General features: G+C 45.1%; 1 protein-coding gene, 1 long non-coding RNA gene and 1 pseudogene across 5 annotated transcripts; 2 read left to right on the forward strand and 1 right to left on the reverse strand.

Annotated features, from left to right (window-relative positions):
* Positions 1-7,641: 7,641 nt before the first annotated feature.
* GATA2 (GATA binding protein 2) lies at positions 7,642-21,479 on the reverse strand. Of its 3 annotated transcripts, none has more exons than XM_081149729.1 (6): positions 21,181-21,479; positions 15,114-15,387; positions 14,057-14,695; positions 12,194-12,339; positions 10,015-10,140; positions 7,642-9,564 (listed from the first exon to the last, which is right to left on the reverse strand). In XM_081149729.1, exons 2-6 carry the CDS (start codon positions 15,340-15,342, stop codon positions 9,265-9,267), a joined length of 1,440 nt encoding a protein of 479 aa, XP_081005855.1. In that variant the 5' UTR covers positions 15,343-15,387; positions 21,181-21,479; the 3' UTR covers positions 7,642-9,264. The 3 variants fall into 3 exon arrangements, with proteins under 3 accessions (XP_081005855.1, XP_081005856.1, XP_081005854.1); XM_081149730.1 differs by lacking the exon at positions 21,181-21,479 and adding an exon at positions 20,265-20,348; XM_081149728.1 differs by lacking the exon at positions 21,181-21,479 and adding an exon at positions 16,039-16,253.
* LOC308563056 lies at positions 17,528-19,560 on the forward strand. Its single transcript, XR_013999736.1, has 3 exons — positions 17,528-17,957; positions 18,061-18,363; positions 18,454-19,560. It is a non-coding gene; the product is annotated as an uncharacterized lncRNA (long non-coding RNA).
* Positions 21,480-24,034: 2,555 nt separating the features above from the next.
* On the forward strand, positions 24,035-52,988 carry LOC308562308 (small ribosomal subunit protein bS6m pseudogene; annotated as a pseudogene). The gene is made up of 3 exons: positions 24,035-24,165; positions 24,383-24,482; positions 52,628-52,988. The product of its transcript is annotated as a small ribosomal subunit protein bS6m pseudogene (transcript).
* Positions 52,989-71,523: the final 18,535 nt, after the last annotated feature.

The following is a 71,523-nucleotide window of genomic DNA, read 5'->3' on the forward strand; positions in this document are numbered from 1 at the left end:
GCAGAAGAGATAGGTTGCAGGGCATGAGCCTGAGGCTGGGGCTGGGGCCAGGAGGAGGCTGATACCAAAAGCAGGTGAGGGTGGCTCCAGGGGGTGTGAGGTGAGAAGGGCACACGGGATGGTGTCGGGGTGGTGTCAGTGGTGCTGTGCTCTGATCATCCCCTGAGATGACCTGAGTCACAGCCCCACTTCCCAGATTGGCATGGACAAACCTAGGGGAGGGACGGAGAAGGAATAAGGGGGTCCCTAGGGAGCCCCACAGTGTGGCAGGGGGCTGTGGGAGGGAGAGATGGGGGACTGGAAGGGAGCAGCTGCAGAGTCCACTATGTCCCCTCTCCAGGAAGGTGACCCCTCCAACTCCAGCCTGCATGCCAGTGGGGAGATATCCAGTCCTACCACCTCCTAGGGCCTGAGGCCTCATTCTGGCCCCCACTGGTCCTCAGTTTTCCCAGCTGGACAGGAGGGACCATCTGTGGGGTCTCTGACTGGTTGGGGACAGGGTGAAGGGAAATACTGAAAGTACGTACTTGATAGTCAGGGCATCCCATTGGCATCCCCAGAGACCCTGAGTCTTAGATGCCGTGGAATAAGGCGAAATGGAAGGGCGGGCAGCTTGTCCTGGGTCCCAAACACCCTGGGCTTCTAGGAGTTGGGCTTGTATGAGCGCTCAGTCTGAAGACCAATGGGCTGAAGTGGCATTAGAAGAGGGTCTCCTTGCTGGGTGAGCTCTCCTAGGACTTGGACCCTTTGCCTTTCTCATATTATCCTTACAACAACCCTGCAAGGTGTGGCCTTGTTTTACTGGTGGAGTCAGGATTCAGAGGCTTAGCCATTTGCTCAAGGCTGTGCAGCGAGAGAGAGACAGGTCTGTCTGCCCCACAGCTAGGTCTTGTTCCTGAGTGATATTGGTTAGGGACTGGGAAGTTCCTGAGGGGCTCAGGGAGGGACAACTCAGATAAGGCTTCTCCTGGGATCTTTGCCTAGGGTTTTGAAGGATGAAGAGGAGTTCTCCAGGCAGATCTGAGGGGGAAAACATCCCAGGGAGAGAGACCAGTCAGGACAAGGTAGAGAAAAGAAAACATATTTTTCTTAATAATTCTTAATAATTTAAATTTCAAAGGTGGCACATAGTTACAAGACATTAAAATAATAGCACAAGTTTATAAAATGAAAAAGACCCTCTTACTCATCCCGGATCTATCACACTTCGCAGAACTAGCAACCATTATTTATTTGGTATGTATCTTCGCAAATAGTTTCCTATCTCTGCACAAACATTTTTTAAAACAAACCAAAAAATGGCATGCTTTATGTATTGTTCTGCAATTTGTTTTTGTTTTGTTTTTTTTTCAAAAACCTGCAATTTTGCTCCCCAAACTCCCCGGGGTTTCTGTGAGGTGAACCTAAAGAGAGCTCGTTGGGCCAGAGAGTATGTGGACTTTTGATCAACAGCCCCACCAACAGCCTGTGCTAGGTCTGGTTCTCCACATCTGCCTGGCCTTTTCCCTTTTCGCTAAGATGAGAGGTAGAAGGCCGTACCTCCCTGTTCCATCTGCATGTATTGTGTCATTTCTGAGGTTGAGCTCCTGTCCAAATGTTTACTGACTATTTACTTACATTTCTATTGGGCAGGACCTTTTTGTGTATCCTTTGCCTGGTTTTCTTTTTGAGGGGGTGAGGAGTTATTATATATTTATTTTTCTATTTTGACTTTTTTGCATATTTTGAAAACTTATATCCCGTTCTGCAGTGATTACATATAAAGATTTTGATCATTAAAGCTAAATCGCATAATTTGGAATATTTGAAAAATGAGGAGAAAACAAGGGAAAAATAATCTGTAACATAATCTGTAACATAGATGTTGCCATTTGTTAACGCTTGGTGAGAATTCTTTCCTCCTAGATGCTGTAATTACTACCGTGATCACGTCACACATTTCTATCCCATGACTTGCTTCTAAAAGCATAACCTTCAGGGGGAATTCTGAAGGCTTTCTAGTGAGTGTCCTGTAGTTCCCTCTCTCCTCTCCTTTTTTTTTTTTTTTATTGTGGCAAATACACATAACATAGAATTGACCATCTTGAAACTCTATACCCATTACACACTAATTCTCCATTCTCCCTCCAGCCCCTGCCACCCACCATTCTACTTTCTGTCTCTATGACTTTGACAGCTCTAGGGACCTCATAGAAGTGGAATCATACTGTATTTGTCCTATTGTGACTGGCTTATATCATTTGCCATAATGTCCTCAAGTTTCATCCATGTTGTAGCAGGTATCAGAATGTCCTTCCTTTTTAGGGCTGAATAGTATTCCACTGCCTGTGTGTCCCACATGTTGCTCGTCCATTCATCCATAGTCGGGCACTCAGATTATTGCCACCTTTGGACTATAGTGAACACTGCTGCTGTGAATGTGGGTGTGAAAATATCTTTTCAAGTACCTGATTTCAATTCTTTTGTAACTATATTCTTATAGTGCCCTTCTTTGAGCCTTTAGGTTATATACAATCTTTCAGTTTTGTAAATAATGGTGTCCTGAAATATCTTTGCGTGGGAACTTCTTGGTAAAGGTATTTGGCTGATTACTCAACATTCAAGTCTTGAAAATGGAATTATCTCAGAGCTCATTACAAAAGCACCAGCCCAAATTATCCTACCACTCCTTCCCCACTGCAAAAGCTTTTACATCTTGCATGTTCAACGCTTTTTCTTTTTTCTCTTTGGTTCCTCAAAGACTAAAGTTAACCTTGAGTTTTGCAGTGTCTCTCTATCTATGTATCTGTGGAGGAACCAACCTGGCCGAGCCAGCTGGGTGGATTGGTGTTTGGTTTCAAGACTAACTCCTTAATAAATCCCAAACACGTAATAGGATACGTGTGATGATGTCAGGACTCAAACTCAGTGTCCCCAAGACCCAGCGGGCATGGGCATAACGGGCCAGGTGGAGATGGAGACAGGTCTTCCTGAGGGGAGAGAGGCAAAAATGCTCTGCAGACACAGTCCCTGGGGCCTGACCTTCTGCCTACTTTTAAGTGAATCTCTAATTTAAGACCATTTGCAACTCATTTATATTTTTACAAAACATCATACAGCACAAACACAACTTGTCTGCTGGCTGGATAAGGCCACAAGCTGCAGGTCTTAAATCTCTGAGTAAATGTTCACCCAGAGAGATGCTAAGTTGTTCCAACCCCACTAGATTGAACGCCCCTCCTCCACCCTTGCATTGATTCAGAATACCTCCTTTATTATTCATTATCTCGTAAATAATAGGGCATGCTTTGGGCTTACCCAAATTTGTGTCATTGATGTACTGATTCTTACAGCAGGGCCTCAGGGTTTGAATGATTCTGATCAGAGAATCTTGTTTAGTATTGAAAAGCATTTTACACACACCCCTCACTTTATTTTCCCTGATTTTCTGACCTGTCCCACTGGTTTTGTCAGTTTTTCCAGATAAGTTTGGAATTGTTTTATCATTTTGCCTAAAGAAAAACAACAGCAGCAGCAACTAAAAAATCCCAGTGATTACCGATGTCCTTCTACACTCAGGCAGGACAGCCCACTGACCTCGGGAGCAGCTCCTATTGTTTGTCTTCTGTCCCCACTCTCAGGTGAGTTTGTCCTTCCATCAAGTGTAGGCATGTCCATTCTGCGGCCCTGCGGAAGGGGAGGGTGGCTTCCCTGTCCTAACCCTAGGGGTGAGTCACCAGGAGGCAGCAGGGACTTTTGAAGAAGGAGGAGCTGGTCTTTAAAGATTACAAAAGAGGCCCAGCTGGGGTGGCTCAGCGGTTGAGCATAGACCTATTGTCCAGGTTCGATTCCAAGTTGTGGGCTTGATCCCCAGTAGGGGGTATGCAGGAGGCAGCCAGCCAATCAGTGACTCTCTCATCACTGATGTTTCTCTCTCCCTCTCCCTTCCTCTCTCTGAAATCAATTAAGATATACTTAAAAACAAAAAAAACAAAAAAAAAGAATTACAAAGAGGGTTTGGTTTCTTCCTACAGAAAATGGGAAGAAAAAGCAGGGCCTGGAGTGTCCGGTTGGAGGAAGGGGGAAGAGGCCCTGGCCAGCCAGCCCCCCTTTGATGCAAACACATAGAACAAAGGCTAACCTGCCCCAAGTACCCTGGCACCAGGATCCACAAATCATAAAGGTGCCCATGGCCTTGCTAACCTGGGCCATTTGCAGTGCTTGGCCTGCCTGCCTTGCCCTGCCTGGGAGCTCTGAGGCCACTGTTTATCTGCACAATGACTCTGAGCAGTGGTAGTCATTGTTAAGAGCTGATTTATTTTTTATTTTTTTATTTTTTTTAATAGAGGAGGGAACAGAAGCTGCAGGAACAGAAGCCTCTGAGCTTGGTTCTACTGTTCTCACATAAATTTGAATCTGGAACCCCCAGGGCCAGCGTGCTTTCCTTGCTCCTGGAGCTCACCCCTCTCCGCTCAGCACCATCCCACCACCCCCACCACAGCCTTCCCCAGCTCTTTGTCAGAAACAGTCCCTGCCCTCCAAGAGTTTTGTGGGTGCTAGAGAGAGCTGATTCACCAGAGGAAGATCTTGCTATGTTTTATCCCCAACCCAATTGCCGAGAACAAATACGGTCAATAAACATTAGTGGGATAAATGAATGAATCTTTTCAAAAGACGTTTGAGAAGCACCTACCACAAGCCCACAAAAGGCAGTGGGATGCGAGAACAAGACAGACACAGTCTCTGCTCTCTTGGATCTAACACTGCAGAGAGAGGGGATCCACTCCTCTGCTTGTTTCCTGCTGGCTGCCTCTTGGCACCTTCGACAGTGCTTGGCACTAGGTGCTCCAAAAATATTGGTTGGCAGAAGGAAGGCAATAAGACTGGGGGAGTAACAGACAGACAGGGGAGGCTTTTCTCAGGGCTCACTCTGAGCTCTAGATCCTGGCCTCCAGGATCCTGATCCACACACTAGACCTTGGGCTCCCGTGTCCTCTGTGTTAAATTCTGGGTTCTGAGCTCCAAGCTCTAGGTTGTGGATTTCGGGATTCATACTCAGGGCCCCAGTTCTGGGATCCATGTTCTGGGATCTGGATTCTGAGGTCCAGGTTCTGGGCCCCAGCCTCAGAGTTCTTGAATGTAAGTTCCAGATTCTGAGCACCAAACTCTAAGTTCTGGTCTTGGGGTATGGGCTTTGCGCTCTGTGTTTTGAGTTCTGGTTTCCGAATTCGGGGATGCAGGTTGTAGACTCTCAGCTCTGGATCCACTTCCTGGCTCTGAGTTCTAGATTTTGGGCCAGGCAAGTAGGATGTTTTCTCAAGAGCTTTGTTTTATCCACTGGTGTAGCCCCTGCTCCTGCAACAGTGCCTGATGTGTAGGAGGTGTTCAACAGGCGTGTGTAGAGTGCACACTGGGCTGCATGACATATACACACAACCCTGCAATTATGAGCTGGGACACAGGAGACCAGGACCATCCATGCCCTCATTGTGGCTACAGGTGGCAGAGGGGAAGCAAAATTGCTCTCAGCGGGCGCAGGAACGGAAGGGGAGCTTCCAGGAGGCTTCAGAGGGCCCAGGCATTCAGATGGGCAGGTAAGTACCAACCCAGCTCCACACCCAGGTGGATTCCTGTATGCTCTAGGTTTCTCTTCCACAGAGAAAAGACATGGGTAAGAGAGTGGAGGCACACAGGGCAGAGATGTCCTGAGTCAGAGTGCCAGAGATGCTCCTCCATCTCTAACTGACAGGCTGGGACATCTGGGATTTCACAGAAGCATGCTGGCCTTCACGGGTCCAGTGTTTCTCTAGCCCCAAGCAAGTGTCCTGCTATTGCCAGCAATCGGGGATGGGAAGAATGAAAGGAAAGCCTCCTGGACCACTGGACATCTGTCAAGGAACAAGGAAGTTGGCAATTAGAAACACTAGTCATCAGAGACCTGGGGACCAGAGATGATGATGATCAGGGTCAAAAGGAGTCATTGGTCAGGGACTCTGACTAGAGTGTAACTAGAGATGGTGGAGTCATGGGGAAATGATGTCATTCATGATCAGAGAGGGTAGTGGTCATACATGAAGGACCAGGAGGCAATGCTCAGAGATCTTGGTGATCAGAATGATTGTTAATTGGTTATGTCAATCATTGATCAAGAACACAGAGGACCGAGGATGTGGGTGACAGGAGCATTAGGATGAAAGCATTCGGTGCTCATGTTCTTGATAACCAAAGGTAGAAGAACTATTGGTAATAAAATTCAATGACTGGAGACATCCAGAGATCTTGGTGATGTGTGATCTACTAGGGATCAAAAGCATCAATGACTGGAGGATTTGGTGATCAGAAACAGGTGACTGGTAATACCAGTGACCAGAAAGGTTGGTGATCAGTACTACAAGTGATCAACGGTGTAATGAACATTGGTCCTCAAGGACTTGGAAGATAAAGAGATTCAACAGTCACTGATTTGGACACTAGAGATGGTGGCAATTAGCACTGACCAGTCAAGGATACTGGTAACCAGAGTCACTAGTGACCACATTGATGATCAGAAAATTTGGTAATAAGAAGATTCTATGATCAGGGACATTGTTGATTAAAGATATTGGTAATTGGAGACAAGTGACCAAACACATCGTCAAAGAGGCATTGGTGATAAGAAATAGTATGATCAGAGATGTTGGAGATCACATATGAGTGATTTCATCTATCATTGATTAGAAAGTCATTGATCAATGACATTGGTGATCATACTCCTTGATGACCTAGAACATTAGTGACAAAGTGAGCAACTCATTGATAATCAGGAACTTAGGTGGTAAGACACATTGGTGATCACAGACATGGTAGATAGAAATGCTGGGGAAACAGACAGTGGTCATCAGAGATATTGGGAAACAGACATGTTGAATAGAAATATTGGTGAACAGATATGCTCATCAGAAACATTGGTGATAAGAGATATTCATGATCACACATATAGTGGTGAGCAAGCATAGTCATTAGAGATCACATTTTGTGGAAGTCAGTAATCAGACACAGCATCCATCAGAGGCATTGATTAAATATTGGTAATTAAGTACTTGTGATCAGTTGTTAGTAATTAGATGTCTATGATCACAGGCTCTGGTATGATTGTCATTGAATCATTGACATTGTCTTTGATCATTGAATATTAGTCATGGCTATCTCTGCTGACCAACATAATTGATTAAAGAAGACAGAAATCAATTACATCAGTGATCAAATACATTAGTAATCAGGTTTGTCAATGAATGGGAATATTGGTAACCAGCTAGCCCAGAAACAAAAGCTGATCGGTACCTGAGAGGAAGTGAATGTGGGGTCAGTTCTTGTTGGGTTCTGCAAGAACCCCAATTGAGCCCTCAAGAAAAGGATCAGTGTGTGGACCAAAGGCCAGAGAAGCCACAGCCTCCTTGGGACTCTCTAGTATCCACCCAGCCACCAGGACCCCCAGTTAGGTAATAATGAGGAAATTCAGATGGAAGCAATTCAAGAGTGTCAGATTCCCAGACAGATAGGGCCCCACTCCTTATTCCAGGAGTTTCTTCCTCCAAATCTCTGGGCTATAGGAGCAGTTCAGTTTGACTGCTAATCTCTGCACCTGGGGCTCGGCTGCCCCAGGAGTCCATAAGACATGACAAAGGCATTCACAAAAAGTATTTTATTATTAACAGTATTCACTTTAAAGGAATAGGAGGATAGCATATAATTTTTACAGACAACATATAAATGTTGTACATAATTAACAATAACTTAGTTCACTAATCCAAAATAAAACAAGCCAAATAAAACATAAAAACAGAAAATACTGCCAATTCTTTTTTATGTGGATGCTAGTACAAAATAAGTTACTTCTGGTGGTGGTGCCCCTGGCAGCAATCAACGGCCCATATTGCACTTGGTCAACTATATCAGCACAATCCTCTTCCTGGGCACGGCCCTCTCCAGCTGCCACGCACCACCACCGCCTCATACAGAATCTAAGCTCAGACAGGATTATGTACAGCTGTACCTTGGGAAGGATCCAGACAGCCACAGCAAAGCAGAGCAGAACCCAGGTCTCCTGGGACCCCAGCAGGTTCATGGCCTCTCTTTAAGTCCTGGCCCTGACTCACCCCCAACTCCTGCCTCTGCCACCTGCCGGACCAGCCCCCAGAAGCCAAGAACAGCTAAGGCCGTGACCCTGGCCCCCAGCTCCCCATTCTAGGGCCGTGGGATCCAAGAACTTTTCCAAAAATAATTGCGAAGCTGCAGCCTTGATTTGCAGGTATTATTCCCTTCCATAAGAAAGGCTTCTGTGGCAAAGTACGATTGACTGGACCCCAAAAGAGTTTAAAGATAAAACAACTAACTCATCAGCGAGTTAAGCTTATGCAGTTTTTTAAAATATTTTTTTTCTTTTGTCTCATAGTGGGAGGAAAGGGGGAGGGGTTAGCAGGTAAAGGATGTATATACAGGGGTCCACTTGGCAGAGGAGGCAGGCTGTAGCTCTGGTGTTAAGGGGACACAAGCCACACCAGCTTCGACCTCAGAGCAAGGGGAGCGTGCTGGGAGACATTTCCCCTCTCAAGAAAATGTTGTTTCCTTCCTGTAACGCAGCCCTGGTCTGGGAATCTGTGTAGGACTGTGATTGTCTCTGCCCTCCAGGGCCCATCAGCAGGGCACACACTGGCTCAGCCTCCCATAGGCCATGACCCCTCTAGATTGGCTAGGCCCAGCCTGGGGCTCAGCGTTTCAGAGAGAAGCCCCAGGAGAAGGTGTAGGCTTAAGTCCCTCACAGATCTGCCCTCAGAGCCCTAGCAAGTGGACCACAGGCCAAACTGAGGAAGACCAGGAGAGCCTGGGGCAGCTCAGGCCTCTCCCAGTCCTTGTTAGAAACAAGAGCAAAATAAATTATTTTCGCCTACTCCCTTTTCCTTCTAAAATGGTTTCCTTTGTTTGTCCCCTGCCCCCTCCTTCTCTCTTCATAAAGTTGTCCTTTCTGCTCTCCAAACAATTGTCCATGATGGAAACCCCACCTGGGTAGCAGCTGGGCCAAGGCGACCTCTTGGCCCCAGTGAGAATCTTCATAGTGACTGGAGACTGCTGAGCAGGGCACCCACAGGTGAGGCAGCATGGGGCTCCGGCTGGGCTGACAGGAGAGGCATCAGTCTTTGGGGAAGGGCAGACTGGTAAGGTTTTGGTCCACCCATCCTGGGAGCACCCAGCCTTGAGTTGCAGGCCACCCTCCTCTACATCCCTCTGTCCATTCGTGAGGGGCTGTCCCTAGCCCATGGCGGTCACCATGCTGGATGGGTGGGGGTGGCCAAAGGAGAGGCTGGAGGAGGGGTGGATGGGTGTTGGGGTGGGCAAGATGTGTCCCGAGTGGCTGAAGGGTGGGAGGTGGCCTACAGGTGCCATATGTCCGGCAAGGGTGGCTGCGCTAAAGGGGGAGGCCTTCTCCTGCATGCACTTGGACAGCTCCTCGAAGCACTCCGCCCCCTTCTTGCTCTTCTTAGACTTGTTGGACATCTTCCGGTTCCGAGTTTGGATCCCTTCCTTCTTCATGGTCAGTGGCCTGTTCACCTGGGGGCAGCCACGAAGCCTTCAGAGCAGCAAGGTCCCTTCCCAGAGCAAGACCCCCACCCCCTGCTTGGGGCAGAGGCAGGTCTGGGTGGGGATCCCACCTCCAACTGCCCACCGTAGTCCTGTCACCAGCAGTTTCAGAAAGGGCACTTATCCCGAGTGGCGCTGTCCTGTACCCTGCAGGGCACTGAGCCCCTTAAATTCCAGCCCTGCCCCCAACTACACAATCAAAACACACTCCCCTCCACTTTTGTTTTAAACAGAGATACTCGTTGGGCCCTGTTGTGGAGAACACACCTCTAGCCAGCTTGCCGTCTCTTTTAGGAGCCTCTGGAGCCCGGGCTTTCCCAAGCCAAGCCAAGCTGGAGAGCGGCTGGGACCTCTGCCTGGCAGCACAAAGAGCAGAGGTCCCTGGGGAGGGGTGGGGCAGGTCGAGCGGGGCAGACTTACATTGTGCAGCTTGTAGTAGAGGCCACAGGCATTGCAGACAGGGTCCCCGTTGGCGTTTCGGCGCCATAAGGTGGTGGTTGTCGTCTGACAATTTGCACAACAGGTGCCAGCTCTCCTAGCAGCAGACTGGGAGGGGAGGGGAAGCGTCAGCAGGCTGGGCTGCCACGCCCCACCTCTACCAGCCTCCAGACCCTTGTCCCACCCCTACCCTGCCCCCACCAACTTAGCCTAGAAGCCTAAATCCCTACTGGGAATTGAGGCATCTCAGAGCCACGGACATGTAGAATTTGAGATCAAGACAATCCCAGAACTTTAAATAAAGAACTCTCAGAAACCTGATCTCACTGTCAATGGGGTTTCGAGAGCTAGAATGAAAAAAATCAACTACCTTCTGGGTTCACCAAACAGTCTAACACTGTAAATGGGGAAACTGAGGCCCCGAGGAGTGCTCTTTATTTTAGAAGGCTGGTTCGGTCTCCCTGGAGTCCCTGGGTCTGGAGCTGCTTCTCTGTCTCCTCCCACAGGACTCCCCTCAAAATCCATAATCCTGAGCGTGTCAATGTCCTGTCTGAGGGCAAAGTGGGGGACCCTGTGGCTGCCCAGGGAGGAGCTGTAAAATGTTAGGGAGTCTCACTCAAGCTGAGCTGCCCAACACGGTAGCTACTAGTAGTTACTAGCCACATGTGGCTACTTAGATTAAATTTCAACTTAATAAAAGTAGAAATCTTGAAGGGGAGCGGGTACAGAGTAAAGGGGATTAATGGGGGGGAAGGGGACATCTGTAATACTTTCAACAATAAAGACAAATTTTTAAAAAGTAGAAATCCTGTTTCTCCCATTGCACTGGCTACATTTCAAGGAATCAATGGTCACAATATGGGCTGGAGGTTACCACAGTGGACAGTGCAGACCTGAAACATTTCCATCATTGTAGGTCTATTGGACAATGCTGGTCTATCTATTCAGCCCCTTGTATCCCAAACCTCAAAGTTCTAACTGCCCCCCCTCCCCCAGCCTCTCAAGGAATTCAGGACAGAGGTGGTGGGGCAATGAGGGTCTGATTCCTGGAGAAGGGAGTGAAAAAGGCTTGCAAGAGAAGGTAAGAGAGTCTTTATCCAAGAAAGTAGATTCCTTCTCCCGGGTCAACCAGTGCCAGCCCCACAGTCACAGAACGCGTTCCCCCAACACTTACCAGAGAACCACCCGCAGCAGGGTTGGGTGTGGGAGGCCGAGGCCAGCAGAGGCTGGACCGGCCCGGGCTAAAGCCTGGCCGCAGTGGGGCCTGCGGACTGCAGCCTCGGAGTGGGGGGGGAGGGGGGGTGAGTAAGCAGCCTGAAGCTGGAATTCTGACTCAGGGGCCAACACCTTAGCCTCTATCCCTACCCCTTCCCCCGGCCCTCACCCCGCCCTCACTGTAGGGAAAAAAAGGGGGCCCCCAAAGCGGCGAGAGTGATTTAAGCCTCATAAATCACTTCGCCCTGAAAAAATATATTTATTATTCTTAGCATTTTACACATTATTTGCAAAGTGGAGGGTATTAGAAATTTCAAAACAGCCCAGCGAGAGGCAGGACTGAGCCGAGGAGAGACTCTAAAAACTCGCAGAGTCCGGAAACAGATACGCGAAGTTTCCTTATCTTCAGGCTGCAGATGTCCGGATAGGAAACTCCGGCAGGAGATCCGAAAGGGCATTTTTTTTTTAAATCGCTCAAATGAAAATACACAGTATAGGTGTCTCCATGGAAAAATAATAAAGGGCAGGTTTTTTTGGTGGTTGGTGTGTTTTATTTAAATAGGCATGAGGAGATTGTGAGAGAGCTGCCCTAAGCCACAAGGAAAATTACTTCATGGCCCTATTTTTAAAAAGAGTTAAACAGAGGCCAGGGCCCTTGGACACTTAACTTTCAGTATCTTTTGAGCGGGGTGGGGTGAGGGTCCCCGATGGGCTGCCGAGGAGGAAATTTGGCCTGAAAAAAATCTGGCCAGAAAGAAGGGTGATCCCACCCGACATCTAAGTGATTTTAACGATAAAAGATTTCAAGTGGCAAGTCATCAGCATCCAAAAAGTTCTGTCGTTACTGTTTTTCTAATTGTCGGCTCCTGCCCAGGTTAGCGTACTCGGGTGCCGCCCACCAGCCTTCTCCCCAGCCACCAGCTACCAGCCTGCACCCACTGCCTACCAGTCTCCGCTTTGGCTTGATGAGTGGCCGGTTCTGCCCGTTCATCTTGTGGTAGAGCCCGCAGGCATTGCACAGGTAGTGGCCAGTGCCGTCTCGCCGCCAAAGAGGAGTGGCTGTGGCCCCACAGTTGACACACTCTCGGCCTTCTGAAGGGGGACAGGGAAGAGACACCAAGTCTACTTAACCGACAAGGTCACGGAAGAGAGTTGGGTGGGCGAGCAGATGCCCATCAGGCATCAGTCGCCTGGCCAGGCTGCTTCAGGGGAGGTGACTTTTAGTCCCAGTCTGGACTGGAAAAGGGACCCAGGGGTTTTTCCCCCAAAGGAGCGAGGTTCAGAGAGCAGTTTAAGGCCAAATCTCCCTCTTCAAAATCCTCTTTGGGAGAAAGGGAGACAGGGCTGGAGGGAGGAGCGGGCCAGGGCCCCAGCGGTTCTCCGAAAGAGCAACAAGGAGAGGGTATTTACAACAAACTTCGTCAAAGGCAGGGCTGTGACTGGAATCACCCAGCTTGACTTGACTGGGCCAGGGAGGACTCCGGCCCCCATTCTAGTTGTTCTCTTTTGTCTCTCCAATCTCCCCAACCGCGTCGGCTATCTACTGAGTCTCTCCTCCGCGTCTCTGCCCTCAGCCTTTCCCCTGTCTTTCTGCTCAGTCCAGGGTAATGTTCTTCTTACCCTCCAAAATCCCCTCTTCTGCTGTTGCCCTACATTTCAGTCCAGGACTCAGATCGAAGTTGTTCTTTAAAATGAAATAAATAATAAGCCCTTTCGTTTTTAGGCTAAGTGACCTTGTTTTGTTTTTTTCTGTTGTTGGCTTTTTGTTTTTGTTTGTTTTGTTTTTGTTAAAAGACCATCTGGAATTCAAATAGATTGTAAAACAAACTTGGGAGAAAGGACTAATTAAAGGCAAGCTAGCTGGTCTGAGCAGAACAGGGACTCCGAGGTGAGACTAAGGTGGATGCAGGTGGCAGCTTCAGGGATCAAACGGGGTAGCTGTTTTAGCATCATGTTACCCAGGAAAATTTTCCACATTTAGTTTAAACTAAATTGTCAATATAGATGGGTAAGAAAAGGTGTGTCCTGGACTCAGGAGTAAGTTTTTGAAATCTTCCTTTCCCCAGCTTAAAAGAATTGGGAAGGATGCATCGAAAACAGGACCTCCACACTAGTCACGGTTTCTGCTCTACGACGGCCAGATTCTTGGGATACTCCAACTTGGCCCCAGCCAGCTCCTCCCGCGAAGGGGCAGAGGCACCGATAGTTTCATTCCCTCACTCGAGCCTTCAGGGAGGGAGAGTGAAGGACGCCAGGGGCGGGGAGCATGAACAGGTTCTGGAATTTTGCTTTGGGGAAATCTCCCAAGGAGATCAGGAGCCACGAAATCCCAAGATGGGACTGATTGAGTTGGAGAACCAGATTCCTTAAGGATCTGGAGCCTTTCGAGCGTACACACGCTCACAAGCACACGTACACACACAAACACGGCCTCTCTGCTCTCCCCTGCAGATTGCGTCCTCTCACACTGGATTTTCACTTAAGATTCAGGGAAGGGAAGGGGGAAATCCCCTATCTGTGATCTGGTCTTGCACTGGCCAGCCTTGGAGGGGAAGGTAAGGAAGGGCAGGGGGGAAGAAAAGTGAAATTTTGGGGCCACAAGGAACACTTAAGGGCAAATGTTTTATGGCCCCCTCTCCCCCATTCTGGTGTCCTCAGACATCTCTTGGGGCTCTTAGAAAGGGACATCATGCAACCCCAGATCTGGGAGACTGACATTGCCCCTCTCCCATATCACAGCCTACACCACCCCACCCGGCCAAGCACAAACTGTCTCCAGGGCCGCCAGGTCCCTAGCGCCTCCTGTTACCTGAGCAGGAGCGTGCCTTGCTGCGCTGCTTAGGGGTGAAGCTGGAGGCAGGGCCACCCAGGAAGCCTCCAGGATGGAAGAGTCCGCTACTGTAGTCGTGGGTGGCAGCCGGCACGTAGGAGGGGTAGGTGGGGATGGGGTGGTGCGTGGCGGGCTGGGTGCCCATGGCGGCCAAGCCTGGGCGCAGGGGGCTGCCGCTTTCCATCTTCATGCTCTCGGGCAGGGAAACTTGGTACTTCACGCCGTCCTTGTCCTCCCCCCGGGCGGCACTGCCCCCTGCGGAGGACGAGGCGGGGGAGGCAGCCCCGGTGGTGCTGGGGTCAGGAGACACTTCCTTGGGCGGCGTGGGCGGGAAGCCGAAAAGGTGGGAGCCAGAGTGGGCTGCGGTGGGGGTGAGGGAGGCCACGGAACCCCCACTGCCTCCCCCGCTCCCGCCCCCCGCCCCGGGGTACACGGAGAGGGGGCCTCCGGGGCCTCCGGCGGCCGAGGGGTGCAGCGGTGCCTTGGAGAAGGGGCTCACGGTCCAGGGGTTGTGGTGGTGCGCCGCGGCGGAGAGGGCCGCCTTCCCCCCGTCCAGCCACGGCAGCCCCGGGCTGTGCAACAAGTGTGGCCGGCACATCTGGCCTCCGGTCAGGCGGGCTGAGGGAAGAGGAGAGGGTTAGGAGCCGGGGTGCGGGCCCGGCCGGGACGCGGACCCGCAGGACCACGACGCGCGAAGCCACCCGCAGTGCCCCCCTCCCCAAAGAACACCAGCGATGTAACCACCGACAAAAAACCAGGCATGTCAGGCCGGAGCTGCAGGACAAGTGGCACAAAAGGAACCCCACTGGACAAGGCCGGGCGTGAGCCCCCACGGACCGGCGGGAAATGGGCAGAAACCCTGCGGGACCCGGACGCTCCCCGAGAGGCCGCTGCCTCCACCTTTCCCGCCCCGATTTCTCGGCTGCTCCGATTCCTGCGGATCCCACATCCCGGAAGCAGGCAGCCGGCCCTCCTCCCCTTCCGCGCCCGGAGCGCGGCGCCAGGGCTTCCAGTCTCCCACCCGCCATGGGCTCACCGTGCGCCGGGCTGTAGGAGACGCGCGCCCGCGCGTGGGCCGGGTTGGCGTAGTAGGGGTTGCCCTGCGAGTCGAGGTGGTTGAAGAAGACGTCCACCTCGTCGGGAGGCAGCAGCTGCGCCGGCTCCATGTAGTTGTGCGCCAGGCCCGGGTGGTGCGAGTCGGGGTGCTGCGCATTCAGCACTGCCGGGTGCGCCATCCAGCGCGGCTGCTCCGGCGCCACCTCCATAGCGGATGCGGGAGGCTCGGCTCTGGGGCGGAGGCGGCAGCGGCCCTGCGTGACCCAAGGGGGCATGAATGAGGGATGCGGCCACAGCCCGACGCCCCCAAAGTCCCGTCCGGCGGCGTCCCGTGCGCTGCTCACCCAGCGGAGCTCAGCCGCCGGCCAGCCTCGGGGGCGAGGGAAGCTCAAAGCTCAAAATGAAAGGAAGGCGAGGCAGAGGGCTCAGCCACGCACACTCACGTGGTGACCGCTGGCCCCAGAGCCACACACCCGTGCACACGGGGTCACGCACGGGAACGAGACCCGACAGTAGTTACCCCAACAGACGCACACACAGTCGCACTTTGGACAGACACTCACGCGGAACCCCCACCTTCCCTGTACAGAAACACTGAGGCAACAGACTAAAAGTTGGAGACAGGCATCCGTCCGCGCACCCACTAGGGCACATGATCCCAGAGGCGCGCACACCTACCCTTGGCGCCCGAGTCGCCGTGACTTTGCCCCCCACCCCCCACACGCACCCGCAGCCACACCGGCGGAGAGCCAGCCCCCCCTCCCAGGCAGCACAATCTGCACTTCTCACCCCGGCGCGCCGAAGCCGTCCCCCGAAGCCCCGCCCCGGCCTTGAGCCCCCCGCAGAGACTTCTCAGAGCTTGGCGCACCCCAAACCCCCAACCAGCCTTCGCACCCCAAACTTACACACGCAGCTCCAACGGGAGAGGGAAGCGGCCTACTGGGGGGGGCTGCAGCACCGCGGGGGCCCCGGGGGTGAAGGGCCCGGAGGCAAAGCGTCAGGCGGCTGGCGCGGCTCACTGGGTAGGAGCGGGGGACAGCGCGAGCCTCGGCCTCAGGCCCGCCCGGCTCCGGCCCCTCGGCATCCTCCGGCCGCCCTGGCGCCAGCTCCCGACTCCTGCACAGACATGAAGCGGGGGCCGCTCACGCCTAAGAAGCCGGCGCCAGCCAATCACCGCGGCCCGCCGCCCAGCCTCCGCCCCCCATTGGCTGTGCCCGCGCTCCGGGCCCGCCGGGCTCCCTCGCTGACCCGCGGGCGGGCCCCCTCCTCGCCGAGGTCCCCTCCCAGCGCCCACCCTGCGGTCCCCGCAGCCACCCCACCCCCCGGCCCAGGACCCTCACCTCGCAGGCTGACCGGACCGGGGCGCCCCTCGCGCGGACACTTCCGAGTCCCCCTAACCTCTGGGACCTCCTCCCAGTAACTAGCCTCCAACTGGGGCCCCCGCCCCGGGACCCCGTGCCGCGCACGAGTTGGGCGTCCGGCTGTCCCCCTCCCCGGGACTCCAGCCCTTCCGCTCTCTCGGACCCCACCTCCTCTACCGCCGAGCGGGGCCCGTGCGAGTCCAAATGCCTCCCAGACCGCCGCGTCCCCCCCACTCGAGCGCCCGGGCGGGGGGCTGGGGGAGACAGCTGCGGGACAGCGGGAGCCGTGAGGGGCATGAATATGAATTGTGGGGTCCCAGTGAGCACCCGGGCCTCGGGTCCGAGGCCACTTAGGTCTGAGCTTGACCCGGTGGCGGTGGCCCGGCCTGCAGCTCCCGAGGGGAGGGGGCGTCCCCTTCCCGGGCGTGGCCTTCGAAGACCAACAGGCCGAACGGCCCGAGGCGAGGCCGCGGAGACCCGGACTCGCCGGCGCCGGCTCGCAGGAGACGCCTCGGGGCAGGAGGAGGCATTTTTCTTCCCGGAGTTCCCTAAGGCGGCCCCTGGGGAGAGCGAGAACTCCGTCCCCGGTCACCTGGAACTGCTCCCCACGCACCTCCAGTCCAGAGATGCAGCTCTGCGGGCCGCGGGGGCCCGGCGCACAAATCTCCTGGCTCCCTCCCGCTGGACAGAGAAGACCGAGGCTCCGAGGGAGCCTGTGGCCGAGGAGGGGGGTCAGGAACAAAGAAATTTGGGGGACTTAAGTACGGGGGTAATGGGGAGTTATCAGCGTCCCCCAGCCCCTCTCCTCTCGCCGGGCCCGCGGCTCTCGGGGTAGATGCCCAGAGGGATCCCAGGTGGGTCGGCGGCGGGGGGAGGGCGGGGTCCGGGACACCCCCCGGAGGGGGGGAGGGGCGGCGGGATTGACAGTCGGTAATTGGGTAACTGGAGGCGGCTTCTTCGGGCCAGGCGGCCCCGCCACCGCGACGCCGGGCCCCTGACGTCACCCGATTCGCCAGGAAATGAACTTTTTAATAATCCGAGAGGGAGGAAAGCCCTCGGTCCCCTCGGTTCGGGGGGCGCCCGGCCCGACCCAGATCACGCGCGCGCCTCCGTCTCCCTCTCAGGCTAGCTGTGGGCAGCGCCACGGGGGTCTCGGGCCAGGACCAGGGGCCTCCCTCCCGCCTCTGCGTCTCCCGGAGGAGCAGGTAAAGGCGCGGGGCTGGGGGCTCAGCGCCCCATCCGGCTGGGAACCCGCGCGGCTCGGCCCTTGGGGAGCCGCCTGCCCGGACCGGCCGCCGCGCCTCCCGTTCCGATCGATTCTGGCGCGCGGGGCCCAGGCTTCTTGGAACTCCGCTCGGCGGGAGAGGAGGCCGGCTGCGGCCGGGTGAGGCGCGCCGGGGTCGGGAGCAGGACAGCGAGGCCCCGGGCACCCGGCACCGGGCTTCCGCGGCCGCGGCGGGCAGGTGAGTGTCCTCCGTGCCTCCTGGTTCGCGCTCCCAGCAACGCGCCAGGTCTGAGCAGGGCCCGCTGCCTCTCCGTACGCACGTCTCTCTTCCCTATCTTTAGTTTACGATTCTTCATCAACGCGTAAAATGCGATCGCCGCGGAGCCTCGAGCCTATTTTGTGTCCCTGGAGCCTAGCGGGACCTTCTCAAAGACAACGCAACCTCAGGGACAACCGCCCCTGTCCCGCAAGGCCGCCCCACTCGAGCTCGAATCCCGGGGCTCGGCGTGAGAGGGCGCCGGCCCGCTGGCCCGCTGGCCCGCGCGGGGCCATTAATGCAGGAGCGGAACGGAAGCTTCCCTCGGGGCGGCGACTGGCGCCTCGGTTAGAAGGGAGGTAGCCAGTCCGAGCGCTCGGAAAAGCAGGTAATTCAACTTTTCCTCCCAAAGGCGCGGTTCAAATTATTCCCCGGTTGGGTGGGTCTGCAGTTTCATCACCGCGAGCTCTGCTTCCAGCTCCTCCGGAGCAGCCCGAAGACCCTCGGCGCAGCGTCCTGGACGCCGAAGGGGTGGAGGTGACCGGCCGAGCCGGGCCCCTGCCGGAGCGGCCGCCCGCTGGCCCAGCGCGGAACGGAGCGCGGGCGGGGATTTAATTACCCTGCTCGGCGGCTCAGAAAATCGCCGCGCAGAGGAGCTGAGCGGGGCACTTAAAGCAATACTTGAGCAGGGGCCTCAGGAGATCCGCACCAGCCTCCCTTCCCGCTATGCGGGCCTACAGAAAAAAAGGAAAAGGGAGCCCCGCCAGGTTTCCTGAGGCCCTGGGGTTGCCATCCTCGAAAGGCAGGCGGGCAGCTGGCTTGGCCGAGGCCTCCACGCTCATGGGAGCGCCTGCGTTGGACGCGGGACTGCCGTGTTCTCCCGCAGGAACGAACCCGCCTGGGAGAGAAAAGCGCGGCGCCAGGCAGCAGGACGCCCGGCTGACCAATAAAGGGGGACTGCTCTTGCGCGTATGCCTATGCCAGACAGACAGACCGACACCGGCCAGGCGCCTCGCTCACCAGGCAGCGGAGCCCGTCCCGTCGCGGCTGCCCGAACGTCTCAGGAGGGTCAGGGCAGTCCCCAGGATCCGCGAGGGTCGCGGGGCCAACCCCGGCCTGAGCAGGGCAGATTTATTTCCGTTCGCGGCCACGGATTTCGGGGTCTCCCGAGCACCTTCGGAGAGACGCGCTCCTGTCTTCATTTTGTTGTTTGCTGATGCTGTTGTTCGTTCTCAAGAGTTGGTGCAAATGCAGGCCGCTGCCTCGTTTGTTCGATCGCACTCGGATGTTGCACGGAAACAAGATTTCACGAAGGGCTGGGAGAGCGCAACGACGGAACCGGACTGTCTGACGCCTTGCACGTGACCCGAGTGGCCCCGGCCGAGTGTGGGTCCGCGCGGCCCCAGACGCCCTCGCCGGAGAGTTGGGGACGCAGGGATCCGAAGCCCGGTTCTGTAGGGCCTCGCCGGCCTGGGTCGGCTCGGCTGCCCGGGTTTTACCGGCCCCTCGTAGCCCCATGCTCCGCGCCCTTTGTTTAAACTTCGCTTATCAAAGGTGGCCCCTCTGGGACCATAAGTTTGCCCTCTTTGTGGTCTAGTTCTTCTCACCTTTGCCTACCGACACCTAATTCGCCAGCAGTGGGGTTGGGGTGGGGGCGGGGGGGCGTTCAAAGAAATTCGTTTGCTTAGGGACTGCCTTCCATAAGGATATTTAAGTTGCAGCCCAGCAGCCTCCCAGCCCCACACTGGCACTGTGCCTTGAGGGGTCCTGTGGAGCAAGTGGGGGCTTCTTTAGCCAGAGGGGTTCAGAAGTCTCCTCTAGAGCAAGGCCTCAGATCTGTTCAGGTCACAGCTATCCCTCCGCTGGCGAAACCTGGGCTCCAACAGTTCCTGTTCTTTGAGCTTCACTTCCAGCCCCCCCACCCCAAATCTGAAGGCTCCCTCTCCTCTGGCCTCCATGCTGGCTTTCCCATCTCATCCGTCCTCGGGGTCCCTTTGAATCGTAAGGACAGGGGCCCAGCGTCCTGAGGTCTCAGCGCCCGGAGCAGAGGCACCTCGGAGGTCCTGTGCGTCCTCACCAGGCTCTAACCCTGCATCCGAGCCGGGCAGCTTCCCCCAGGGGTCCCGCTGAGCCGGCCTCTTCCAGGAATAGCCACAGTTTACTCAGAGCGGCCCGCGGGCTGGGCCGCACAACTGGTAAATCCGTTTCGTTAGACTCAATTTGTTTGCAATTTGTCAACCCGGCTGGGGAAACGCTCTCCAGACGCCTGGGCAGCCGCACTGGCCCTACCTGTTTCTCGAATCCCGCTTACTCATAAACGAATCCCATCGCGAGGTGTCTGCGTAGACCCAGAGCTCGCCGCCAGATGTTCCCAGCCCCGGCGGAGAGACGTGGCTTTTTCCAAAACAACGAATTTCCTTCCGTGTTTTCAGGGAAAGGAGCGGCCGCCACACCCGGAGGCACTGAACCCGGGACCTTTCCCCTCGCTGTTGGGGCAACCTGGAGTTCAAGCCCGGCCTCCTCGGAAGGATTCTAAGTGCCAGTCGTCCAGACAAACCCAGACCGCCGTCTTCACCCCCCCGCGAGGCGGATCCCCGAGCCCTCCGAGGCCCATTCTCATTGAAATCCCACTAAAAGGATTCCGACTCCGGTTTGGGGCGGGGGGGGGGGGGGAGACTTTCAGGCCCCGCGCTCTCCCCCACCCGAACCCCAACCGTACAGGATAAAGGGCCGCGGGGCGCTGCGCTCCGGGGCGCGCGCGGGAGCCAGCCGGGTTAAGCCGCGCAAAGCCGGCGCACGGGACCGGCGGGCAGGTGCAGACGCGGCTCCGCGGCCCGGCTCGGGCACATCCGCCACCGCGGCCCGGAGGTGGGGGGCGGCGGAGACAAAGGCCCCAGCTGGGGGGGGGGGGGGCTGGGGGGCGCTTTTCGAGGCTCCGGGAATAACTGGGGCTCGAGGCCTAGGGCTCCGTCTGAGAATTGGGAAGGCGAGAGGCCGAGGTGGGCCTGCTGTTTCCAGCTCCCCAAATACTCCCTCAGGTTTAGACCCCTATGACCCGGGTAGGTAGGGCAGCTGGTAGGGCGAGCCCGGAGTACCACGTGTCAGGGGACACTGCACCAGGCAGGCCTCGCGATTAGGGTGCCGGAGGGGTCGAGCCTGGGGGGCTGGAAGGGCCCTGGCCGGGCTGAGAGGCGGGGGCACTTACCGAGCGAGGCGCGGCGGACGGCGCCCCCGGGCGGACGGGGTCACAGCGGAGCCCGGCGCGCAGCCCGACGCGTGGTTAGGTGGGCCCACCGGCCCCGCGGCGCGCGGGCGGCGGTCACCAGCAGGGCCCGGGCGGTGTGCCGAGCGGCCGCGTGGTGCGCAGCGGGCCGCTTTTGTCCGCTCGGTGGCCGACCCGGGCCGGCTGGGATGGAGGCGACAGCAGCCTGGAGATAGAGACTGGAGCGGCGAGCCCCGGCGGCGCTGCCCTCCCTACCTCTCGCTCCCGCCGCCTCTCCCTCCCCGCGCCTCAGCCACCGCCGCTTTTATTTCGACAGCACTTTGAGGGGGCGGGAGCGCTGCAGGGGGGTAGGAGGGTTCCCCGGGTTCTGCTCCCAGCCTCCGCAGTCCACAGACCTGCGGGCCCGTGGAGGGCTGGCGGGCACTCAAGGCGCACACCCCCTACTAGCCCTGACTCCAGACCACCTCCACCCTTCAGGGACACACATACTCGCCCCCCTGCTCTCTGGGATGCGCGCTCAGAAAGCCCGGACGTCTCTCTTCAGAGACTCTCCCCCGGGACCCTCTCGAGCGGTGGGCACACACTCTCCCACCCGCACGTACACAGATGCCTGCCCCGCCTTCTCCAACCCACTTCCAGTAGTGCTCCACAGGACGCTCACACATTTGTGCACACGTGTTAGCTCACACAGCTGTGGCTTCGTGGACATCTTCAGCCAGGAGATCTGGGTCACGCAGACAGGCACACGTGCTCACACTCAAATGTAGCTCAACACTGGCACACCACCTCCCTCACTTCCAGGCTGATTTGGCTTTGGCTAAGTATAGTCACATTTCCTCTCCCTTCCCACCTACACCCTCCCTCAATCCCCCAACTCCAGAGCAGACAGGAGCCTTTTAGGAGTGGAGTTTGAGGTGTCTCCTGGTGCAGGAGAAAGGAGAAACGGAGTAGAGGACTTGTCTTTGGAGGGTTGTGTGGAGGAGTTGGGGTGTGGGGGTCTTCACCTCAAGAAGGTTCCTGGGTTTGTGAGCTACTTCTCTAACTTCCAAAGCCCCTACCATGAAATTGAACCTCAAATCCCTCCCTGCTCCCATTCCAGCTGCCGGGAGAGTGAATGTGGTCTAGGGCTCTTGGGCCCAAAGAGAAAGTATTTTGTCTTGGAAGGACTGAGAAGCCTGTGGTCTTAGGAAAACTAGTGTGTGCCCAGGTGTGCCCTGGAGACGGGTGTCTCTGCCCCCCCCCCAGGTCTGTGGGCACCTGCTGTCTGAGGGTCTTCCTTTGAAGCTGGTGGTGACTGTGTTGCGTGTGTAGGTGCTCTACGCGTGTGGGAGAATATCTGTCCAGAGTGCCCGTGTGTGTCTGAGCACTTGTGAACACATGGGAAGTCTGCAAAACTGAGTATATTAGTATGTTCATTTCTTTCCGTGGGTCCCCAGGAGCTTGTGCATTGAGACTCTGTGTATTATGGGTCCCTGAGAGTTTACGTGGGGTACCTGAGAGTTTGTATATTGTGTATGGCTATTTCAGAGTGTGTTCCCACATGTACACACGGGAGAGTGTATCTGTGGAACTGGATATATGTTCCTGATGTTGTGTATCTGTGAGATCATTGTGTACATGAATCATGTGATGGGAAGTCAATATTTCCAAGTATTTGTCTGTAAACTGGTATGTGTCCTTGTGTGGGTAAGTCAGTAGCAGTGTGTGTCTGGGTATCCTGTGTCTGCAGAATTGGGGCATGAATGTGTGTATGTGCGTATTGAACAGCATTGGTATGGGTGTGTATCATTGTATCTTTGAGCTGATGGGGAGAGTGTATCCAAGTTGTCTGCATATCTGTGTGTAGCTCCCATGTATGAACTGATGTGTGTTGGGGTGGGTGTCTGTATATCTGGGGTGCGGGAGTCTATGTGTATGAATATATCTTTGAACTATGTGTGTTTTTCTACCTAGTGTTACCCTGTGCCTGTGTGGAGGAGTGTGTCCCTGCGTGACTTATACTATGTGTGTCTTACTCAGATCACCCGCCATCCACACCTTCCCTAACCAGCAGGGCAGACAGCCAGTGGCGCTCCAGGGTGTCATTTGCCAGGGCACTTTCTGTCTGTCTGTGGGAGGGGGAGATGAGTTGATAAGGCTTATCTCCTAACACCAGCGCCATGCTGAATAACTGCTCTAATGAGGTGGCCTCACTGAGACCACCCTCTCCCAGCGCATCCAGCCACAAGGAAGGACACAAGGGAGCCAGTCCTGGGGTATAGGCTCACCACCCCCCCATGAATCCAGTAGGCCTGAGTATCCACAGGGCCTTTTGTACTTCTTGTTTCCTCGGAGCGTGGGGGGTTCCAGGTCTCACATCGCCCCACACCACCTGGCAGCTCCCTGCCGCACAGGGCTGGCCAGAGCTGGCTGGAGCCTCTCAGCTCTGGTCTTTGGTCAGGGACATGGCTTTGAGAGGGCAGGAGGTGCGAGGCCTGGAGATGGGGGGCCATAAGGGGTGTGGGTGGATTGAGAGACATGGAGGCCCAGTGAAGAGGGACAAGAAAAGAAGAGCCAAGGGCAGATTTTTAAAAATCCACAGCGATAGAGGGCCAGAGACACTGGTGGAGGTTGGAGGCGCGCGGGGACAGATAGAAACAAACAACTCAAAAGTGGCAAAAAGGGCCAGAGAGACAAGAACAAAAGCAGTGAAAGTGTTAACCAGAGAGACATGGACAGAGAGCGGAGAGAGGTACAGAGAGTGAGAGAGAGGGAAACAAGACAATAGGGCAATGGGGAGGAGAAAGGGCCCCCGAAAGAAGAGGGAAAAGTGGGGACATGGGAGGGGTCAGGCGGGATGGACAAACTGAGACAGACAGACAGCCAGGGGCTCAGCAGCGCCGAGCGCCAACCGCAGCCCGAGTGCCAGGTGGCGGGCGGCCGGGAGGGCGCGAGTGCAGAGCCTGCGGGCCGAGCGGGGTTGCGGAGGTGAGGAAGGCGGGCGGGGGGTCCGCGCGGGGCTGCGCCGCTGTCCCGGGTAATTTTTCATCTCGGCCGGCTAATCTTTGTTCCCGGCGAAGATAATGAATAGCCAATCGTTATCTGCCCGGCTGCCGGAGGCTGCCCGAGAATGGGGTTGTACAGGGCTGGGAATTGTTTCCAAAGTGCCGCGGAATAAATGGTGTTCCTTATCTCTGCCTTCCAGATTATCGGAGCCCTTTCAGAGCGCGCACAACAAATGCGCCCGCCATCGAATGCATCATTTACCACCGCAGATCCGCGCGCTGATGGGCAGGCAGATAGCGGTTCGCGGGGGGCACGCCAGGCGCCCGGCGGCGGCTCCGCTAGACTGCCGGGGTGGCCGGGGAGAGGAGGGGGGACGCGCGTGCGTGCCCCCGGCGTGTCCAGCCTGCTTGGGTGTGCCAGTGGATGGGCACCGAACAAGCAACGGTGTTGATGTGCATGCTGGTATGTGAAACAAGTGTGCTACAAGAAAGTGCACGTGTGCAAGCCCGTGCGAACACGGGCGGCGGGCGGGCGTGCTGCGAGTGCCCGGAGATGAGGCTGATTGAGGATGCCCAGAGGAAGGGGTACTTACTGCACGTGAATGCGTGAGCATGCATGTCACGGGGCGGGGGGGTAAACACGTGTGTGAAGGAGTGGGTGTGCAAGCCCGGGTGTGCAAGTGTGGTGGATGTGCGGACTGTGAGTGCCTCGATACGTCTGCCCTCAAAGAAGCTGCTTAGGAGTGCGCACCGGAGGTAGTGTGCCTGCCACTCGGGCGGGCGTGCATGCGTGTGTTCGGCGTGTATGACTCTCCCGAATGTCGCGTGCCTGCAGGTGTCCCACCCTACCCCGTGCTTCAGGGGCACGCATGCTTGTAAGCACTGCATCCATGCACACCTGTGACTGCCCGGAGTACGCGTGCAGGTGCCGGGTTCACCCCAGCCTGTGCGGGGGTTGCGCACGGATCTGCGTGAGGCGGTCGTGTGCTTGTGGCTCTCTCTGCCCGGGGGCCCCGGGTGGGGGCGGCGCTGGGCCTGGCCCTGTGCTGCGTGCCTGGGCTCCGTGCTGGACACGAGCTGCAGGCCCCTTCGAGCTTGGGGGAGAAACAGCAGAGGAGAGAGCGCGCCTGTGTGGGTGCGACAGACGCCACAATGGAGGGAGTGGGATGTGCCGCGTAACGCGACTGCTCGGGACAGAAAAGGGGGCGTGCGGGCGTTCTCCCGAGGAGTTTGGGAGCCCCCAGAGACCCCAACCCGCCTCGGGGGCCACGTCCTGCCAGCGGCCCCAGAGCCCCCCCCTCGGGCCTGGGGGAACAGGGACCCGAGCGCGGCCGCCCGAGGTCCCCCGCGCGTGCTGTGAGTGACACGCGCCGGCGACAAAGGCTGTATTTTTCCAGGCTCACGCCCCGCCCGCGATGGTCCCCATGGCGACGCAGATAGCGCCGCAGCCATTTTCCCGGTCTCCCAGGAGTCTATTATATCGCGGGATTAGCTCATCTGCAGGCAGGTCGAACCCAAAGTCACACAACCTGCGGCGCGGGCCTCGCCCCCAGATCCGCGCCTCCCGCCGCGGGGGTCTCCTCGCGGCTCCGCGACCTCCAGCGGCGGCCCATGCGCGGGCGCAGAGCGCCACCTGGCGGCCGCGGGTGCCAGGCGCGGGGGTCCGAGGGCCGCGGCCGGAATAGGGTCTCGCAGGCAGAAGAGGTGGGGCGGGGGGCGCTTTGTTTCGTCTCTGCTGTGTCGCTGGGGCCAGGCTGGCGCACGGTAGATGCTCCACAAACGTTTGTTAAAAGGAAATTAAGGATGAGGCTAACGGTGAACGATCGCACAACTTAGTTGTCAACAAGAAATCATTTATTGGACGTATGCATTGAATTGAGAATAAAAGCCAAACTCCTTAGGAACCTCTGCTCAGACCTGATTCCCCCCGTTCGTGCCCCAGCCACAGTGACCTTCTTTTTGTTCTTTGAACGGGGACTTTGTGTCTGCTCTCCCCTCTACCAGAGTGTATTCTGCCACTGCTCAGATGTCACCCGTCAGAGAGCAAAGTCACTCTTTGCCCTACACTTTTCAGTCTATACTACCTAGGGTGTCCCAAGAAAATGTATAACACGCTTTGAATAATTATAAAGGCAGTGTTTATTAAAATACATTTCGTTTTCAAAATTGAGCTATCAGCTGTTAAAGTGTGTATACATTATTTTGGGACACCCTACGTATTTCTTTCACTGTACTTAGCACCCAGTGAAATTATCTTGTCTCTCTGTCTTTGCTTGTCCTGGGGGCTCCCCTGGATGGAATGCTAGGCTCCCTGGGCAGAGGGCTCTGTTTGGGGAGGGGGAGTCACCAGAGTGGCTGGAATGTGTCTGACCATGGATGGGCATCGGTTACAACTTTGGGAATGAGTGAATGAGGAAGAGAGGAGGCCGGGGGAGTAAGTGGCCAGGCCATGCACTTTATGATCATCGTTTCTCTTTATTATTATTCCATTCCACTCCACCCCCGTGTTGTTTTGCTCACTCTAGTCCTGGGTGTCTGGCCTCACTGACCTGTCCCAGCCGGCAAGGCCAGAGGGGTATAGGACTGAAGGAGAGAGAGCCACAGAGGCCCCTCCACAGCATGAGCCTGCCTCGCCTGGTAGGGCAGAGGACAGTTCTCACCCCTCGTTCACAGGGAGTGTGGCCTCTCTGGGAAGGCCCCGGGCGGCGGGGTGAGACTTCACTCATAATGCAAGATAATTATACCAGGGTTGTCTTGACGCAGTGATGATTAATTACTGTACGTGGGGCAAGAACCGCAAGGTATCTAGAACTGAGAAAAGGCCACAGCCCAACTGGACTTCCCACCCATCTCCATGCTGGAAGGGACTAATTAGGCACTAATCCAAGCCTCACCCTGCCCTAGCGGCTGGGACAAACCCTGTGAGAGGGCCTTGCCCTGGAGGCTGAGAATAAGCTCCTGTTCCCTCCTAAAAGAGGAGCTGTGGGGTAGCTGAGGCTCTCTGCCACCCTCCAACACACACACACACACACACACACACACACACACACACACACACATAACCGGCCTGGCTGGGTGACCTTAAGCAAGTCACTTTCCTACTCTAATCCCCGCGTCTGCCTCTGCAAACCTCCCTCCAAGGTTGTTACAAGAGTTACTAATAAACATGTATTTAAAAAGAGTTTTGTAACCCAGGCTTCATAAATTGGCAGTCCAAGTCTCAGGAGCCAGTGCAGTAAATAATTGTTGCTCATATTTTGAAGTGGGAGATTTCACGTAAATAGCCTCATTTCCAGCTTCTCTTGAAAAGTTAGAAGATTGGTTACTTTTGGCCTACATTCCTGCCTGGTAATGTAATGCTGTGGTTCTCTTTGCCAGCCCCTGTAGACAGGCATGTGCATCATTGTCCTAGGGTCTCCATACACCCACTTCAGGCCCCTGGGTCAGGGGGTGTCCCTCATAGGAATACTGGGTGCTGTGGCTGTGTGGTTTTTGGCCCTTCTTTCTTCATATCCTTTGGTGGAATTTCCAATATCTTTCTCCCTCCAGGTACTGTAAACCACTTAGTAATTAATTAGTTAACTAATAAATCCAATCAATTTTTTTTTTTTAAATGTGCTAAACCACACTGTTTTGGACCTTGGGTTTACAGTATTGAACAAAACAGCAATCACACCTGCCCTGAGGGAGCAATCAGATGACTCACCACACAGATTAATACATCATCACAAATTGTGATAGGAACTCTGAGGAGGAAAAAATATGTATTCACAAATATGGAATCCAAGATTTTTTGCAGAGTCTTACTCTGGCCAGCCTGTACTGAGAGGTGGGGAGCATGGAATGAAAACAGATATGGTCACTGTTTGCCACAGGGAGCTCACAGGGTGCTGGAAATGCGGGCACGTCAAGAGATTCTGTTAATTTCAGCCTATGAGAACTGGAAGCCCAGGGCACTGTTAAAGGGAGGGGATCACCTTACTCTGAGAGCATAATATATAGAGTGCCTCCAAATCAATAAAAAAATACAATAGACAAAAATAGGCACAGGGTATGGTCAAGAAATTCATAGAAAAGGAAATCGAAATGGCTCTTAAATCAATGAAAACATACTCAATCTCACTCAGATAAATAAAAATTTAAAACACATTGAGATATTTGGAATGAGTAAAATTAGATTACGATGATGGTTGTAACTCCATAAATTTACTAAAACTCATTGAAATGTAGCACTGAAATTAACTTTATGGTATGTAAATTACACTACAATAAAGCTGTTGGAAAATAAATTAATTTAAAACCACTCTGAGATACCATTTTATACTATCAGTATTAGTAAATATCAAAACATTTTATTAAATACCATGTTCCTAAGGGAACAGGGGAGACAAGGTGGTGGGAGTGTCAATCGATGCACTCTTGGAGTGGCACTGTCAAATTTACAAAAACACTTATGCTTTGAACCAAGAATTCCATTTATAGGACTTTACATGATAGATATGCTCTTACTCTTGTGAATTTTTAAGGAAATTCACTGCAGCTTTGTACATTATGGCAAATGTTTGGAAGCAAAAGATGCTTATCTCGAAGAGACTGTTAAAAGTATTGTTATACAGCCAAAACAGTGGGATGTCATGCTGTTGTCGCAGAAGAAAATAAAAAAAGAAAGAAATATTAAGAAAAGGAAAGAAAGAAGAGAGAAAAAAGGTAGGTCTTTTATGGACAGATATTGAATGATCCCAAGACAGACTCAGTGGGAAAATAAAGGTTAGGAGGTAGTGTGCCACTGTTTGATTAACAATCGAGAGAAAGAGAGAAGAAATACACATATCTGCTCACATATTTGTAGAATTTCTCTGGATAGAAAACAAGAGAAACAATAGTTGGCACTTACAAAAGGATGTAGGTTTGGGTGACTGGGGATAGGGGTAGGAGAAAGGGTTCACTGTGTAAGCTTTCATTAGCATTGAAATTACACAGATAGATAGATATTACAATAACTATTGAAATAGAGAAAAATATATACAAACATGGTTACACAGTATACCTATATATCTATCCTATGCAAAAAAGATTTAAAAAAAATATTAAAAAGTAAAGATGGAGAACAAGAGTTTGCAGAGAAGTCAAAGGATAAAAGTCCCTGGCCGGCCAGAACATAGGGAAGCAAGGTCCCCGCCCTATTGGCTGGGCCAATTGCTATAAGAATTTGGCAGAGTAATTCAGCTGTATCTAGCACAGCTGAAAATACTGATGCCACATGGCCTGGCAATTCCTCTTTAGGAATATGAGACATCCTCACACATGAATAGAAGAGATGTGGGCACTATTTGTTTTATTATTTTATTTTATTTTATTTTCCATCACCACTTATCCCCCCTATACCCTCTTCCACCTCCACCCACCCCCCAAACCCCCACAATCACTCATGGGGCACTATTTGTAAAATAAAGAATTTAAAAAGACACTTTGGAGTCAAGCTAGTAGCCCATCTCAAGGATGATGGATATATAAATAGTAGGGCATTCTTTGCATGGAATGCCATGCAGCAGTTACCTTGCATGGAGAGATGTAAGGCAAATAAGGTTTTAGTCAAAGAAAGAACTGGCAGAATTTTAAACACAAAATAGGACTGTATGTTGTTTATGGAAATGAAGCATATGAAGTAAAAGTATAAAAACATAAATGAGATTAAATCTTATGGAAGATTTAAAACTAAGATCTGGAAAACAGCAAGCCATGCCATGTTCTTGGATGGAAAAATTTAATACCATAAACGTGAATTCTCTTATATATTTTTGTATAAATTTCATATAATTCAAATTAGAATACCAACAGGGTGATTTTTTTAAAACTGGGTTGAAAGACCTGAAATATCATGTGGCAGAATAAATGCCCAAGAATAGCTAAGGAAAATTGGAAAAAGAGTAATGTGGGATTTTCACCTTCCTGGAATTAAGGACATACTATAAAGCCACTAAGCAAATCAATATGGCATTGGTGGAAGAATAAACAATTAAAAATAATAGGGAATCTAAAAATAGATTCCAGTATATATGAGAATATAATACATGACAAGGTAGTATTTCAATTCAGTGGAAAGGGAGGAGATTGTGAAATAAATGGTGTCGACACAAGTGGATATGCACCTGGCAGAAAATAAAATTAGGCCCCTCTTATGTATCTAAACAAATGCCAGATGAATTAAAATTTAAATGTAAAAAATAAATAACTATCAATCTTGCAAATCTCTCAGAGGAGACGTGCATTCTAGACAGAGGCAATATATGTGTGAAGGTCAGTGGGTGAAAGGACTAAGCAAGTTCTGGAAAAGGCAGAAGCTCCATGTGATTGGAATGAAGGGGGAGGCCAGGCGTGCAGGAAGCCTCCCTAAAGCCATAGCCATCTCTTCACTTCCTGTGCTATTTTATTAATCTTTTTCTTTAAATCAATTCATGTCTTTATAAATCGAACTGTTCAAAAGGTAAGTTTATACTATTGACAAAATCATGGGTTCAAGGAGCTAGTTATATATTTTCTGAACCGCATGGATATAAATGCATTGACTATTAAAATGGGGGGGGAATGGTCTGGAATTACCTTGATAAATGAGATAAATTTGCATTTTGGAAGTTTCTGGGACTGGAATGGGTAAGATGGGGTTGGAGTAAGCAGGGAGGTGGTCAGAGCAATAATTCCCTAATGAGATATGAACCAAAGATCAAGGGGAACATCCTCCTCTCTCTCGAACACCCACCTTTAATCTGTTATTCCAAAATCTGACCACGTTCCAGCATCAACACAGCTATCACCCTGGTCCAAGCTGCCATCATCTCACCTGGATTACTATACTAACTTTCTCCCTGGAATTCTCCCAGCTTCCCCACTGTCCATTCAGAACACAGCAGCCAGAGGATCCTGTGAACATGTGAGTCAGACCCATTCCTACTCTGCTCCACACCCTCTCATGGCTCCTGCTTTACTCAGAGGAATTCACACCACCTTGCGCCTTATTTCCTCTTTGATTTCATCCATTGGTTGCTTCAACTCCAGCCCAACTGGCTTCCTTGCTATTTCTCAAACATATCTGACACATGGTCACCCCAGGACATTTGCACTTGTTGTTGCCTTTGCCCAGATATCCACATGGTTTCTTCATATAATTGGAGCATCTGTCCAAATATTGCCTTCCTTGAGAAACCTGGACTACCTCTTGGTGAGGGCCAAGCCAGTTGCCGGCGACAGCCAAGGTACGGGTGCGTCCTAGAGCCCCCACAGGCTCTGAGCAGCATTTGGGCAGACAGGTAGTCCTGAAGCCTGGGATCAAGGCCAAGACTCCCTGAGACTGCCTAAACCCCTGTGCCTAAAGCCAGATATATCCCTGGTCTTCGGTTACATGAGCCAATAATACAACCCTCTACTTTTTTCCTTTAGTCGGTCTGGGGTGAGGTTTTCTTTTGCCTCATACCACTGAAAGAATCCTGGTAATCAGAGTTGTGGCAGGTTAAAGATGGCCACAAATTCTTTGTTACTGAGAGAGATGTCTTTCCCTTCCTTGAATCTGGGTGGTCTCTATGACTACTTGACCAAGAGAAGATTGTGGAAGTAACTGCAGTTTCCAGGCCGAGGCCTTACAAGATTTGTAGCTTCTACCCATTGTTTCTTGAAACCCTCTCCATGGGAGTTCTGAGCTGCCATGTAAGAAGTCCAGCTACCCTGAGGCCGCAATGCTGTGAGAAAGCCCACGCTAGCCAGAGGCTGTGTGGGGAGAAAGAGTTGCCCAATCAGTTGTTCCATCCCCTCGCTATTTGAGTCACCCCAGCTGAAACTCCAGATATCACAGAGCAGACATGAGCCATCTCTGCTGCATACTGTCCGAATGCCTGACCCACAGTCATGTGAGATATAATAACAGTAAGCTGTTTTAAGCCACTAAGTTTTGGGGTAGTTTTTCTAATTCAATGATAGATTAATGCAATAATTTTTATTAGCCAAGAGCTACATATCCCTAGTGGATTAAGAAATGAGACAGAGAGGTGGGGCTGCTGACATGCATAGAACTGGCTCATTTCCTTGGGAATTCTTACACACATCCATATGGGCACAGGATGCATGGGTAGGATGGTGGAGCAGAAAAGGCCTTGAAAGCAGAGGGGCCTTGATTTTGAGTCCCTGCTCTGCTATGAGACCAGCAATGAGACCCAAAGGCAAGTTATTTCCCTTCTCTGAGCCTGTTTCTTCATCTGTCAGAACATTAGTGTTGCATTGCTAGGAATAGATACAGCTGCACATAACAAGATAGAAGTTTATTTCTCTGTCATGTGAAAATTCAGAAGTAGGTGATCCAGGGCTGCTATGTTACTCACTCCCTACTGTCAGAGACCAGGATTTATCTTGCTGCTCCTGGTGCAGGGCCTGAAAAGATAGTTGCTACCATCATGTCTACATTCCAGGAACAGGAAGGAAGAAGTGAACAAAACACACACAAAAAATGTGTGCATCAGCTGTCTCTTAAGGAAGTTTCCTAAAAACTAACACATTCACTGATATCCCATTGGCTAGAGCATAGTCACATTACCGTATCTAGCAGCAAAAGAGGCTGGACAATATAGTCTTTGTCCGGGAAGCCATGTGCTCAGCCAAAATTCTCTTATGGAAGCAGAAGAGAATGAATTCTGGAGGATATCTAGCAGTCTCTGACACAAATATATATGTCCAGAGTTCTTGTAACAACTATCATTATTTTGGCTCACACATAGTAGGTGCTCAGTAAATGTTAGCTTCCTTCTTTACTCTTCCGGTCTGCACATCTTGCTTCTCTCCTCAATGGCCTTTCTCTGCCCCTGAACTCCAAGGATGAGCTTCACTCCCTAGAGAAAGGCCCTGTTTTCTTTTCTTCGTGGCATTTACCATAACTATTTGTTTCTCTGTTCATCATGCACCTCTCTCCATTCTAATATAAACAACATAAAAAGAGGGACCATAGCTCTAGGTTCCACCCAGGAAAATAAAAACCACTTGGAAAGTTTAAAACCTAATTTAAAACTTAAATGCAGGGGCATGACTATGTAAGCAATGAAACTGCTAAAAACAGGGGACAGTGAGGCAAGCCAGAAATAAGTAGCAGGAAGCTGCTACCTCCCCCAGGGCTGGAGAGACAAAGAAAGGAGGTTGTATTTTCCAAGTCCAGGACCTGGGGTGACCCAGAGGATGTTCAACTGGCCCGTTCTGTGAGAGCTGGAGCCACAGAGGAGACATAGTCACAACCAGAGATGCCATCTGAGACAGGGAAGAAGGGGGAGAAATACCCTGTCTTCTCCTTTTCACCTACCCTTCTGTATCCCTCCAGAGCCTCCTTTGGTTGAACTCAGCAGGGAACCAGCTGGCAAGGGAGTCTGGGAAATTCATCCAGCAAGAGTAGGTTCCCTGTCCCCTACCACATAATATGGAACAGAGCAGGGAAGAGCAAGGGACAGCTCGGAAGGAAAAGTAGCTGGAGGTGGCACTGGGACATTTTCTGTCTTTGTGTCAAAGCTTCAAAGACATAGCCTGGCACATAGTAGGACCTCATTAAATAAAATGAATAGATTGGGGTTACCAACTCATCACATGCAGAAAGCTACTTAGAGTCCCCAAAACAACTTTAGTCCCACAGGGCATCCTCGTTGCCAGGTCCACAGAGGCAGGTGCATCCCAGGTAGGCAGCACGGCCACTGAGTTCTGCTTGACCAGCATCAGAGGGTCTTTCCAAGTCGAGGATTCAGCTTAACTTGCTTCGATTCCTGTCCAGGAGAGATGCCCTCTTCTCAGCCTCCAGAAGCACCCAGCATCCCCTGTGATGAATGTCTCCTGCCGGAGTGGGGAGAGCACATCCTCATCAGGAAGAGAGACAGAGACAAAGAAATAAAGACAGAGAACGAGAGAGACTGAGATACAGAGATAGACAGAAACAGACAAAAGGGACAAAAAGACAGAGGGACAGAGACACAGATAGAAACAGAAAGACAGAGACTGAGACAGGGAGATAGAGACAGAGAGACAGACACTGACAGACAGAGACAGAGAGACAGGGCGAGAGGGAAGCAGCCGTGTGAGCAAGCTGCGTGGCGCCTGCCGCTGGGCAGCGCGGGCACAGGATGCTCCGGGCCTACAGTGGAGCGTGCTGGCGCCAGACCTGCGGTGGGCATGTGGGTGCTGCTAGGGCTGCCAACCACGTCAAGGAAATCATAAGCACTTTCCGTGGCCCAGCACGAGTGGGCAGCTTCATCCGTATCCTGTGGGAGAATTTCAAGGGTTGACTGATAGGCCCAAACGTTGGTGGGAAGGGGAAGCAATTAGCATTCAACGAGCTGCGGGTGGGAGCGAATCTGCGCGAGTGCACCTCGGACAGGAATCGGGGGAACCTGATACCCAGATGCCTGCTGGTCATCTCAGCCGTCCCGCTCACAGGTAAAGTTCACAGCAGCACCAACTGAAATGCCCTTCACCACAATAACAACACTCCTGGGAACAACCCCAAGCCTGTTCCCAGGGAGACGGGTAAAGGAATCGGGTCCTGCCCTTCGTCAGCCTGGAGGAATCTCACCAGCACTGTGAGAAAGCAAGTCACAGAAGGGCGCAGGTGGATTCCATTTAAATAGTGTCTAAAACCAGGAAACACTTTCATGTGTTCTGTGCTTTTGCACACACGCTTGTGCACAGGGCTGTGCATATAAAACTGGGGGACACAGCACTTAGAGGGTGACCTAGGGAATCCTCAAAAGCGGTGTTGATGCGGAAGATTTTCACCTCGTGGACAGGTGTTAGAACACGCAGGGGTCCTGAGCCAGCCTGAAACGCCACCCTCGCCAGCTGCTGGGAGGTGGAGGAAACCGCAGCGCCCAACCCGACAATGAATTCACCCTCAGTAAATGGTAGCTATTATTACCATTTATGTCATTAGTGTATCGCCCTCATTTTATAGGTGGGTGGAGGCCCAGGGAGGGAGGCCAGCTGTACAGGGACACCCAGTAAGTGGGTAACAATGCTGGAACTTGACCCAGGCCTCCTGGTTATTTTCACCCCTCAAAGTTGCAACTTAATATTCAGTGCTTTTCAAGTCTGTCCAGGACTTCTGGGGGTAATTTTCCTTTTGGACAAGAGAGAAACATGGGGAAGATTGTCATTTTCCCCCTGGTTGGGCTAAACCGTGTCCACTGGAAATTCCTATGTTGAAGTCCTAACCCCCAGTGCCTCAGAATGTGACTGTATTTGGAGATAGGTCTTTTAAAGAGGTAATTAAGGTGAAATGAGTTCATAGGAGTGGGCCCTAATCCAACAGGACTAGTGTCCTTATAAGAACATGAATTAGGACACAGACACACACAGAGGGACAACCAAGTGAACACACAGGGTGAAGACGGTCATCTGCAAGCCAAGGAGAGAGGCCTCAATGAAACTAACCCTGCCGACACCTTGATCTCAGAATTCCAGCCCCCAGGACAGTGAGGAAATAGATGTCTGCTCTTTGAGAGCCCCGGTCTGTGGTACTGGTTATGGCAGCCCTAGAAAATGAATGTGTTCTTTGAACAAACTAGTGCTAGAACTATGGTATGTGGGTGTGTGGCAGCTCACTGGGGAGCACGCGGTGGGATGCCAAGGAATAAACTAGCATCCGGAGGATGCTGAGCAGAAAGAGGAAAGGACCTGCATCCCCGAGGATATAACTGGGCTGTCACACCAAGCTTAGAGCTCTCACCTCCAGACTTGTTACCTGAGGAAATTAAATGTCTGTGTTGCCTAAGTCACTCCCAGTTGCCTTGAAAGCCCCCTAAGTAACCCAAATCCCCACTCAAATGGCATGCAGTAGTACCTCCTACCAAGGCTGTTGCTCTTCTCTCAGATTTCTCTCCTGCAAGTCAACGACCGGCTCTGAGTTCTAAGCTGAGCTCAAATTATCACTTCCTCAACTAAAGGGATGTGACAACCAAATGCACTGCATGGTCCTCAGTTGGACTCTAAACCAATTCAGAAATAGGTATAAAGGGCATTTTGGGGACAATTAATAACATCTGAACATAGGTTGTGGAGTTAGATCATATTATTGTATCAGTGGTAATTGTCCTAATTTTTATAAGTGTGAATAAGTGTTTATGTTAAGAGAATCTCCTTGTTCTTAGGAAATACACACTGAAATATGTGATAGTAAAGGGGCATCGTGTCTCCGACATACTCAAGTGTTTCAGAGAAAATATGCATATCTATATTAATACACTGAGAATGGTAAAGCAAATAGGACAAAATGTAGACAACTGATAAATCTAGGTGAACAGTATATGAGAACTTATATCAAAGTTAAAAGATATCCAAAAATGAAAAAAAAAAAAATCTATTTTCTATAAAAATAGCTCCCCAATCTTTGTCCTCTAGCATAGCCTCTCCCCACAGATGGGGCACTCTGTGCCCACACCTCTGGCTCTTGTCTCTCTGGCCCCACTTAGAGTCCAACTTTCAAAGGCCATTTATTTTCACAGATGTGTGTCATCAGAACTAAAGTACACACTTTAGGCATTCAGTTGGTTGCATATGTTTAAAAAGAAAGGGAATTCATTGGCTCGCAGGACCAAACCCTCTAGAGTGGACTGAACCTGGTAACTTGAAACAGGTCACATCTGTACAGGCGCCTCTCTGTCATGCTCTGTTCCCATGGTTGAAAGACGGCTGCAGCAGCTCCAGCCCTTTCAGCCTTTCATGTCCAAGGTCAGCAGGAAGAATGTGAGATTGCTTTCCAGGAAATTTCCTTCTGCTAATTTTCATTAGATTTAGCTGGGTCATGTGCTCATCCCTGAATCAGCCTCTGCCGCCAGGAGCACACTGTGGCCAGACTGGCCCAGCCTGAGTCATGAGCCCACCTGAGCAACTGACTGGGGGAAGGGCAGTGACCCCAGAGGAAAATCAGGATATAGTTTCAGAAAAATGGTAATGGATGTTGGGTGGCAAAACCCACAGTAACCTAACCCAGCTCACACCTTGACTGTCCAACATCCATAAGCATCTTGCCCATGTTCACTTTTGAGGGAAGTGTGGTAGACAGAATTATGGCCCCTAAAGATGCCCACCCTAATCTCTGGAAACTATTAATGCCTGTGATTTTGTTCCTTACACAGCCAAAGGGACTTTGCAGATGTGAAGTTACTAATCAGTTGACCTTAAAATAGGGAGATGATCCTAGCTTATCAGTGTGATCATGTGAGCCCTTAAAAGCAGAGAATGTTTCCTGGCAAGTGGTAAAAGAAGAAATCAGAAGAGGAAGTTAGAGAAAGGTAGCAGAAGGGAGAAAGGGATTCAACTCTCAAGAAGGATTTGAAGCATATTGCTGTTTTGAGGATGGAGGGGGTCAGCTGGGAAAGAAGTAGGGACTCCAGACCTACAACAAGAAATAATGCTGCCCACAATCTCAATCTCTTTTCCATTGAGCCCCCAGGAAACAGCTCAATCTGCCAACACCTTGATTTCAGTCTTGGGAAACCCTAAGAAGATAACCCAGTTGAGTCATGCTCTGCCTGGACCCTTGACCCACAGAAATTGTAAGATACTAAATGGATGTTGTTTTAAACCTCTGAGTCTGTGGTAAATCATTACAGCAGCAATGAAAAAAGGAAGCCTGGAGGCAACACACTCTCCCTTCCTGTTACACATCCAGCTCCAGGAGCAGGATTCCAGTGATCCAGAGCTGAGGTCTAAGCTTAACTCCCCGTCACCATTAACATAACCTGTGCGGAAAGAAAAGGAAAAATATATCAGCTCCCATGTGGGAAAAGAGAGAGTAGATAACCACAGCAATGGGCACTAGCCCATAGCACATCTCGAGGCTTGCTAGGAAAAATATTGGAGAATGTCAGATATAGAATTCCCAGTGCAACTCCTGCGTATGTACCCAAGAGACATAAAAACATATGTCCATACAAACACTTGTACACTACTATTTATAACAGCATTGTTCATGAGAGCCAAAAAGTGGAAACAACCCAAATGCCAACCAAATGATAAATGGATAAACAAACTGATCTCTCCATACAATGGAATATTATTTGGCCATGAAAAGGAATGAAGTACTGACACAGGCTACAACATAGAAAAGCAGATTAGTGGTAAATGGATAGACCATGGTTTTTAGTATATTCATAGAGTTGTGCAACTATTATCACAGTCTAAATTTAGAAAATATTAATCATCCCCCAAAAAAACCCTGTACCCATTAGCACTTACTCTCCATTTCCCCTTTCCCTTGCCCTGGTCACCACTAATCTGCATTCTGTCTCTGTTATGGACATACCATACAAATGGAAGCTTATGCTCTACAGTCTTTTGAAACTGGTGTCTTCCACTTAGCATAATGCTGTCAAAGTTCATCCATGTTGTAGCATATATCAGAACTTCTTCCTCACAGGTTTCTTGGGCAGCCAGTTCAACTGCCCCAGTTCTGCCAACATTTTTCCATGGCCATGTCTGAGGTGGCCGTTGGGGTTTTCCTCTCTTTAGTAGCCAGTTCATGATGGTGCAGATTCTAGGCCTTTGAGATTGCTTAGGCTTAGAGGGAATGTCACATAGTCTTTTGTTTGCTTTTCCCAGACTTGGATTTTTTTCTGGCAGTCCAACCCCATCAAAAATTTATGAGGTTTTTCTCTCTACTTATTTGTAAAAACAAATTGTGAAATATTTTAGGCACATGAAAGATTAAACAGAATAATGTAAAAACACCTATGTGCCCAACACCTAGATTAAGCATTAAAACATTAAGCTTAAGCGTTAAAATCAATACAGTTTTCAGAAATTCACCACATACTTGAAGAAAATGTGAAACTTTTTTTGTAACTTCAGGGTAGGGATGGATTTTCCAAGCATTGCACAGAAAGCAGAAAATATAAAGAAAAAGATTGATTCACTAGGCTACATAAAAAGTTCCAACTTCTGTATAGTAAAAGATGCTATAAACAAACTTAAAAGACAAAGGATTGGAGAGACTATTTGCATTGCATATAATGAAGTAACAGTCAATGTCCACAATATGCAAAGTGTTCCTAAAAGTCAATAAGGAACAGACAAACAACCCAATAAGAAAATAGGCAATTCACACAAGAAGAAATATAATGGTCAATAAACATATGAAAAGAAAGCATGCCCCCATTTATAATCAAATAAATGAAAATTAAAAACAGCATCGAAATACCATTTTTAATTTATCAGACTGGTCACACCAAAAAAATTACACCAGTAACAAGAGTGATGACATCCATCAATGGTGAGCCTATGGCAAAGTAAGCACTTTGTTCCACCATTGGTAGGAATATAAATTGATATAATCTTTTAGGAAGAGCAATTAACTAGAATCTATCTAAATTTAATTAAAGTGTACACACCTACAATCACATAATTAGTAATATATTGTTCAGAAATATCAGGAATGAAAAAATAAATGCACAAGCATCATTTGTAATGGCAAAAATATTGGAAACAGATTTATGCCCACAATATGGACTGGTTAAATAGATTTTGATAAAATCATTATTTGGCTCACTATGCAGCTTTTTAAATGGATTAGTTAGACAGGTATGTGCTGATAAGAAATGTTATTCATAATTTTTCCCAAATGGGAAAAACCAAGTTATAGAATAATATATGTATTATAATCCCATTACTATTAAAACCCCTATATGATAATGTGTGTATGTATTCCTTAGGGTTGTCTGAGTGACAGTGTTTGAATTGTAAAAACAAACATATTTATTTTGTTATCCAAAAAAAAACAATAAAACCTTTAAAAAACCTAATTAAAAAATGTGTAATAAGTATGTGATTCAAAATAATAAAAATGAAGTCTATTTTTTTATATATACATTGTACCTTTTGTGTTCTATTTAAGAAATCTTTGCCTAACCCAGTGTCACAAATATTTTTTTCTGTGTTTTCTTCTAGACTTTTAAGGGTTTTACTTCTTATATTTAGATCTATGATTTCTTTTAATTGTTCAGTATGGTGCAAAATAAGGATTGGAGTTCCTTTTATTTGTAAATATATTTAATTGTTCAAGCACCATATGTTTAAAAAGAAATAGTTTCCCCCATTGAATTACTTTGGTACTTTGGTAAAAAAAAAAAAAAAAATCAATTGATCATATGTGCAGGTCTATTTTTGGACTCTTTCCTTTTTTTCATGGATTAATAGATTTATCCTTATACTGAAATCACAGTCTTGATTGCTATAGCTTTGTAGAAAGTCTTGAAATCAGATTGTGTAAATCACCTGACTCTATTCTTCTTTTTCAAGATTATATGGGCTCTTCTAAGTCCTTCACCTTTCCATCTAAATTTTGAAATTTGGTTGTAAATTCCTCTTTTTAATAAAGGCTGGATTTTTATTCAGATAGTATTGAATGTATATATCATTTTGAGGATAATCATCACCTTAACAATATTGGGTCTTCCAATTCATGAATAAGGTATATCTCTGCATTTGGTTAGATTGTCTTTAACTTCCTAGTGTAAGACTTTATAGTTTTCAGTGAACAGATCTTGTTAAATTTATTCCTAAGTATCTTATTATTAATGGTATTGTAAGTTGAGTTGTTTTTAAAATTCCATTTTCTAGTTGTTCATTGGTAGTATACAGAAATGCAATAGATTTTTACATATCGATTTTTATCCTGAAAACTTGACATACGCACTTATCAGTTCTGGTAGCTTAAAAATTTTTTTTCCTTCTGCATGCACAATCATGTTACCTGGAAACAGACAGTTTTACACCTTTCTTTTCTATCTTTGTGCCATTTCTATCTTTTTCTTGCCTTATTACACTGGCTAAGACCTTCCATATAAATGTTGACCAGAAGTTGTAAGAGCAGACATCCCTAATCTTAACCTTGATGCTTTCACCATTGAGTATGATGTTAGCTATAGGTTTTTCACAGATGTCCTTCATTAGACTGAGGAAGTCCCCTTCTGTTCCTAGTTTGCTGAGAATTTTTGTGAATTGGTATTAAATTTTGTCAAATGCTTTATTTACATCTTTCAAAATGATCATATGATTTCCCCTCTTGTTCTATTAATATAGAGGATTACATTAATTGATTTTGGATATTAAATCAACTTTGCATACTTGGAGTAAGCCAAACATGGAAACAATATATTACTCTTTTTATGTATTGCTGCATTCGATTTATAAAAATTTTGTTGAAGACTTTTGCATCTATGTTTATAAGAGATTTTGGTCCATAGTTCTCTTTTCTTGTGATTTTTAAAAATGTAACTGTCATACTTTTGTTTCTTTCACCCATCCCTCTTTCCCTTGGCAACCATCACCTGTTCTTTACATCACTGGGTCTGTTTCTGTTTTGTTTTGCTTATTGATTTTATTTTTGTCTTTCTCTGTATGACTTATTTCACTTAGCATAATTCCCTCTAGATCCATCCATATTGTCACAAATGGCAAGATTTCATTCTTTTTTATTGCTGAGCAATATTCCATTGCATATATGGGGGGGCAAAAGTAGGTTTACACTTGTGAGTATGCAAAATAATTTATTCTTGTATTATTATGTAGTAATTATTGTATTAATTTCCATATGAACAACTGTAAACCTACCTTTGCCCACCCCTGTATATGCATGACATCTTTGTTATTCACTCATTTTTTGATGGACACTTAGGTTGCTTCCATCTCTTGGCTATTTTAAATAATACATCAATGAACATAGGGGTGCATTATACCTTTTCAAATTAGTGTTTCTGTATTCTTTGGATACATGTCCCAAAGTGAAATTGCTAGGTTGTATGACAGCTATATTTTTAATTTTTTGAGGAAGCTTCATACTGTTTTCCATACTGGATGCACCAATTTACAATCCCAACAACAGTGTATAAAAGTTCCCTTTTCTCCATATCCTTGCCAGCACTTATTATTTGTTTATTTTTTTGATGATAGCCATTCTGACAGATATGAGGTGATATTTCATTGTGGCTTTGATTTGCATTTTCTTGATGATTAGTGATGTTGAGCATCTTCTCATATGTCTGTTGGCCATCTGAATGTTCTCTTGGAGAAATGCCCATTTTTAACTGGAATTTATTTTTGGTTTTTTGATGTTAAATTTATGAGTTTCTTATATATTTTAAATATTAACCCCTTATCTGATGTATCATTTGTGAATATCTTCTTCCATTCAGTAGGCTGTCTTTTCATTTTGTTGATGGTTTCATTGACTGTGCAAAAACTTTTTAGTTTTATGTACTCCCATTTGTTTATTTTCTCTTTTGTTTCCTGTATCCAAAAAGATATGTCAAAAAAATATTGCTAAAAGAAATGTCAGAAATTTTACTGCCTATGTTTTCTTCTAGGAGTTTTATGGTTTTGTGTCTTACATTTTAAGTCTTTAATCCATTTTAAGTTTATTCTTGTGTGTGGTGCAAGACAGTGGTCTAGTTTCATATTTTTCATGTATCTGTTGAATTTTCCCAGCACCATTTATTGAATAGGCTGTATTTATCCCATTGTATGTTTTGCCTCTTTTGTCATATATTAATTGACCATATAGTCATGGGTTTATTTCTGGGCTCTCTATTCTATTTCAGGTGTCTGGTTTTTATTATGCCAGTACCATGCTGTTTTGTGGTATAGTTTGATATCAGGTAGTGTGACACCTCCAACTCTGTTCTTTTTCTCAAGATTGCTGTGGCTATTCAAGATCTTTCATGGTTTCATATACATTTTGTATTATTTATTCTAGTTTTGTGAAATATGCCCTTAGCATTTTTGTAGGAATTGTGTTGGACTTACAGATTGCTTTGGGTAGTATGGCATTTTAATGATGTCAATTCTTCCTATCCAAGAGCACAGTATATGCTTTCATTTATTTGTATCTTCTTTCATTTTTTTCAGTGTTTGATAATTTTCTTAGTACCAGTCTTTTACCTTCTTAATTAGATTTATTTCCAGGTATTTTATTTTTCTGATGCAATTGTGAATAGGATTGTTTTCTTAGTTTCCCCTTCTGATAGTTCATTATTGGTGTATAAAAATGCAACCAATTTCTGAATATTTATTTTGTATTCTGTTACTGAATTTATTTATCAGTTCTAGGAAATTTTTGGTGGAATCTTTAGGGTCCTCTGTATACAGTATCATGTCATCTGCAATTAGGGTGCCATTTATTTCTCCTTCTTGTCTGATTGCTGTGGATAAGATTTCTAGTACTATGTTGACTAAGAGTGGTGAAAGTGGATATTCTCGTATTGTTCCTAACCTTCAGGGAAATGCTTTTTGTTTTTCCCCATTGAGTATGATGATAGCTGTGGGTTTGTCATATATGGCCTTTATTATGTTGAGGTATGTTCTCTCTATTCCCACTTTGCTAAGAGTTTTTTTGTTTAACATAAATGCTAGATTTTTTCAAATGCTTTTTCTGCATCTATTGATACGATCATATGATTTTTATCCTTCATTTCATTTATGTATTGTATCATGATAATTAATTTGCAGATTTTGTACCATCCTTGCATTCCAGAAATAAACCCCATTTTATCAGTGTATGATCTTTTTAAAGTGTTGTTGAAATCAGTTTGCTAATATTTTGTTCAGGATCTTTGCATGTATGTTTTTCACGGATATTGGCCTATAATTTTCTTTCTCTGTAGTGTCTTTTTTAAAAATTTATTTTATTGTTGAGAGTATTACAGATGTCCCCCATTTTTCCCCCATTTCCCCCCCTCCACCCATTTCCAACCCCATCCCAGTCCTTCACCTGTCAATTGTCTGTGTCCATGGGCTGTGCATATATGCTTGTAAGTTCTTTGGTTAATCTCTTCCTTCCCTCTTTCCTGCCTTCCCTCTGAGATCTGTCAGTCTGTTTCATGCTTCCATGTCTGTGGTCTCTCTTATTCATCAATTTATTTCTTTTCTTAGATTCCACATATAAGTGAGATAATGTGATATTTGTCTTTCTCTGACTGGCTTATTTCGCTTAGCATAATATTCTCTAGGTCCATCCATGCTGTCCCAAAGGCTAAGAGATTCTTTTTTTATAGCTATATAGTATTCCATGGTGTAAATGTCCCACAGCTGTTTTATCCACTCATCTACTGATGGACACTTGAGCTGTTTCCAGATCTTAGCTACTGTAAATAGAGCTACTATGAACATAGGGGTGCATATATTCTTTCTGATTGGTGTTTCAGGATTCTTAGGTTATATTCCTAGAAGTGGGATCACTGGGTCAAACCATATGGAGGAACCTCCATACTGGTTCCCATAGTGTCTGCACCAGTCTGCATTCCCACTGGCAGTGTACTGGGGTTCCCTTTTCTCCACATCCTCACCACCACTTGTTGTTTGTTGATTTGCTGATGGCAGCCATTCTTACGGGTGTGAAATGATACCTCATTGTGGTTTTACTTTGCATCTCTCTGATGATTAGCAACATTGAGCATTTTTTCATATGTCTCTTGGCCATCTGTATGTTCTCTTTGGAGAAGTATCTATTCAGGTCCTTTGCCCATTTTTTAATTGGATTGTTTGTCTTCCTTTTGTTGAGTTGTATGAGTTCCTTGTATATTTTGGGAATTAACCCCTTATCAGATGTATCATTGGCAAATATGTTCTCCCATACCGTGGGTTCCCTTTGCATTTTGAGGATAGTTTCTATTGCTGTGCAGAAGCTTTTTAATTTGATATAGTCCCATTTGTTTATTTTTTTCTTTGTTCCTCTCACCCTAGGAGATGTACTGACGAACATTTCACTACGTGAAATGTCTGTTATTTTACTGCCTATGTTTTCTTCTAGGATTTTTATGGTTTCACAGCTTACATTTAAGTCTTTTATCCATTTTGAGTTTATTCTTCTGTATGATGTAAGTAGGTGGTCTGGTTTCATTTTTTTTGCATGTACCTGTCCAGTTTTCCCAACACCATTTATTGAAGAGGTTTTTACTCCATTGTATGCTCTTGCCTCCTTTGTCAAATATTAACTGATCATAATGGCTTGGGTTGATTTCTGGGTTCTCTGTTCTGTTCCGTTGATCTATATGCCTGTTCTTGTGCCAATACCAGGCTAATTTGATTACATTGACTCAGAAATTCTACTTTGTGGTATCTGTCATAGCTCAGTGTTCAGTAACTATGTGACCTTGGACATGTTCTTTAACCTGTCTGGATTCAGTTTCTTACCCTGTAAAATGGAAAATAATGCCTACATGGAGTGAATATTGTGGTGCACCACTCAGTTGACCTTCAAGACCCACACACTTATTCCCCAGCTGCTGGGAGAGCTGGCTGACAAGTCCCTGTGGGAATTTCCCCCTGCACATAAGGATGTTGGGAGTGGAGCTAGGGTTGGGGCGGGGACTGAAGGAAGGTGCTAGCACTATCAGGAATGCAAGCTCAGTCTGAAAGAGAGGTGGTAAGCTGTTTGGATGTTGTAGTGGATGTTTTTAGGGCCCTGCCCCAGCCCCCCTTTACTAAGTCAGTGCACCAGTTGCTATGAATATTGATTGCTAAAGGCTCACATCTGCCCTTTCCATGCTGCATTCAGAATTAGCCTCTTCTGATTACTGCCCTCTTTGTGAGGCAGCCTGAGGGATGAAAGGCCTCAAGCCCTTGCCTCAAATGAGAACTAACTCTGTGGTGCCATTTATGCCCCCAGGGCTCCCGGTAGGATCAGGCTGAAGCCATACTCCAACTGAGAGCACATTCTTGCTAAGCTCCTTTCCCCTTCCGGTGCTTGCTCCCCCCTCCCTTTCCAGGGTTCTCTGGAGAGTACTCCATAAACCAACCACATACACTCAAATCTTTGTCTTAGGCTGTGCTTCCAGGAAACCTGATCTGAGACAGAGGTGAAGGGTCTGTGGTACCATGTGACAATTGGAGGCAGAGTTCATGAGACTTTTGGACACATAAGAGCCAGGAAAGAGGCCAGGGCTGGAAAGAGCTATCAGGAAGCAAACTGCATCCTCACATTTCATTCTTCCTGTGACATACTGAGAGAGAGGCCATACTTAAATGCTGATGTGTTCATGAAATCATTGAACTGATATTTCTCTGCCTTTACAGGTGAAAGAGCCAAAGACTCAAGGAGATCTCTAAAAGGGCAGAGAAGAGAAACACCCTGATGATCTTTGCCAGGATAATACCAGTCTTCCACTAAAAAAGAAAAAAAAAAAAAAAAGCTATTTTTTGAAAGCTTCTCCAATTTTACTAAGTATATCAATTTATTTACTGGATCTAAGGAACATTTTTATGAGGTATATTTTTTTGTCACTGTATTTTGCATATGAAAATGGAAATGTGGCCTTTAGTGAAATGATCCTAAGGCAAATTGGCTGCTTGGAAGAGCTGGCCTTAAAGGATGGAGTTGGGGTGAATTGATCCAGAGCTGCTCTGTTCTTTGGCCCCAGGAGGGCTGAAAGCCAATGCTGCCCCTTAAAGGATAGGTCTTCCTCCTAGCCTGTGAGAGCCTGTCTTTGCATATTGTTGGAACCTTCAACTTCAACTCCTGGAATCTAATTCATAGGTTCTATTGAGCATTTCTCCCCTGATAGGAACCTTGATTGGGAATGTAGAGATTTTTAATTCAGACTCACAGACTCTAGCTGAAAGGGACATGCAGGGTCCATAAGAACAACCCTTCAGAAAATCAGGAAGTCTTTCATTGACATCTCTACCAGGTGGTCGTCTAAGCTCCACTTGCTAGCCTCTCTTGATGATAGGCTCCCTCCTTCTAAGAAGGCCCTTCAGAGCTTTGACTGTGAGAAAGGTCTTCACATAATGTTGAACCCTGATATCAGTATTGTGATCCCTCCAACTTTGTTCTTCCTTCTCCAGATTGCTGTGGCTATTTAGGGTTTTTTTTTGTTCCATATCAATTTTTGGAGTATTTGTTCTAGATCTGTGAAATATGCCAATTCTAATAGGGATTGCACTGAATCTATAGATTGCTTTGGGTAGTATGGACATTTTAATGATGTTAATTTTTCCAATCCATGAACACAGTATATTCTTCCACATGTTCATATTTTCCTCTATCTCTTCTTGCAACGTCCTGTAATTTTCCAAGTACAGGTCTTTTACCTCCTTGGTTAAGTTTATTCCTAAGTATCTTCATTTTTTATTGCAGTGATAAATGGGGTTGTTTTTTTAGTTTCTCTTTCTGAGAGCTCATTATCGTATAAAAATTCCATCGATTTCTGGGTATTAATTTTGTATCCTGCTATATTGCTGAATTCATTTATTAAATCTAGTAGGTTTTTGGTGGAGTCTTTAGGGTTTTCTATGTACAATATCATGTCATCTGCAAATAATGACAGTTTTGCTTCCTCCTTTCCAATTTGGATGCCTTTTATGTTTTCTTCTTTTCTGATCACCGTGGCTAGGACTTCCAGTACTATGTTGAATAAGAGTAGTGAAAGCAAACATCCCTGTCTTGTTCCTGTTCTTAGGGGAAATGTTTTTAGTTTTTGCCCATTGAGTATGATGTTGGCTGTAGTTTTGTCATATATAGCCTTTATTATGTTGAGGTATGATCCCACTATCCCCACTTTGCTGAGAGTTTTTATCAAAAATGGGTGTTGGATTTTGTCAAATGCTTTTTCTGCATCTATTGATATGAGCATGTGATTTTTTGTCTTTCAGTTTGTTTATGTGATGTATCACATTTGTTGATTAGAAAATATTGTACCAGCTTTGCATCCCTGGAATAAATCCCACTTGGTCATAGTGTATGATCTTCTTAATATATTGCTGTATCCAATTTGCTAATATTTTGTTGAGTATGTTAGCATCTATGTTCATCAAGGATATTGGCCTATAATTCTCTTTCTTCGTAGTGTCTTTTTTTTTTTAATATATCTTTATTGATTTCAGAGAGAGGAAAGGAGAGGGAGAGAGAGAGATAGAAACATCAATGATAGAGTCATTGATTGGCTGCAGCCCGCAACCCGGGCATGTGCCCTGACCAGGAATCGAACCCTGATTGCCTGGATCCTAGGTCGACACTTAACCGCTGAGCCACGCCCGGCCAGGCTCTTCGTAGTGTCTTAATCTGGTTTTGGAATTAGGATAATGCTGGCCTTGTAAAAAGAGCTTGAAAGCATTCCTTCCTCCTGGATTTTTTTGAATATTTGTGGAGGATAGGTGTTAGTTCTTTGAATGTTGGTAAAATTCCCCTGTGAAGCTGTACAGACCAGGGGTTTTGTTTGCTGGGACTTTTTTTTATTACTCCTTCAATTTCATAAGTTGTTATTAGCTTATTCAGGTTTCTTTTATTCTTTGTGATTCAGTTTTGGAAGATTGTATTTTTCTAGAAACTTGTCCATTTCATCCAGGTTGTCCAGCTTGTTGGCATACAGTTGGTCAAAGTATTTTCTTATAGTCCTTTGTATTTCTGTGGTGTCAGTTGTTACTTCACTTCTTTCATTTCTGATTTTATTTATTTGGGTCCTCTCTCTTTGTTTCTGGATGAGTCTGGCTAAAGGTTCATCAATCTTGTTTATCTTTTCGAAGAAGCAGCTCTTGATTTCATTGATCTTTTGTATTGTCTTTTTAGTCTCTATGTAATTTATTTCCACTCTGATCTTTATTATTTTCTTCCTTCTACTTAACCTGGGCTTTTCTTGTTCTCTTTCTATTTGCTTAAGTTGTAGGGTTAGATAGTTTATTAAAATTTTTTCTTGTTTTTGAGGTAGGTCTGGAATGCTATGACCTTCCCTCTCAGAACTGCTTTTGCTGTGTCCCATAGACTTTGGGTTGTTGTGTGTTCATTTTCATTTGTTCCCAGGAAGTTTTTCATTTCTGCCTTGACTTCATTGATAACCCATTCATTGTTTAATAACATGCTATCTAGCCTGTTATTTGAATGTTTTTTAGGGTATTTTTTTATTGTAGTTGATTTCTAGTTTCATGCCATTGTGGTCCAAGAAGATGCTTGATTTGATTTCAGTCTTCTAGTACTTGTAGAGACTTGTTTGTGTACTAACGTGGTCTATTTTTGAGAATGACCTGTTTGCACTTGAGAAGGATGTATGTTCTGTAGCTTTGGGGTGAAATGTTCTGTAAATGTCAGTTAATTCCATCTGATCTAGTGTGTCGTTTAGGAACGCTGTTTCCTTGTTGATTTTTTTGTCTGAAAGATCTATCCAGTGATGTCAGTGGGGTGTTAAAATCCCCTACTATGACTGTATTGCTGTCGATCTTTCCCTTAAAGTCCTCCAGAAGTTTTTTATATATTTGGGTGCTCCTGTATTGGGTGCATATATGTTTACCAGGGTTATATCCTTTTATTGTATCCATCCCTTTAGTATTATGTAGTGATGTTCATTGTCTCACATTGTAGCCTTCATTTTGAAGTCTATTTTGTCAAATGTGACTATTGCTATTCAGCCTTTTTTCCCCCATTTTCATTTGCATGGAAATTTTTTTCCATCCCTTCACTTTCATCCAGTGTGAGCGTTTTGTTCTGAGATGGGTCTTTTGTAGACAGCATATATATGGGTCGTGTTTTCTTTTTTCTTTTTTTAAAAAAATATACTTTATTGATTTCAGAGAGAAGAAGGGAGAGGGAGAGAGAGATAGGTACATCAATGATGAGAGAGAGTCATTGATCATCTGCCTCCTGCATGCCCCTTACTGGGGATCAAGCCTGCAACCTGGGCATGTGCCCTGACCAGGAATTGAACCATGATTTTCTGGTTCATGGGTCGATGTTCAACCACTGAGCCATGCCAGCTGGGCTACCCTATGTCTTTTTATTGGAGCATTTAGTCCATTTACATTTAAGGTTATTATTATTATTTTTGAAATATATATTTATTGATTTCAGAGAGAGGAAAGGAGAGGGAGAGAGAGAGATAGAAACATCAATGATGAGAGAGTCATTGATCATCTGCCTCCTGCATGCCCCTTACTGGGGATCGAGCCCGCAACCCAGGCATGTGCCCTGACCAGGAATCAAACTCTGATCGCCTGGATCCTAGGTCGACGCTCAATAGCTGAGCCATGCCTGGCCAGACTAAGGTTATTATTGATAGATAGTTATTTATTGCCATTTTTCTTTATGCCTGTGTTCCTCTATTTCTCTCTATTCTTCTTTTTACGCCAGTCCCTTTAGCATTTCTTCAGTGCTGGTTTGGTGGTAATAAATTCCTTCAGCTTTTTTTTTTGTCTGCAAAGCTCTTTATTTCACCTTCACTTCTTAATGATAGCCTTGTTGGATAAAGTAGTCTTGGATTCAAACCCTTGCTTTTCATTACTTTGAATGCTTCATGCCACTCCCTTCTGGCCTGAAGTGTTTTTATTGAAAAATCAGCTGACAGTATAATAGGGACTCCCTTGTAGGTAACTTTCTGTCTCTCTCTTGCTGCTTTTAAGATTCTTTCTTTGTCTTTAACATTTACCATTTTAATTATGATGTGTCTAGGTATGGGTCTTTTGGGATTCATATTGATTGGGATGCTCTGTGTTTCCTGAACTTGAGTGACTTTTTCCTTCACCAGGTTAGGGAATTTTTCTGTCATTATTTCTTCAAACAGGTTCTCTGTTTCTTGCTCAGATTCTTCTCCTTCTGATACCCCTATGATGCAGATGTTTTTATGTTTCATGTTGTCCCAAAATTCCTTTAAACTATCCTGCTTTTTAATTCTTTTTCCTTTTTGCTGCTCTAATTGGGTGTTTTTCTACCTTGTCTTCCAAATCACTGACTCAGTCTTCTGCTTCATTCAATCTACTTTTGATTCATTGTTTCTTAATAGTCATTCCGTCTTCTTCTCTTAGTAACAGAACTGTCCAGAATAAAGCCTGCATTGCCCAGCGTCCTTTGCACCTGAGGAAGGATGGATATGTAATTTAATTGAATGAATGGGAAATGAGCAATCATTACATCTGAACTTTCAAGTCATTACTTTAAGGGAAAGTGGAGTGTCTCTAGTATCTTCTCACTTCCCAGTTGGCTGAAATGAAAACGTAATGGAAAATTGCCATAGCCCTCTTGGATCACAAGATGAAAGCCCGAAGTTAAAGATGGCAGGGTCATAAGATAGAAAGAACCTGGGTCCCTGTTCATTGTGGACACACATATCAGCCTACTTGGGCTTTTCATTGAGAGAGAAATAAATATCTCTCTTGTTTAAGCCACTGCTACTTTTGGATGTTTGTTACAGCCACCAAACCTGAGTGCTATATTGATTAGGCATGAACATGTGCCACAATTGTGGCCAACTGGATACAGGAGGTGGTCTTCTGGGGTGCTTATGGGAAATGTTTTCCTCTCTGTAAAGATGTACAAGGAAAGGACCCTGTCTCCATCTGGCCTTTTGGACATTTCTGTGTAAAGATACAAATCCTAGGGCTGATGCAATCATCTTCTGATTTTTCAGAGCCTATTTTTAGGGCTGAAAACTAACCTGCCAAGTTTGGCAGAGGATGGCAGCCCAGGAGTACTGAATGATGTCCTTGAGCCACTGTATAAACCAACCCATGAATGCGTATTTCTAGACTCCCTGTTACATGAGATCATAACTCCTTGATGTTTAAGCCACCTGTAGCCAGGTTTTCTGTTACTTGCAGCCAAATAAATTATATTCGGGGAGCTTCTTCAAGAGCTCATGGGGTGTCAACAGAACCATGTTGGCAAGAGCCATGGAACTTTGCGCCGAGGCAAGAAGAGACCAAAATCCAATAAATATTTACAGGTGAGTCTTAAATGTGACCAAGCAGGGCACAGAAATTCCCCCAAGGTATAGCAATTGGTTCAGGGTTGGCTAAAGCCAAGCCAATTGGGCCAAGCAACATGAATCCTAAGACTTTTACTTAGACAGCTGGAAATAAGATTCACTTTCCCACTCAACTCTTCAACTGTAGAGGGTGTTAGTCCAGAATTTTTGCAGCTAACTTGCCACATGAGAGGAAAGATTGTCTGAAAGTAGAGTCTCAGGGAGAAAACAGAAAGAAGACAGACAAACAGGGTTTTGATGACAAAATTTAAGCCCCTGGATCAAGCTATACCTAAAGACCACTTTTAGATTTATTTTATTTTATATTATATTTTATTTTATTTTATTTTTAGTTAAATGAAGCAATATCTCCTCTTCCTTTTTTCTTAAGATGGTTTTGGATTCCCAACTGCTATGATGAATAATGTTAGGTTACTTAATAAATGGATCAGTCTTATACATGTGTGTAAAATCATTCCTGCTAGATGTGTTAGTAAAATTGCCAATGGCTGGTCCTAGTTTTGCTCTGCCTGAATATAGTGCAGTAAATGGTCACTTTTGCTGCGGAGAGTAAAGGGTAATCAGATGGGGCTTTCACTGCCCGGGAGCCTTCTGGCCCAGCACCTTGTCAGGTCCCCTTGGTTCCCACCTCTCCATCGTCCCAGGAGCCAGCTTGGTCCAGAGTCCCATGCCCTACATTTGGGCATTTCCTGCTAGGAGCTGGCTTTGGTCCTAAAAGCCATGCAGTGGTCAGAAACTGCTGCTTCTTTGAAACAGGATAGAAGCCCTGATGAACAGAGGGGCAATAGTGAAGAAATTGGAAAACCTGGGTGAATGAGCATTTCCCTGTAAGATCTGTTCCCATAGTTAACAGCACAATAGAGGCATGTATTTCTTGGTACATTTTTATGCACCACCAACAGTTATTGAAAGCATAATGGAGCACTTGTCTTGAGACAGTGGTGTAATTAGATTGAATACTGTAAAACACCCTCTGACCCAGGAAGTAAAGGAGTGTGAAGGGATTATTCTGGCCCCACTTAAAGAAAAGCTATATTCCACAAAGAAGAGGAAATGAGAAGATTTACCAGATTTTAGCCTTATATTTCATTATCTCACTTTTGAGCACCATGAGTTAATAATTTAAAAAGCTTGACCTTTGTATAAGAGTGTGTTACAGGTGATATATGATTTTTGAAGGTATTTTTAGCTCTTGATCCCCTTTTTCTGTGAAGGGTGGGAGAATGGCTTGCTTAGGTCCACTTTGTAATCTGTGGTACCAGCACATCATTCTTGATTTTGTTACGTTAATGTAATTTTTTTGTCAGTTAGGTCTTTTTGCCCTACAACACTAACATCATTTTGAATGACAAAACTAATAAAACTGTCTTAGATTGTGAGCGAGTCATTCAGACTGTATAATCCTGCAAAATAAAATATCATTCCAACTGTAAAAATTAAAATAAAATAAAAAGACAATCAGATGGTTTTCCTGTTCCAAAAATGTTCTAGAGATCTTTCAAAATAAACTAATTCACAAGTGTTTATAACCAAACAAAACTCTATTGTTCAATGTTTATCTTCTAAGTAATCTCACTAGAAAGTCTCAGTTAGGCACTGATATATCTTTAAATCTTCTTGTTAATGGCTAACTACTTTCTCTTTCCAACCAGAGGGTGCCTTTTTTGGTTTAAGGCAGTCCAAAGACTGCCCCAATAGGAGTGGCCAGGAGAATAGAGTTGGCTGGAATAGACTAACACCAACAAGCACAGAAACCACTAATTTAAATAGAAAACACTTGAATTAGTTTGGTCTACACCCTTGAGCACAGCAGGACTCCTCTGTGGCTTTGCATACTCTCCTACAGTAGGTTCCTGGGGAACAAATGTCAAAAGGTTTATTAGGGAGCCTTCAAAATCAGCACTTTGTGAGGGAACAAGGGAAGTAGGATTGGGCAGAAAGAGAACTCAAGCTGTGATGCAGTCACCACAAAGACTCAGCCAACTTCACAGGGAGCTCTGGGGCTGGGATGACCCTCAGAGTTGTCTTAAGCTTGAGCAATAGGGCTGGGTCTTTAGACTCATACACTGACCAGTCATTGGATGCAGGCTGTCTCCAAGAAAGGGATCTGGTCTTGGAAGAGGCAGCTCTCTTTAGCTACAAGCAATTTTTGGAGAGGGACTCGGCTGTGAGCCATCAGCAGCCAGCGCCCCCAGCAGTTGGGGGATGACTTGGGGATCTGCGAGGCACATGACAGTGTCCACTACACTTCCTGACTCCACCAAAAACCTTTTCAGAAAATGAAAGTGGCCCTAGTCCTCTCTCCATACTTGGCTCCATTTTCCCAGAGATTCCTGGCTTTTGCTTTGGGAGCACTACAAAGCCATCTGGGTCATCCCCCAAACTGTGCGATGCTGGCACCCAAAGAACTGTGGGCAAATGGCCAATCCTCAGCCCCTTGTCCAGCCCCTCACAGCTGTCCTTGGCAAGAAGTGAACAAGCTGGTGGGATGTCCTCTCTCTTCTTTTGTCAGCCAGTGGACCACTCACCCCCCTCCCCTTGGCCCTCTTAGAATGGCCAAAGAATCCACCCCATCCTTCTGAACTCACTGTCTGCCATGCCTGCTCCAAATGGTGCTGAGCTTCCAAATGGAGAAGAGCTCTTGGCATATGATGGAGGCTTCTCTGAAGTGCACACCTCTTTCTGGCTGCTTTGTATACTTAACAGCTCCTTTTCTGACCAGAGGACAGTGGGATCCTGGGAGCTTCCTGCCCTGCCCAGCAGGGGCCCGAAGGCATAACTTTGAGAGAAAGGAGTGTGTGTTGTGGCTGGCAGGTTCTGGGAGGTGCTGTCGGTTGTGTTTCACTCTCAGACTTCCTTCGGCCTCTGTGGGAGGACTAGCCAGCCGTGCCAGCGGACACATGTGGCACAGCAGGCTGGATTGCAAAATATATCCGGCATGGCAGTTGGTGAAAGAGTTATGCAATAGCCACCAACTTACGGAAACCACTGTGAGATGTTCCCTGGAGTAGAGGCTCCTGGCTTTGCCACCCTGGCCACAGGCTCGGGTTCCACATTAGCAGTCTAAAGAGTGGCCCAGACTGTGGGGTGTCAAGAACAGATCTTCCCTGAAGTCACCCTGGTAACATATGACCCACAAGACCCAGTATTGCTGGTATCTTCTCCTCTGAGAGTCTCCAGGGCTAATCTCTCTTTCACATTCTAGAAATTTCAGAAAACAGTCAAATTTGGTTATCAACTGCCCCTCAAACCCCCAGACCTCCCAGATAGGAGATCCCCCCTTAGAGAAGGACAGGGCCAACCTGAGGAAGGGGTCTGAAGTGGACAACTGAAATGGGGAGAGGCTAGAGACCCCATCCTGTAAGGAGCTGATGTGCTCAGCCTTGAGAAGGGCAGTGAGAGGGGACTCACTCATTGACTGTCAAAGTCTCTGTCCCAATATGGAGAAAGCAGGTGGCATTTAGGGGCACAGATGACAAAGCAGGGACCTGAGGGGAAGTCACAGGATGGCAGATCCCAGTCTCATATTAGAAAGAACTCTCTCTATGAGCTCTCCATGGTGGGATGGAATGACAGAAGGGAGTGAGCTCATTATGATGGAAAGAACTAGACAACCACATGCTTGGTGTCACAGAGATAATCTAAGTAGTATCTGTGCCCTATCCTGTAGGTGTCACTCACCTGCACAGAGAAATCATAGACATTCCTGAGAAAGAGAGTGAGGGGAGGAATTTTGCAAATCAAGCAGGTAGGAGGATATCCTTGGGTAGCAGATCTGCCAAGCCCCTCCCACTGCCTGAGTTCCACATCTCCCTCCAACAGTGGGGAATGAATGGAGAATGGGCTTGGAAATCAAACCTACCTGGACATGAATCCCAGCTCTGCTATTTACTCTCTGTGTGACCCTGGGTCAGTCATTTACCTTCACTTAGCCCATGGTTTCTCCTCTGAGGAATACATGAGATAAAGGACATCAGAGCCCCTGGCACACAGTCAATATTCAAGAAAAGAAAAGTTGGCTTTCTTTCAATCCCACCACCTGGTTGCATTAAATCCTCAAACTGAAACCTTACAAAATTGACATCAGGATAGAATGCATCCTTCTAGACATTTTCATATGCCTTATGCACAAATATATGCATATCCACTGAGAAGGGGTTATTTATGTAAATGTTATAATTTGCATTTTATTATGTACCTTGCTTCTTTTTTCATTCAACAATATATCTTGGAGGCTTCTTCATGCTAATAAATATAGAATAACTTCATTCTCCTTACTATTGCCTTATTTAAAGAATGGTTACACTGTGGTCTAGGAATGGACATTGAGTTTATTTCTGTTTTTTTACTCTTCCAATGAACATCTTTATTAATGCCTTCTAGCATATATAAACAATGGTTTCACTTCCAAAGAAGTGGAATCCTGCCCTAGCCGGTTTGGCTCAGTGGTTAGAGCGTCGGCCCACAGACTGAAGGGTCCAGGGTTTGATTCTGGCCAAGGGCACGTATCTCAGTTGCAGGCTCAATCCTGGGCCCTGGTTGGGCTCACGTGGAGGCAACCAGTCAATGTGTCTCTCTCACATTGATGTTTCTCTCTCTCTCTCCTTTTCACTCTCTCTGAAAAGCAATGGAAAAAATATCCTCAGGTGAAGACTGAAAAAAAAAGAAGTGGAATCCTATATCAGAGGCGATGTGCATTTATGATTTTAATATATACAGGCAGTAAAAATTCATTATTAACTAAAAACAATTTTCAATTCAGTCACCTTAATCCCAGAGACAAATTTCAAGTACTGTGATTTTTCTTATATATTTAAATTGCAGTTAAAATTGCAACAACCAAAATGTATGCTTCTTGTAAAAAATAGATACCCATGTGTTTTTTAAAGTGCAAGTTGCTTCCCTTCCTATCCCAGTCACTCTGCCAACTGTGACTAGTTGGCATGTATACTTTCAGACTATTTACTCTGCATTTACGCACAAACAAATAGCATATAGCATATAAAAACCGATTTTTTCTTTTTACATAAACACAGATAGATAGGCAAATGGATATAAAACTTGATTTTCCACTTTACTGACATATCTTGTATATCTTTCTATGTGAGTATTTTCATATCTGATCTTTACATTTAACATCTCAACTGGAGATTGAACCTGCAACCTAGGTATGTGCCCTGATGGGACTCAAACCCTCAACCTTTTGGTGTATAGAGTGATGCTCCAACCAACTGAGCCACCTGGCCAGGCCATGGTTGCATAAAAGTTTATTGTAAGAGAGACCATAATAAATTTACTCTGTCCACATTTCATTGTTGTTTTCAGTCCTTTGCTATCATGAATGAAGCTGCAGTGAATATTTGGGCACGTGCATCATGTTGTGCTTTGAAAATACATTGAACTAAAACAAGCAAAACTAATCTTAGAAGTGCTGGGAGACAGGTATTAGAAGACAGGAAATCAGTTGCCCTTGGGAAAGGTTGGTGATTGGAAAGAGACACACGGAGGGTTTCTGAGGCGTTGGTAATGTACTGTTTCTTGATCTGGGTGCTAATTACATGGATATGTTCAGTTTGTGAAAATTCATCAAGAAGTATACTTATGAGTTGTAAATTTGTCTGTAGTTATACTAAAACAAAACTTTAAAATGTAGGTGAAAAAATAATCTGTTTCTGTTTTTCTTAGGATAAGCTAGATGTGACAGAAGCTCTATAACAAGTTAAATTCTAATTTGTGCAAAACTCATATACTGAAAAGAGTTAAATAATTTGCTCACAGATATTGGACAAGTAATTAGGGGAAGCATAGGGTGAAATGGGACTAAATTTACTCAGGGATTTAATAAGTCCAGAAGCCTGAGAAAAAGTGTCCTGAGAAAGTGATGTTTCAGCTAAAGTTTGAAAGATAATGAAATCTGTTTCTATCTTTTTTTTTCCTCTTGGGTTTTCGTATGTATTCTCATATGTCTGGTGATTTTTAATTAAGTGCCAGATACTGTGTATGAAAAAATCGTAGAAACAATAAAAATCATACAGGTAATGGATGATATTATCTTTCTTCAGAAAGAATTTACATTTGCTTCTAGAGGACATTTGCTAGAACAGTTGCCAGGCTAGAAACATTTGCCATTCAAGAACATCTAAATCCAACCAAGGAGATGTTCAAAACAAAGCTATGAGAGATAGCCTACTGCCAGTTCACTTTTGTTTTGTTTTAATAATAATAATTCAATTGAAATATAATTCACATACTGTATAAGTCACCTATTCTAAGTGCAAAATTCAATGGTTTTTAGAATATTCACAGATGTGTGCAACCATCAGTATTGTCAAATTTAGAAACTCCATACTATTTAGCTACCACCTCTTTTGTCACCTGTATCCCCCTCCCTAGACCTAAGCAATCGCTAATCTACTTTTTGTCTGTATATATTTGCATATTTGGACATTTCATAGAAAAGGGATCATATTACATGTGGTCTTTGTGACTGCCTTCTGTCACTTAGCACAGTGTTTTCAAGGTTCATCCGTGTTGCAACTGTATCAGCACTTCCTTCCTTTTATGGCAGACTAATATCCCATTGTATGGATCAACCGTACTTTATCCATTCACCAGTTGATAAATAGTTGGATAGTTTCTACCTTTTGGCTATTATGAATAGTACTTCTATAAACATTTGTGTACAAGTTGTTGTGTGAACATGCATTTTTGTTTCTTGAGTAGGAACCGAAGAGTGGTATGGCTGAGTCATATGGTAACTCTTTGTTTAACCATTTGAAGAATTGCAAGACTATTTTCCAAAGTGGCTGCACCTTTTTACATTTAAAACAGCTGTGTACAAGGGTTCCAATTTCTCCACGTGTCATTGTCTGACTTTTGTATTATACCCATTCTAATGGGCAAGAAGTAGTATATCTCTTTGTAGTTTTGATTTGCATTTCCTTGATAGCTAATGATACCAATAATGTTTTCATATGTTTATTGGGCATTTGTGTAATTCTTTATAAAAATGCCTGTTCAAATCCTTTGCCCATTTTTAAATGGGTTGTCTTTTTTTTATTAAGTTGTAAGTTTTCTTTATATATTCAATATACAAGTCCCTTATCAGATACATGATTTTCAAATATTGTCTCCCATTGCGTGGGGTGTCTTTTTACTTTTTTGATAATGTCTTTGAAGCACTAACGTTTTAAATTTTTATGAAGTCCACTATATCTGGTTTTTTCCCATTGTTATACATGTTTTTGGTGTCATATCTGAGAATCTATTGTCAACTCTAAGGTTATGGAGATATATTCCTATGCTTATTATAACCATTTTATCATTTTAGATCTTCTATTTAGGTCATTGATTGATATTGAGTTAGTTTTTGTGTATGGTATGATGTAAGGGTCCGACTTCATTCTTTTGCATATGACTATCCAGTTTTTATTATCATTTGCTGAAAAGACTATTCTTTCCCCATCTTGGGAACATTGCCAAACATAGGTTAACCACAGACACTCAAGTTTATTTCTTGACTTTCAATTCTATTCCATTGCTTTATATGTGTTTATCCTTATGTTAGTACCACATCATCTTGATTACTATTTTTTGTAGTAAATTTTGAAATCAGAAAGTGTGAGTCCTCCTACTTTGTTCCTCTTTTTCATAATTGTTGTAGCTAGTCTTGGTCCCTTGTAATTCCATATGAATTTTAAAAATCAGTTTTTCACTTACTACAAAGAAGCCATAGGCAATTCTGATAAGGATTGCATTGAATCTGTAGATCAATTTAGAGAGCATTGTCACCTAAACAATATTAAGTCTTACAATCCATAAGATGGAATGTTTTTCCATTTATTTAGATTTTATTTCGTTTCTTTCAACAATGATTTATAGTTTTAGAATATAAATTTTGCACTTCTTTTTTCTTTTTTAATTAAATTTATTGGGGTGACACTGGTCAATGAAATTACATAGGCTTCAAGTGTACATTTTTATGATACATCATATGTATACTGTATTGTGTGCCCACCACCCAAAGTCAAATCTTCTTTCGTAACCATACCTTTTACCCCCTTTACCCTTTACAATCCCCCACTCCCTTCCCTCTGGTAGCCATCATATTGTTGTCTATGTCTGTGAGTTTTGGGGGGTTTTGTTTATTCATTTGTTTCTTTCCATTTCATATCCCACATATGAGTGAAATCATATGGTTCTTGACTTATTTTGCTTAGCATGATATTCTCAAGTTCCATGCATGTTGTCGTAAATGGCAGAATTTCATCTTTTCTTGTGGCTGAGTAGTATCCCATTGCATATATGTGACACATCTTCTTTATCCAATCATCTATCGAAGGACACTTTGGTTGTTTCCACGTCTTGGCCACGGTGAGTAATGCTGCAATGAACAAGGGGTGCATATATCTTTGCAAATAAATTTTTTCAAATTTTTGGGGTAGATACCCAGAAGAGGGGTTGCTGGGTTATAAGGTAACTCTATTCTTAATTTTTTGAGGCGCCTCCATACTGGTTTCCATAGTGGCTGTACCAGTTTCTATTCCCACCAGCAGTGAATGAGGGTTCCTTTTTCTCCACAACCTCTCCAACACTTGTTATTACTTGTCTTATTTATACAGCCATTCTAACAGGCGTGAGGGGTATCTCATTGTAATTTTTATTTGCATTTTCTTAATAACTAGTGACGTTCAGCATCTTTTCATATACCTGTTGGCAATTTACACATCTTCTTGGGAAAAGTATCTTTTTAGGTCCTCTGCCTATTTTTTTAACTGGTTTGTTTGGTGTTGAGTTGTATGACTTCTTTGCATATTTTGGATTTTAACCCTTGTCAGAGCTATTGTTTGCAAATATTTTCTCCCATTAGGTTGGTTGCCTTTTTGTTTTGTTGGTGGTTTCTTTTACTGTGCAGAAGCTTTTTAGTTTGATATAGTCCCATTTATTTCTTTTTACCTTTATTTGCCTTTGGGGTCAAATTCATAAAATCCTCTCCAAGACGAAGGTCCATAAGTTTAGTACCTATGTTTTCTCCTTTGGAATTTATTGTTTCGGGTCTTATATTTAGCTCTTTGATCTATTTTGAGTTACTTTTTGTGTATAGTATCAAAAATAGCAGTCTAGCCCAACCAGCATGGCTCAGCAGTTGAGCATCGACCTGTGATCCAGGAGATCGTGGTTCGATTCCTGGTCAGGGCACATGCCCGGGGTGAGGGCTCGATCCCCAGTCAGGGCCGTGCAGGAGGCAGCTGATCAATGACTCTCATCATTGATGTTTCTATCTCTCTCTCCCTCTCCCTTCCTCTCTCTGAAATCAATAAAAATATATTTTTTAAAAATTTTTAATTAAAAAAAATAGCAGTCTACTTTCATTCTAGCATGCGGCTTTCCAATTTTCCCAGCACCATTTATTGAAGAGGCTTTCTTTTCTCCATTGTATGTTTTTGGTTTCTTTGCCAAAATTATTTGCCCATATACAAGCGGGTTTATTTCCAGGCTCTCAATTCTGTTTCATTGGCTTGTGTGTTTGTTTTTCTGCAATATCATGCTGTTTAATTCCACACTTCTTTTGTTAAATTTATTGCTAAGTTTTTAATTCTTTTCAGTACTGTTGTCAATTGATTTTTTTCTTAATTTTATTTTCAGATGGTTCTTTGCAAGTGTATAGAAATGCTATTGATTTTTTTGTATTAACCTGTATCTTGCACCCATGCTGAATTTCTTTATTAGTTCTAATAGCCTTTTAGTGGTTTCCTAAGGATTTTCTATATACAATATCATATCATCTGTGAATAGACAGTTTTACTTCTTCCTTTCTAAGCTAGATGTATTTTATTTCTTTTAATTCTTTCAATGCCCTTACTAGAACAATATTGATTATAATTGGAAAGAGTGGACGTTCTTATCTTCTTCCTGTTGTTAGAGGGAAAGTATCCAGTCTTTCACCATTAAGTATGGTGCAAATTATGGTTTTTTTGTAGATGCCCTTTATCAGGTTGAGGAAATTCCCTTGTATTCCAAGGTGAGTATTTTTTTAGTGTTTTTTTGTTCTGCTTTGTTTGTATTATTAATGAGTGTTGCATTTTGTCAAATGCTTTCTCTTCATCTATTGAAATCATCATGTGTATTTATTTTGTCCCTCATTCTATGATAAGGTGTATTACATTGATTTATTTTTTTTCAGTTGTTAAACTAAATTTGCGTTCTTGGGATAGATCTCTCTTGGTCATGATGTATAATTCCTCTATATGTGTCTTTGGATTCAGTTTGCTGGCATTTTGTTTAGGATTTTTACATCCATATTCATAAGATATATTGGCCTATAGTTTTCTTTTCATATATCTTTGCCTGGTTTTAATATCAGGGTAATTCTGGCCTCATATAATTAGTTGGGAAGTGTTTTCTTTGTGGGTAGTTTATTTTTATTACTAATTCAATCTCTTTATTTATTACAGGTGTGTTCAGATTGTCTATTTCCTTTAGAGTCAGTTTTGGTAATTTGCGACTTTCTAGGAATTTGTTCATTTCCTCTAAGTTTTCTAACTTATTGGCATGCAATTGTTTATAGTATGTCTTTATGAATCCTGTATATATTTTTTTAGGTCAGTGATAATGTCTCTTTCATTTCTGATTCTAGTCATTGAGCCTTCTCTTATTTTTTTATGATCAATCTAGCTAAAATACCGGTTTTCTTAATCTTTTCAAAGAATCAGCTTTGGTTTTGCTGGTTGTCTCTATTGTTTCTCTATTCTATATTTTCTTAATTTCCATTCTAATCTTTATTATTTACTTCCTTTTTTGCTTTGGGTTTTCTTTGCTCTTATTTGCCCGGTGTCTTAAGATGAAAGTTTTGGTTACTGATTTGAAATCTTTTTTCTTTTCTGATACCAGTCCTGATCAGCTATGATTTTCCCTCTAAGCACTGCATTAGCTACATGCCATAAGTTTTGATATGTTGTATCTTCATTTTCATTCATCTCAAAGTATTTTCTCATTTCTCTTTGATTTCTTCTTTCTCCCATTGGTTATTTAGGAGTATTGTTTAAATTCCACATATTTGTGAGTTTCCTAAATTAATTTCTGTTATTGATTTCTAACATCATTCCACTGTGGCCAGAGAATTTACTTTGTATTATTTATATTTTTTAAAAGTTATTTAAATTTGTTTTATGGCCTAGCATATGGTCTCTCCTGGAGAACATTCCATGCACACTTGAAAAGAATGTATATTCTGCTGGTATTAGGAGGAGTGGTCTGTAGATGTCTGTTAGTTCCAGTTGATTTATAGAATTGTTCAAGCCTTCTTGGTTTTTTATCTTCTGCCTCATCGTCTCATTGATTATTGATAGTGGGTTATTGAAATTTCTAACCATTTTTGTTGAATTGTTTGTATCTTCCTTCATTTCTGTCAGTATTCGATTTATATAGTGTGATGTTCTGTTGTTAAGTGCATATACATGTAAAATTGTTGTATCTTCCTAATGGATTGGCCCTTTCATCATGATAAAATGTTCCTTTTTATCTCTAGAAACTTTCTGCCTTAAAGTCTACTTTGTCTGATGTTAGTATAGCCAGTCCAGATTTCTTGTGATTGCTGTCTACATAATATATCTTTTTTTTTTTAATCATTTTACTTTGAGTCTAATGTGTGTCTCCAGTAGCCAGTATAGATTAGAGCTTGTGTGGGGTTTTTTCTTAATGTAATCTGACAACCTCTGCCTTTTTATTGTATTACTTATTCATTCACATTTAATATTACTGCTGATACAACTGGATTTACATCTACCATTTTACATTTTGTTTTCTATGCTCATCATTTTCTTCTATTTTTTTACTGCTTTTTTTATTAAGTGAATATTTTCTAAGGTAGCATTTAAATTACTCTAGTGATTTTTTCACTGTATCTTTTTGAGGTATTTCCTTAATGGTTATTCTAGGACTTATCATCTGCTTCAGATTTATACTAACTTAATTTCAGTGACATATAGACATGCTTTTCATATATAACTCTATTTCTTTTTCTTCCTTTTTGCAATATTGTTATATATATTACATCCATAAATGTTCTAATCCAACATTACATTGTTATAATGATTAATTTATATAATTTCATGTGTCTTAAAGAAACTGAGAAGAAAGAAGAGCAAGTATATATTTATAGATTTGGTCATATTAGTCTTCTTATTTATCATTTATGGTTCTCTTCGTTTTTTCTTGTGGAATAAAGTTACCATCTAGAATAGTTGCCTTAGTTGAAATACAACTTTGCTCTACCCATCTCCTTTTTGCTATTATTGGTAAATATATTTCATTGTGGCATAGACCATGCAATACATTATATACATATTGTTTTATGTAATTGCTCTTTAAATCAGATAAGAAAAGAAAAAAGAAATATGTGTTTATACTGTCATAATTATATAATTCCTTTTATCAGTGATCATTGTTTCTTGTGTGTGAATTTTAAACACTGTTTGGGGTAACTTGCTTTCAGTCTGAACAACTCCTTTTGAATTTCTTGTAAGGCAGGTCTGCTGGCAACAAGCTCTCTAGTTTTTTATCTGAGAATTTCTTTACTTCATTTTATTTTCAAAAGATGGCTTTGCTGGTATAGGATTCTTGGTTGATTTTTTCTTTGATCAGTTTGAATATGTTATCCCACTGACTTCTGGCATCCATTGTCTGATGAGAAGTCAGCTGTTAATATTACTGAGGTTCCTTTGTAAGTGATGAGTCATTTTTCTTTTGCTGCTTTCAATACTGTCTCCTTGTCTTTGACTTTCAACATTTTTACTATAATCTATCTGTTTTTAGATCTCTCTCCCTTTTTGTTTTGTTTTGTTAATCCTCACCCAAGGATATTTTTTCCACTGGATTTTTAGAGAAAGAGAAAGGGAGGGAGAAAGAAACATTGATATGAGAGACACATTGATTGGTTGACTCCCACACACACCCCAACCAGGGCCAGGGATCAAACCTGCAACCCAGGTACATGACCTTGACTGGGAATCAAATCAGTGACCCTTGGGTGCATGGGCTGACACTTTAACCACTGAGCCACACTGTTCCGAGCTATAGATCTCTTTTAAGTACCTTACTTCAAATTTGTGTAGCTTACTAGATGTGCAGGTTAATGCTTTTTCAATAAATATGAGAAGTTTTCAACCATTACTTCTTCAAATATTTTTTCTGCTCCTTTCTCTCCTCTCCTGCTACTCTCACTGTGCTTATGTTGGTGTTCTTAATGGTTTCTCTGAGACTGTTTTTTTTTCCTTCATTTTCTTTCTCTTTGTTCATTGGATTGCATAATCTCTATTAATCTATTTTCAAGTTTGCTAATTCTTTTGCCATTTTAAATCCATTTCTGAGCCCCTCTAGTGAATTTTTTCATTTTAGTTATTGTAATTTTCTATTCCATAATCTATTTTTATTGTTAAAATTTTTTATTTTAAATATTATTTTTATCTCTTTATTGATATTCTCTATTGGATGCAACATTTTCATCATACCTTCTTTTACTTCTTTAATCATGGTTTTCTTTAGTTCTGTGAACATATTTATAATGACTCTTTTGAAGTCTTTGTTAAATCCAGTATCTCGTACCCTTTACAGGTAGTTTCTGATGCCTTCTGTTTTCCTGGTGTATGAGTCATAATTTCCTGTTTCTTTGAATGTCTCATGTTTTTTTTGTTAGAAATTTGTCATTTTAGATAATATATTGGAGCAACTTTGGGTACTGTCCTCCCTACTACCCCAGGCTTGATATTGTTATTTGCCTATTTACTTTTAGCAACTGACTGGATTATATTAGTGAAGTCATATCTCATTGGCACCCAGCAGTGTGAAGCCTCTGATGTTGTTCCTTAGATGTTGCAACATTGAGTATGCCCACAGTGGCCCTAGGATAGAAAAGATTTAGGCAGATTTCATTTTGGTTGTTTCTTTTCCTCACTATATCCAGCTGTTAAGTTTCTCTAATTGAGGTTGATTACTCTATTGTTTTCAACAATGCCCCTGGGCATAAATTGTTCCATAAACTGATCCATCCAAATTTGGGCTCCTTTGAAGGTAAAAGTGTGTAATGAAGAATTTAACCTTGCCCCAAAATATATCTTTGCCTTTGCCTTCAACTTCTGGGAGGTAATTTTTAAGCCCTTGGAATGTTATGCCCAACAGGAGTAACTTTCTTTGCCCCGGGGGCCTTGTACACACTGGGTAGTCTAACAATAGGATTTACTGTGGGGGCTGCCTACACCTTAGGGCAGGGACTAGCTACACTGGAAAGACCAACAATGTGATTTAGGGTGGGGGCTTTAGGTCAGTTGAGCTGCAAACTGGGATCAACCATGTGGGCAATCAATCAATTATGCCTATGTAGTAGAGAACTATAAAAATTTTGAACATCAAGGTTCAAGGTTGCTTCCATAGTTGGCAATATTTCATGTGTATCATCACACACCAATACCAGGAAAGTAACATATCCTGACTCCACAAAGACAGAACAATGGACGCCCCACTTTGGTACATTTCCTAGACTATGTCCTATGCACCTTTTTCTTTGACTAATCTTAATCTGTATCCTTTCCCTGTAATAAATTATAACTGTCAGTATTTCAGCTTTCAGTGAGTTCTGAGTCTTTCTAGCGAATTATCATAACTCAGGGTGGTCTTGGGGATCCTCAAACCTGCAATTGGTGTCAGAAGTGAGGCAGTCTTGTGTGGACTGTGTTCCCTCTTACTTTGTACTTGGCCTAACCTGCACAGATAGTTCCCAAGGTCAGTGTTTGAGAGTTTTTCTGACCCCAAAAGGACTCCTCAAAGCTGTCTCTTTCCCTGCAAACTGTGCAGCTTTCAGTTTAATATATATCTCCAATTAATCTATAAGTCTCCCAAGTTGCCTTTCACTAGAACTTCCACTGCTTTTGAAAGTTCTCTTAGGCTGAATTCCTCCAAATTCTGTTGCAAATGAAGCCCATTCTTTTGGAGAGGGATTTGGAGTTTTCTGTTTTATGGCCTGCTTCTCTTTCTGGGCAAAATCTTTAAGCAATGACTCAGTGCTTTGGGTGGAGACAATGGCATGCTTTTCTCTGATGATAACCCAGTTTTAGGTGCTGAGCACTCAGTGCAGGGAAGTGAAAGCAGCCCCAGGTCTCCTTGGCTTGCCTCCTCCAATGTGCCCTATCCACCACCTAGGCCATCCACCACCTAGGGAAAGGGCAATTTGGATCCCAGTATTCTCAGTAGTGACATACCCTAGATAGAGTCTTTGTCCCACAAGTGGGAGCTGGGTAGAAGAAGAGAATCCATACTTCTCATCTGCATTTGGCCAGAATTTAGCCTGACAACAGGTAGCTTGGGGCATGATGAGAAAATCTAAAGTCCCTTCCAAAGACATAGACCTTCAACTGGGAGCTGGGGGAGTGGAAGCCCTATGTTCTTGGCTTTACCAATCTGGTGTGGAATTTCTATCTCATTGAGTTAGGGGGTAGATGGGGAAAAGAGGGTCTTGGTTTAAATACCACAGACTATTACTGATTTTTAGTACATTATCTTAAATATTTTTGTATGTGCTGTGTTTCTTAAGGATCAATTCCAGGTATTTCAAATGGTTGTATTTAAAATAATTTTCACTGCCTGGTGGGTGTGGCTCAGTTGGTTGAGCATCGTTCCATGTACCAGGAGGTCCCTGGTTCAATTCCCGGTCAGGGCATGCAGATCAAGTAAGGTTTACTAGACTGCCTGTGTACTTTATTTTAGGGACACCATGACCAATTAGCCACCATGAATGATTTCTGTGGGTCAAGCCATCCTAATTACTGCTCTGGCCCAGCTGCCCATCTTATCTCTGGTGGTTAGGTGCCACCACCCATACTCTCCTGCTTCCTTGAATCAGTTAACTTCCCCAAAATTAGTGGCTGAAACACTAACCTTTCATTTTGCTCAGCTGAGTAGTTCTTGTGGTCTTGGTGGGTTCACTGAGCTCTTTCATGTGCCTGTAGTCAGCTAGTGGCTGATGACCTAGGACAGTCTCACTCACATATCTGGCAATTGGCTGGCTGTTGGCCAGAGTGACAGGGACAAGGGAGCCACAAGACTCTCATCATCCAGCAGGCTAGACTAAACTTTTTCTTTCCTTTTTTAAAAATATTATTTTATTTTTTAAATACAGTTGACATTCAATATTTTATTAGTTTCAGATGTACAACATAGTGATATAACTTATGAAGTGATAACTTATGAAGTGATCACCCCAATAAATCTAGTACCCATCTGACACCATACATGGTTATTACAATATTATTGACTATATTCCATGTGCTGTACTTTACATCCCCGTGATTATTCTATATTACTAATTTGTACTTCTTAATCCCTTCACCTTTTTCATCCAGCTCCCACCCCCCCATCTGGCATCAAAATGTCCTCTGTATCTATGAGTCTGTTTCTGTTCTGCTTGTTTGCTTGTTTTGTTTTATTGATTCAACATATAAGTAAAATCATATGACATTTATCTTCCTCTGTCTGACTTATTTTACTTAGCATAACACCCTCTAGGTCCATCCATGTTGTAGATGGCAAGATTTCTATCATTTTTATAACTGAGTCATACTCTATCGTATATATGCACCACTTCTTTATACATTCATTGTTTGATGGACAATATCCCTGATGAACACAGATGTTAAAAACCTCAACAAACTATTAGCAAACCAGATCCAGCAATACATTTAAAATATCATACCCCATATTCAAGTGAAATTTATTCCTGGGATGCAACGTTGGTACAATATCCACAAATCAATAAACGTGATATACCACATAAACAAAATAAAGGATAAAAACCATTGATATGATCATATCAATAGATACAGAAAAAGCATTTGATAAAATCCAGCACCAATTTATAATTTAAAACTCTCAGCAAAATGAGAATAGAGGAAACATACCTCAACATTATGAAGGCCATATATGACAAACCCTCAGCCAACATCATTCTCAATGGGCAAAACTACAAGTGTTTCCTTTAAGATCAGAAATAAAACAGGGATGTCGGTTTTCACCACTCTTTTTCAACATAGTACTGGAAGTCCTAGACAATCAGACAAAAAGAAATAAAAGGCATCCAAATTGGAAAGGAAAAAGTGAGCCTGTCATTATTTGCAGGTGACATGATACCATATATAGAGGACCCTAAAGAACCAAAAAACTACTAGAGCTGATAAATTAATTCAGTAAAGTAGCAGTATACAAAGTATATATCCATAAATCGGTTGCATTTTTATGCTTTAGTAATGAACTATCAGAAAGGGAAACTAAGAAAACAATCCCTATCACAACTGCTTCAAAGAAATAAAATACCTGAGAATAAATTTAAGCAAGGATGTAAAGGACTTGTACTTGGAAAATTGGAAGACACCAAAGAAAGAAAATGAAGAACATACAAATAAGTGGAAGCATATTCAGTGTTCATAGCTAAGAAGAATTAACATCATTAATATGTCCATACTATGAGAAGCAATTTATAGACTCAAGGCAATTCCCATCAAAATACCAATGACATATTTCACAGAACTAGAACAAATATTCCAAAAATTTATATGAAACCATGAAAGACCTTTAATAGCCACAACAATCTTAAGAAAGAAGAATAAAGTTGGAGGAATCACACTACCTGATATCAAACTATACTACAAGGCCATAGTAATCAGAATAGCATAGTACTGGCATAAAAACAGACATCTAGATTAATGGGACAAAGTAGAGAGCCCAGAAATAAATCCATGCCTTTATAGTCAATTAATATTTAACAAAGGAGGAAAAAACATACAATGGGATAAAGATAGTCTATTCTGTAAATGGTGTTGGGAAAATTAAACAGATGTGTGCAAAAAAAAAAAAAGAAAGAAAGAAAAGAAAAGAAACTAGACCACCTTACAACATACACAAGAATAAACTCAAAATGGATTAAAGACTTAAATGTTAGACTCGAAACCATAAAAATCCTGGAAGAAAACATAGGCAGTAAAATCTGGGTGATTTCTTGTAGCATCATTTTTTCTGATATAGCGCTTTGGGCAAGGGAAACAAAATAAAAATAAACAAATGGGATTACATGAAACTAAAATGATTTTGCATAGCAAAGGAAACCATTAACCCACTGAATAGGAGAACATATTCACTGATACATCTGATAAGTGGTTAGCATCCAAAATTTTAAAGAACTTATAAAACTCAAGACCAAACAAACAATTTAATTAAAAAATGGGCAATGGACCTGAACAGATGCTTCTCCAAAAAGGACATACAGATGGCCAAAAGACATTTTAAAAGATGCTGAACATCACTAATCATCAGAGAAATAACACCTCACACCTGTCAGTATGGCTATCATCAATAAATCAACAAACAAGTGTTGGCAAGGATGTGGCAAAAAGGGAACCCTTGTGAACTGTTAGTGGGAATGCAGATTGGTGCAGCCATTGTGAAAAGCAGTATGGAGTTATTACCTCAAAAAATTAAAAATAGAACTGCCTTATGACCCAGTGATCCCACTCCAGGAATTTATCTGAAGAAATCCAAAACACTAATTAGAAGAAAATATAACCTTGTAACATAGAAACCCACACCTGAAACCTGTATGTTTATATTAACCATTGTCATCCCAATAAATTTAATAAAGTTTTTTTAAAATAACATATGCACCCCTATGTTTATTGCAGCATTATTTATAATAGCCAAGATTTGGAAGCAGCCCAAGTGTTCATCAGTAGATGAGTGGATAAAAAAGTACTGGTACATTTACACAATGGAATACTCCTTGGCCATAAAAAAAGAAAGAAATCTTACCCTTGTGACTGCATGGATGGGCCTGCAGATCATTGTGCTAAGTGAAATAAGCCAGTCAGAGAAAGACAAGTACCATACGATTTCACTCATATGTGGAATCTAACAAACAAAATGAACTAACAAGCAAAATATAGACAGACTCATGGGTAGAGAGCAGGCTGCCAGCTTTTGAGGGGGTAGGATTGGGTGGGAGGTGAGGGGTGGGTGGAGGGATTGAGTAAAAAAGGAAAAAAAGAGAAAAAACTCATGGACACAGAAAACAGTGTGATGACTGTCAGGGGGAGTGAGGGTGGAGGAAAGTATAGGGGGATAAATAGTAATGAATGGAGACTTGGGGTGCTGAACACACAATACAGTGTACAGATGATATGTTGTAGAATTGTGCACCTAAAACCTGTATAATTTTGTTAACCAGTATCACCCCAATAAATTCAATAAAAAGGAAAGAAAAAGGCAAATATGTAATTGTTGGAATTCTGTGCAACAACCAGATATCCTTGAAGTCAACTATGTAAATGTGGGGCCATTGCCCCAATTCTATTTTCTCTTCCTCAGAGAACAGAACTTTCTAAGGAGAATTCCTTAAGATATACTGGGGAGTTGACATCACCCTTCACACAGGCACCAAGGGTATATCATGTGATGCCTGCCAGGCCAATCAGAGTCACTGTGATTGGTTCACAGATGGGTGTATGACCCAATCTGAGCCAATGGTCAGTTAGCCTTGTAATTTTTTTTCTAGAACT

The sequence above is a fragment of the Miniopterus schreibersii genome, assembly GCF_964146895.1.
Source record: "Miniopterus schreibersii genome assembly, chromosome: 10".
Taxonomy (NCBI): Eukaryota; Metazoa; Chordata; class Mammalia; order Chiroptera; family Miniopteridae; genus Miniopterus; species Miniopterus schreibersii.

Bases quoted from the DNA above. Each gene is read 5' to 3' on its own strand.
- GATA2 (XM_081149729.1), bottom strand. From the start codon at position 15,342: ATGGAGGTGGCGCCGGAGCAGCCGCGCTGGATGGCGCACCCGGCAGTG. The intron at 14,696-15,113 runs GTGAGCCCATGG...CTCTTCCCTCAG, and splicing joins CTCCTACAGCCCGGCGCACG to CCCGCCTGACCGGAGGCCAG. The intron at 12,340-14,056 runs GTAACAGGAGGC...GTCCCCCTTCAG, and splicing joins CAAGGCACGCTCCTGCTCAG to AAGGCCGAGAGTGTGTCAAC.